This window comes from Lampris incognitus, chromosome 15 (genome assembly GCF_029633865.1).
Source record: "Lampris incognitus isolate fLamInc1 chromosome 15, fLamInc1.hap2, whole genome shotgun sequence".
Taxonomy (NCBI): Eukaryota; Metazoa; Chordata; class Actinopteri; order Lampriformes; family Lampridae; genus Lampris; species Lampris incognitus.
In genome coordinates this window covers 26,759,861-26,831,949 of record NC_079225.1, presented here as the reverse complement: position 1 = coordinate 26,831,949, position 72,089 = coordinate 26,759,861, and the positions used below count along the sequence as shown (strand labels likewise).

General features: G+C 44.0%; 1 protein-coding gene across 1 annotated transcript; it reads right to left on the bottom strand.

The window, feature by feature from the left end:
• Nucleotides 1-31,159: 31,159 nt before the first annotated feature.
• Nucleotides 31,160-49,906, bottom strand: LOC130125516 (triadin-like). The gene is made up of 6 exons (XM_056295100.1): nt 49,542-49,906; nt 42,150-42,347; nt 39,631-39,672; nt 33,835-33,882; nt 33,125-33,289; nt 31,160-31,381 (listed from the first exon to the last, which is right to left on the bottom strand). The coding sequence occupies exons 2-6, from the start codon at nt 42,337-42,339 to the stop codon at nt 31,359-31,361; spliced, it is 468 nt and encodes a 155-aa protein (XP_056151075.1). The 5' UTR covers nt 42,340-42,347; nt 49,542-49,906; the 3' UTR covers nt 31,160-31,358.
• Between the last annotated feature and the right edge of the window lie 22,183 nt (nt 49,907-72,089).

Sequence of the window (72,089 nt, the reverse complement as noted above, 5' to 3'; positions counted from 1 at the left end):
AACGCCATGCCATACCCAGTGGACAGCGCTTGATTGGAGCCAATTTCATCCTACAACAGGACAATGACCCTAAACACACCTCCAAATTGTGCAAGAACTATTTAGAGCAGAAGCAGGCAGCTGGTATTCTATCGGTAATGGAGTGGCCAGCGCAGTCACCAGATCTGAACCCCATTGAGCTGTTGTGGGAGCAGCTTGACCGTATGGTACGCAAGAAGTGCCCATCCAACCAATCCAACTTGTGGGAGCTGCTTCTGGAAGCGTGGGGTGCAATTTCTCCAGATTACCTCAACAAATTAACAGCTAGAATGCCAAAGGTCTGCAATGCTGTAATTGCTGCAAATGGAGGATTCTTTGACGAAAGCAAAGTTTGATGTAAAAAAAAATCTTATTTCAAATACAAATCATTATTTCTAACCTTGTCAATGTCTTGACTCTATTTTCTATTCATTTCACAACATATGGTGGTGAATAAGTGTGACTTTTCATGGAAAACACAAAATTGTTTGGGTGACCCCAAACTTTTGAACGGTAGTGTATATATAATGTAACGTGCATGGATAAGTAGACACGTTGGTCCTTGACTAACGGGTCGCACCCTTTAGTTGACTGGTTAACGTTGTCGCTTGCGGATCGGGAGACACGGGTTCGCGTCCCAGCTGTGGCGACGGTCTCCCGGACTGCCCCCCGAATTTGCTATAATATAAACGCGTCTTGTTGATGGTGTGATGCTATTGAAATTCAAATCAAACCAAATCAATCCATCCATTAGCTGAACCGCTTGTCCTGTTCTCAGGGTCGCGGTGATGCTGGAGCCTATTCCTGCGGTCATTGGGCGGCAGGCGGGGAGACACCATGGACAAGCCGCCAACCGGAGCCCCCCGGAGGAAACCCACGCAGAAACGGGGAGAACATGCAAACTCCACGCAGAGGACGACCCACCGAGGTTGGACTACCTGGGGCTGGAACCCAGGACCTTCTTGCTGTGAGGTGACCACGCTGACCACTGTGCTACCATGCCGCCAAAAATCAAATCAAATCGAATCGAATCAATTTTGTTTGTATAGCCAAATATCACAAATTACAAATATGCCTCAGTGGGCTTAACAGCAACACAATATCCTGTCCTTAGACCCTTTCATCGGATAAGGAGCAACTCCTTAAAAAAAAAATCCTTTAACAGGGAGAAAAAATAGGAAGAAACCCCAGGGAGAGCAACAGAGGAGGGATTTCTCTCCCAAGACAGACAAATTACATTAGTATGGGCATGGGATGAAGTTTTTCTGTGCCGTGTTTTATTTTGTGGTGCTGTGTAATATCAGGGACGCCCGCAGCATTTTTGTTTTTTTGTTTTGTTTTTTTTTTTGAAGGTGCACAGACATAAGATACGTTATGTTACATGGTCCACCGCAGATTTGCCCGTACAGAGTATTGGAGAACAGTTGCATTACATCAATTACAATTACATCATTACAATGCATCACAGCGTTGTAAGATGGCGACGGATGTACTCTTAGCCCCCCCCCCCTTCCCCGGGATTGTTCCCTTTTCACATGTAGATGGCCTCTTTGACTCCCCGTTCAGACAATGAAGACAGAATACTTCAACTGCTGTTGCAGAGTTCTGATGACGCCCAGTTTGTGTTCCAGAGGGTGGTGTGAGTTGAAAAGTAGATATTGGTCTGTGTGTGTAGGTTTCCTGTAAACCCCAATGTGGAGGCTCCTGTCTTCCCCAGTGTGGACGTCACCGTCCAAGAAGGGCAAACCGTTGTTCTTTACGTCTGCCCTTGTGAACTTAATGTTCTTGTCCACTGAGTTGATGTGTTTGGTAAACGCTTGCACCTCTTGTGTTTGGATTTTGACCCATGTGTCGTCCACATATCTGAACCAGTGGCTCGGGAGATACTGGTGAGCCCAATGCACAGCCATGTTTCTGTCTGTAAAACTGGCCCCTGAATTGGAAATATGTAGTGTTCAGGCAAAGGTCCAGTAGTTGGCAAATCTGGTCTGGGCTGAGGTTGGTCCCTATCGTGGAGGGTGTCGTCCCATAGCAAATGTTGCCTCACAGTTTCCAAATCCTCCATGGTTTGGATGCAGGTGAATAACGAGGTCACGTCGAAGGATGTCGTGGTTTTATTCGGTTCCAGTTTTACGCCTTGGACCTTGTTCACAAAGTCAATGGAGTTTTGGATATGGTGAGGTGTTTCGCCCACTAAAGGGGTCAAGATGTTGGCTATACGTTTGGCAATGTTGTACGTGACCGAGTTTATGCTGCTGACGATGGGCCTGAGGGGGGTTCCATCTTTATGGATCTTAGGGAGTCCATATATGCATGGAATGTTTTCTTGTGGGTAGAGACGGTGGCATTGTATCCGATCAATGGTTCCTCCTTTCTGTAGTTTCTCTAGGTACTCTATTATTCTCCTCTTGTAACTACTAATTGGATCGCGTCTCAGAGGTTCATAGGTGTTGGTGTCGCTGAGTAATGACGTGATCTTGGCGTGGTAGTCTGTTGTGTTGAGGATAACCGTGCATCTCCCCTTATCTGCTGGAAGGATAGTGATGTTTTCATCCATGCTCAGGGCTGTCACGGCTTTCCTTTCCTCCATGGTTAGGTTGGAAGGAGGGAGTTTTGCATTGGACAGAGCTGCTGATACCTTTAACCTAAGCTGTTCCGCCTCGGTTTCCGTTAGATTATTTTTCCTTATAGCTGATTCTGTGGATGTGATGAGGTCAACTATAGGTAGTTGTTTGGGTGTCATGGCAAAGTTCAGTCCTTTGGCTAAGACCTCCTTCTCTGATTGGGTAAGTACCTTGTCCGACAGATTCTTGATCCATCTGTTCTGCGTTCCGTTTTGTGTGGGATGTTCTGTCTTTTGTTTCCAGGTAAGTATATCTGTTTGGCTAGTGTTATTGGTTCGTCGCTGTAAGTTTTGAAACTTCCTTGTCTGCCTTTCTTTGGTTTTGTGGTGTTGAGATAGTTGGGCTTTCTTGGTGAAATCAGTGATCCTCTCCAAGACTGCACCAGGCAAGTGGGATGTTAGTTGCTGGAGTAGTTGGTCAGATTTCTCCTTCAGCCCTTCAATAGTGAAATGGACCTGTCTCATTCTTTCATTCAGGAGTTGATTCTGTGCCTTCTCTATGATTCTGTCTGCTCTATGTCCTTTCATTGTGGTACACAGGCGCAGGCTAGTGGGTATGAGCCTGTGGTGTCTGCATCTCAGATTGAATCGCAAGTGGTTTCTGTAGTCTGCAATCTTCCGAGCCATCCTTTCATATTCCCTCACCATTTTAAGGGTGTCAGACCCAAATTGTTCGGCAACATGTCTGTGAATGTTCTCATTCATCCAGGTCATGGTTATCCAAAGGAATCTAATCAAGTGCTACTGGACTTGGTATATATCCGTGAAGACGTTTCGCCTCTCATCCAAGAGGCTTCATCATTAAATCTATTTATTTTTTGCTCCTTCTGCTCCTTGCTCCGTCTCTATCCCTGGCATTTCTGAGCCACATTTTGATGGCAGCTGTGGCCCGGCTGCTTTTTGTCACAGCATCTGAAGAAAACAACAATTGAAATGTTAGTGCACAGTATGAGTTAGCCACAGGTGGAGCATTTAATCTAGCCTGGGATCAGAAGTTAAAATCAAGTTAGATGTTAGATTAAGAATGAATTAGATTCAGTTAGCTAGGCTAATCTGTCTAGAATAATCAGAAACAAAAATGATCACAAAATACTCTCATTTGGCCTTTACAATTAAATTCACTCAGGACTCAGGCGGGGCAAAATTCAAATTAAACCACCCAAATCCAACTTCTTGGAGTATTTAAAGTAAAGAGGATTGGCACCACCTCGTGACCAAGCCCAAACTGAACCAGGGCTATAGGCTATATTTACTTGTGTACTGCTAGAGTGATGGAGTGTGTCAAGTTTATTACTGCACACATGCACAACATGTCAGATGTATTGCAGACTATATGAGACTACAATAAGCTGTTGTGTGTGTATGTTTGCTAAATTTCTTATGGTTCAAAATTATCAAAATTGTAAAGTTATGAGTAATAGTTAATCTGTAATTAAGTTGGTTAAAAAGACAGCATGAGCTGCTCTATTGGAACATTTAAGGGACAAAAAATTAACAAAAAAACTAGTGTTCTTTCTCTTAACTATAATATGAAACAGCTGCGACAAACCAAAAAGTTGAGACGGTACTTCTCTTGTTGGATGGGCAGTTTTACTTAAGTATGGGATGGACCGGTTATACCTTGGACAACTTGTTTACATTTTACTGTCATTTTTGCAGAGGTCTGACTATATGCAGCATTGGGCATGGGCGGTAAATAAAAAGTTTGAGTACCGCTTACCTTAAAGCAGTTGTAATGTTAAAACGGTTTAACTGTACTGTCAACAGGGGGTTGACCTCAAAGGTCAAAACTGCTGTGGGCCCTGCATGGGCTAACCCACATAGGGCCCATGTGGGCTTACTGTGGGTAAGACCACAGTTGGGCTTGCCCACAGTAAGCCCACATAGGTGCCTCAAAGGGCAAAAATGCTGTGGGCCCCGCATGGGCTGACCCACAGGGGGCCCATGTGGGCTTACTGTGGGCAAGACCACAGTGGGTTGCCCACAGAAAACCCTCATAGGGGCCTCAAAGGGCAAAATTGCTGTGGGTACCGCATGGGCTGACCCACATGGGGCCCATATGGGCTTACTGTGGGCAAGAGCACAGTTGGGCTTGCCCACAGTAAGCCCACATAGGGGCCTCAAAGGGCAAAACTACTGTGGGCCCCGCATGGGCTAACCACATGGGGCCCATGTGGGATTAGTGCGGGTTTGCCCCTGCCCACATTGCCCCACAGTAAACCCACAGTGGGCCCGCACGGGCATGTTTGCTGGGAACCCCGGTCCCCAGTGGGCAACTGCATCGACACAAAGCCGATGCTTAGAGCGCTATACCACCGCGGACCCTATAGCAACTTTCTAAAACAATGTTACAAAGTGCTTCACAAAAAAAACAAAACAAACAAAAAACAAAAACAGATAAAACCAGACAAGGCAGGAATAAGAGTAAGATCAAATAAGAGTGAAAATAAAAACAGTAAAAATAAAAAGAAATATCAAACATTTGTAAAAGTTTTCATAAAAAAAGTTTTAAGATGAGATATAAAAGAAGATAGAGACTTAGTTCGTCTAGACGTCTACTAGACGTCCCCAGGACGTCATGGGAATGTTATTGTGGGACGTTATAACGTCCTCGTGACACAATAAAGGACCTTTAGTGGATGTGCTGGGGACGTTCTTTTGTTTGCTGGGTAAGCTTAAATGCTAAGCAATGGATCCACTTAACATGTTGCAAAATCAAAAGTTCCTTTGTTATGAACACCTTAGCTAAAGAGAGAAATTCATGTTAAAATTAAACTCATTTTGGTGTAAAATAGAGGTTATTACCATAATTACGGAACGCTAATGGATTTTAGCCATTGGCACATACATATACCATGGCATTGGTAACTTGTGTATGGTAGTTTTGTATGGAATTAGGACACCTAATGTCTGAATAGGCTATTCTAGTTTCAGTTGGGTACGTATATCAAATCTATGATTTACTATCTCCATATTCAAATGTGAGGCTGCACCCTAGATGACGACACTATTTGGTGCTCTATAGTGACCCTTGGCAAGATTTTCTGTTGTTCGGTGGCACAGTGTAGCTGAGATGGCTGCAGAAGAATCCTGTTGCTTTTTGCCAGAGCTGCTGCCGAGGTGACAAACAGAGCTGCTGGTTGCCAGAACCACTGCCGAGTTGACTGAGCGGAGCCGCCATGGTTTACCCTTTCCGGGTACTGACAGCTGGGTAGATTGTGCCTGGGGATTTTAATTCAGAGTTACCTTCTCCTAGCCTTTGCCTAAAGAGGCATCAACCTACAAGGCAGCAGGTGGATTAGAAATCAGAGTTCTCTTTTCCTATCCCAATGTGTTGGCTGGACTGGGTACCATGGGAAGTACCATACAGGCATGCAGGAGGATCAGATCTATCAGTAGGGATGTTGTCCTTGGCCAAAGGGCCCTTGCTGAGGTAAGGTGCTACCCCTCTAAAGCCTGCGGTTGCAGTTTAGCATCTTACCCAGGACAGTTGGGTAATGATCCCAATATTATACACCAACCATTTGAAAATGGTCCAGTATCATATAACACTGTGGTGATATTCACATCAATTCACATGAGACAGCATCAAACTAGCCACTGAGGATGAGTATGAAGCTGGAAATTGAATGTGTTATGATGAATGTTATCAGTGCATATACCCTGCAAGTTGGGTGTGAGATGGAAGAAAAAGAAGAATTCTGGAGTGAGTTGGATGAAGTGGTGGAGAGTGTACCCAAGGAGGAGAGAGTGGTGATTGGAGCGGACTTCAATGGGCATGTTGGTGAAGAGAACAGAGGTGATGAGGAGGTGATGGGCAGGTATGGTGCCAAGGAGAGGAATGGGGAGGGACAGATGGTGGTGGATTTTGCAAAAAGGATGGAATTGGCTGTGGTGAATGCATATTTCAAGAAGAGGGAGGAACACATGGTGATGTGTAAGAGTGGAGGGAAGTGCACACAGGTGGACTATATCTTATGCAGGAGGCGCAATCTGAAAGGGATTGGAGACTGCAAGGTGGTAATAGGGGAGACCATAGCTAGGTGGCATCGAATGGTGGTCTTAAGGATAACTTTGGAGATCAAAAAGAAGAAGAGACTGAAAGCAGAGCCAAGGATCAAATGGTGTAAGTTGAAGAAGGAAGACTGTTGTGTGGAGTTCAGGGAGGAGTTAAGACAAGCACTGGGTGGTAGTGAAGAGTTGCCGGATGGCTGGGCAATCACTGCAGAAATAGTGAGGGCGATAGCTAGGAAGGTACTTGGTGTGTCATCTGGACAACGGAAGGAAGACAAGGAGACTTGGTGGTAGAATGAACGAGTACAGGAAAGTATACAGAGGAAGAGGTTGAAAAAGAAGAAGTGGAATAGTCAGAGAGATGACGAGAGCAGACTGGAGTACAAGGGAAGCGGCGTAAAGCAAACAGAGAGGTGGCCAAGGTAAAAGAAAGGGCAAATGGCGAGTTGTATGAGAGGTTGGACGCTAAGGAAGGACAACAGGGCTTGTACAGGTTGGCTAGACAGAGGGACCGAGCTGGTAAGGATGTGCAGCAGGTTAGGGTGATGAAGGATAGAGACGGAAATGTGCTGACAAGCGAGGAGAGTGTGCTGAGAAGGTGGAAGGAGTACTTTGAGGGGCTGATGAATGAGGAAAACGAGAGAGAGAAGGTTGGATGATGTGGGGATCAGATAGTGCAGTGGATTAGCAAGGAGAAAGTGAGGGCAGCTATGAAGAGAATGAAGCATGGAAAGGCGGTTGGTCCAGATGACAAAGCTGTGGCGGCATGGAGGTGTTTAGGAGAGATGACAGTGGAGTTTTTAACTAGATTGTTTAACAAAATCTTGGAACGTGAGAGGATGCCTGTGTAACGCGGTAATTATTTTGGTTTCATAAAGTTTAATATTTTGGTACAGTGGTGCTATATTGAAATATGTTGAAATGTTCAATGTTATTTCAAATATGATTATATATGTTTTATTTTACTTACCTGTTGTACGTAAGGCCAATCAGGAGTAAGGGGGAAGGGTCACAGTGAAAGGAGGGGCAAGCGGTTGTGAAGAGGAAAGAAGAAGAATAGAGAAGGGGCGAGATGGTAGATTCAAGGCTTGTGAAGAGGAGCTAGTTGGAAAATGTAGCAAACTTCAGTCTTATGGTTTACAAATTTATTCCCACAATATTCGAAGGCATTAGCCATAAGTGTGATACTGGTGGATGTAAAGTGAACGTCGGTTAGATGTTACTGCGTCATTCTCCAGTTCACCGTGACTATCGTTAGCCAGCTAGCTAAGCTAGCTGATGTAGTAGCCTTGTTGGCTAGTTCAGTGAACATATGCAGATATTAAAAGAAGACTCGTACGGGACCAGACACACCAGATAGCGGGTTGAGCCACCAGAGTTTGCTCAAACTTCCTCTGGCCACGTAGGATTCTCACGTGGGAACAAATCACCAGAAGCAAGCCTTTTGTCTCGTTTTCACCCGCGCCTGGACCATTCGCGCGCACCGCCATTTCCTGTCATTGTAGGAACATTCCGGAACTGCCATTCTCCTGAACTGGGTGAGTACGTTTGTCCGTTTAGCTCGCAACAGTGAAGATAACATCGGTTGGGCACAGCGTTGCCAGGTCTTTGTGATAAAACCAGCCCAATGGGCAACCAAAACTAGCCCAATGGCAACTAAAACTAGCCAAAAAAACCCCAAAACACCCCAATACCAGAACTCTAAATACGGCCCTGCCAAACACTATACACTGCTTTTAAAGTCCAACAGCATTACTGCCAATGCCAATATATATTGCAAAGCTATAAATTAGTAGATAAAATCAAAAACGTACACACTATGCCCCCATGTCCAGCAAATACACATTTAAATACATCGGTATCTTGACTAGTTTTAGAGACTGTTTTGTATTGTCAGATATATTATCATAAATAACTGGAAATGTTAGGCCAATTCACTGATGCACAAACTAACTTGTTGCTGCTTTGTCTGTCGCTTGCTCTCTCTTCCTCTTTTTTTTTTGGATGAATTTCCTCCCTGCCTGGACAATATGAATATTTATTTCATATGCATTTATTTAATGCTATTATATTACCTTATTACAAGTGCTAGGCCTACACTTTGTCTTGTTAATACACTAGGATACATTTTAATCATACACTCACTGTACATGTGTACAGTCATATCATACATTACTACTATTTACACATGGAGACACCAATATCAATAAACGTTTTTGTTAACTTTTTATTATATTTGTATTTAATGTATCTATAGATTGCATTGAAACATAATTTCAGCTTACCAACTCATTGACTTGTAGTCGAGGTCGACTGTCTTCCAGTTGAATTTTCTTGAGAATAAAAATAAACAAAAAAAAAAATCATTGAAACAGAACTATTTATATTTTTCGCTGCCTTTTGTTTAGATACTTTGAGATCCCTCCCCCTCGTCGTCCTTGTCATACATGTCCATATTGAACAAGGTCAGCATCTCCCTGGTTGGTTGAAACTGGTGGCAGCAGATTCCATGCCTTTGCAAGAAGGCCCTAATTTGAAGGATGTTCTCCAGAAGGCTGTCTTTCATCCTATTGCATAGTTTGGTCTTGATCAAATTCATCTTGGAGAAGGTGTGTTCCACAGCTGCACTGCTGAAAGGCAAAGCCAGCAGTGAGAGGGCAAAAGATCTGAGTTCTGCAAAGACCTGGTCACCAGCAGCATCCCTATGGTTTTTCACTTCAATCCAGAACTGTTCGATTTTGCAGTCTTCTGTATTCTCCCACTGAAGCATGTCCAGCACTCTCCACTGTTGATTGATCTTGCCGAGGTCTCCGGTGTACAGTCGTAGAAATGACTGTGATGCTAGTTGTGGTTTTCTCTGACCACCATGGACGGACTCAAGGCCCCGAGAGACTGAAGTTGCTGCATGTTGAGAGGCAGTCGTTGTTTCATTTGCTTTGCAAATTCAAGCAGGTATTCTCTGCAGCGCTGTTTGATGCCCTCTGCTGCTGGTGTGGGAAGGTTTGTGTCCTCCAATTCCAGCTGGAACTGAATGCCATAATCAACTGCGGAGAGCGGCAGCTGGTTGGTTTCAGTGGCCCCGTCAAGCAACAGTTCTTCCCCTATATCCTTTAGGAGCTCCTGCCGCATGTCTGGTCTGATTACATGTTTAATGAGTGCAGATCATTTTGTCCTATGCAGTTTGATATCCTTCTGTGCAATTTCACTATCAAGCTCTCCCAAATGGTCCACGGTCAAAATGCTCGAATGGCAAGCAATGTGCGCTGCCATTTTTAGCTCAGCTACCTTGACTGACCGGTCAATTTTCACCACACGTATGCCACTGTCAAACAAACTACGCATCCAAGAGCTAGAGAATGGAGCAGCATTTCGAATGCGTTTCTCCATTTTGCTGTGGGTTTGGAGATCACCATGATGCGCTCGAATCTCGGTTCTGCAGTACTGACAGAAAGCTTTGGTTTCATCCCTGGCCACATGTTCTATCCAATCCTTCAGGCCTTTTTCACTTTCCCGCTCCTTATTATATCTCTTTCCATATTTTGCCCACTTACCGGGTATCATCTTTCTTCCCAGATTGATAGCTAGTAGCGTAGCCACTGTTAGTTCAACAAGTCACTGTTGGAGCGGGAGTCAGGCAGGATTGCAGGCTCACTCTGTGTGCCAACCAGTGAGGGGCGTGTCCCATGGCGATGTGTGTAAGTGCTGAACTGGAGTCAGTTTGGCTTGTTTCTCACTAATGGTTAAAATTAGGATTTGAGTACGATTGTATCAGTGCTATAGTTGTGTAAATTGCTGAATTTTAAATGTGTTTAAATTAAAATATAGCCTATTTTTAAATAATTTTATTTAAATATACAATTAATGTAATTTGCATGCAAAATCTCAACCCGCGGACAAAAAAACAACCCACGGCAACATCTTGAAAGTAGCCCAATTCCACGGGAAAACCGCGGACCTGGCAACACTGGTTGGACATGTGAAATCAGGCCTGTAATGAGGGTGGGTTTTTTAGGACCTCGTTTAGTTTGATAGATGCCTGCTTTAGGTTAGTTAATGTTTAATGTGTTTGATTTGGAAATTGAAAAAGGTACCTACTTTAATTTTGTATTTGAACTGTATTGAGCCTGATGTAGGGAAAGTGCACTAATTTATTTGGTTTTCTCTTTTTTTACATTAACTAAATATTTCGAGTTGCAACTTTGTCTTGTTTGATTATTCATCTAAAGGTTATTCATCCATCCATCCATTATCTGAACCGTTTATCCTGGTCTCAGGGTCGCGGGCATGCTGGAGCCTATCTCAGCAGGCATTTGGCGGCAGGCGGGGAGACACCCTGGACAGGCCGCCAGGTCATCACAGGGCTAAAGGTTATTCATTTCATGGGAATTGGTATAATTAGGGAACCCAAACTAAGATGAATGTAAATTGGCTTATAGTGAGAGAACCTAGGGCCCTGCCCTCTATAGTCACAGGATGAAAGGGAATGGAGAAGAAGCATACCGGTACCAATTTTCAAGAATAAGGGTGATGTGCAGAGCTGGAGTAACTATAGGGCCACAAAGTTGATTGGCCAAAGAATGAAGATATGGGAAAGCGTAGTGGAAACTAGGTTAAGAGGAAAAGTGATTTCATGCCACAAAGGAGAACGGGCAGATGAGAATGTTGATGGAGAAGTATAAAGAATGTCAGAAGGAGTTACATTGTGTCTTTGTGGATTTAGAGAATGCATATGACAGGATCCCGAGAGAGGGGGCGTGGTATTGTATAAGGAAGGTGGGAGTGGCAAAGAAGTATGTAAGAGTGGTGTTGCAGGATATGTACAAGGGCCGCGTGATGGTGGTGAGGTGTGTGGTAGGAATGATGGATGGGTTCAAGGTAGAGGTGGGATTATATCAGGGATTGGCTCTGAGCCCTTTCTTGTTTGCAGTGGTGACGAACAGGTTGACAGAAGAGATCAGACAGAAGTCTCCGTGGACTATGATGTTCGCAGATGACATTGTGATCTGTAGTGAGAGTAGGGAGCAGGTTGAGGAGAGCCTGGAGAGGTGGAGGTATGCACTGGAGAGAGGAGGAATGAAAGTCAGTTGGAGCAAGACGGAATAGAGTATATGTGTGAATGAGAGGGAGGACAGTGAAATGGTGAGGATGCGTAGAGGTGACAAAGGCGGATGAGTTTAAATACTTGGGGTCAACTGTTCAAAGCAATGGGGAGTGCAGAAGAGAGGTGAAGGAGAGAGTGCAGGCAGAGTGGAGTGGGTGGAGAAGAGTGTCAGGAGTTATATGCGACAGAAGGGTGCCAGCAAGCGTAAAGGGAAGGTTTACAAGATGATAGTGAGACCAGCTATGTTGTGTGGTTTAGAGATGGTGGCACTGATGGAAAGACAGGAGGCGGAGCTGGAAGCACTGAGGGCGGTCTGACAGGACACATAAGCAGGGTAGGCTAAGCTAACTGCTAGCCCATGCAGACCGGTAGTTCCGATAACAGCAAGGGTGGTTTGGCAGCAGCCTCACCTGGTGTTGACTGTGTTTTTTGTTGTTGTCGAGTGGAGTGTGGGGAGGTGTGTCGAGGGTGTCTGGCTGGGAGAGCTGGCGTTGGGTTAGCTGGGGGAGCCTGGTCTGCCGTATCCGGTGGGCCCAAGGACCACAGCCCTGCCTGGAGCTGCGCCTGAAGAGGAAGCACTGAGGGCGGTCTGACAGGATGCGGAAGTGGGGTAGGCTAAGCTAACTGCTAGCCCATGCAGACTTGCAGTTCTGACATTCATCCTGGCTGGCATTCGCTCTCTTGGACAGTGAATTTTTTTTTTAGATATTGGCTATATGTGTTTTGGTATTTATTTATTTATTTATTTTTATTTTCCCCCTTTTTCTCCCAATTGTACCTGGCCAATTCTCCCACTCTTTGGAGCCGTCCCGGTCGTCGCTCCACCCCTTCTGCTGATCCGGGGAGGGCTGCAGACTACCACATGTCTCCTCCGATATACGTGGAGTCGTCAGCCACTTCTTTTCATCCGCTTCCGGTGTGGGAAGATGGTAGCGCAAATTCACATTTGCAGCGGCCTCAACCACTACCATCCATTCAGTGTCTTTGTCCACATCTGCGTTTAAGTTTTGTCTTTGTTTGATGAATGGGAGAGCTGGTGCCAGATCAGCTTGAGAGCTTGGTCTGCAGCGTCCTGTGGGCCCAGGGACCATGGCCCTGCCTGGAGCTGCGACTGAGGAGGTAACACCGAGTGCAGTCTGACAGGACACGGAAGTGGGGCACGCTAAGCTAACTGCTAGCCCATGCAGACCAGCAGTTCTGATAACACAGAGGGTGGTCTGGCGGCGGCATGCATGCAGGAATTTACCTTAAACATCAGCAAAGTGCTGTGTATTTTGAAAGTGTTGCAAATTTTCAAAACATGTGTGCTATACATTCAAATTTCCTTTCAGGCTACTGGGTATGCAGGGTCTGTACTCTGAGTAAAGCTAGGAGTGCTGCTACGTAATATGTTGTTATCCTATTCTGTGCTGCTCCATGCTTTGCTGTTGTGCTTTTCTGTCCTGGTCTGAGATCTTCTCTGCTTTTCTGTGCTGCTCTATCTTAGCTCGGTGTGTTCTATGTAATCTTGTGCAGTGAGGTGATGCGCTGTGCTGCGTCATATCTGCTATGCTTAATGTACCTGTGGCGTAGTGGGGTGTGGACCAGCTGTCCTGAGTTAGTCCAGTTAACATAGGACAAATCAATTTCCTCCACACCCCAAACAAAGACCTACCATCTTGTTTTAGTCTATTACTGTTTTTATCCTGGTGTTTTTAAATTTGCTGTAATAAACAGGGGGTTGAGCCCTCAACTACCACTGGTGTCTGCGTCCCTGTGGACCCCAGTTGTGGTGCAGGCTTGCCACAGCACCACGCTGGTGTGTGTAATGTTGACCTTGAATCTGCTCAGTGTCGGCGTCCCCATAAGATGATAATCTTAACTTTCAAACATACACGCACACATTAACAGACGTAGACACACACACACATTCAATTACAGAGCCCTTGCACAACTGCAGTCTTATTGACCTTTGAAATGTCAAGACAAAGCAGCAATTTCTGAGGCACTTAGATCTAATTAGAGATTGCTGACAAATGGTAGATTAAGGCTCGTAAGATCACAAAACAGTAAAGCACAAAATAAAAAGAGCTTCTGGCAAAGGAACAAAAGATTCCTGCCAAATGTTTGTTTAACATTCATTTTTATTTGGAGCAGATATTCCACACACCAGCGCATACCAATGTTTCCCAAGAACCTGTTAAAGGAAGGCTTGGGATACAAATTAATTTCGTCGACAAATAACAAAAACAATACAGATTCTTAAAAGAATCAAATCACATATGCTCAAGGGGAGAGAAGTTTTGAAGCAATAAAAGTGAAATTTTGCTAAAATTTGAACCTTACTTCCACCTATTAGTTGTAGCGGCGGCACGTCCGTAATATACACAGTACTTGATAATCCAAAGGAGTTGAATCAAGTGCAACTGGACTTGGTATATATATATATATATATATATGGGATGATCCGCTGTGGCGACCCCTAACGGGAGCAGCCGAAAGTAGTAGTATATATATATATATATACACTACCGTTCAAAAGTTTGGGATCACATTGAAATGTCCATATTTTTGAAGGAAAAGCACTGTACTGTTCAATGAAGATAACTTTAAACTAGTCTTAACTTTAAAGAAATACACTCTATACATTGCTAATGTGGTAAATGACTATTCTAGCTGCAAATGTCTGGTTTTTGGTGCAATATCTACATAGGTGTATAGAGGCCCATTTCAAGCAACTATCACTCCAGTGTTCTAATGGTACAATGTGTTTGCTCATTGGCTCAGAAGGCTAATTGATGATTAGAAAACCCTTGTGCAATCATGTTCACACATCTGAAAACAGTTTAGCTCGTTACAGAAGCTACAAAACTGACCTTCCTTTGAGCAGATTGAGTTTCTGGAGCATCACATTTGTGGGGTCAATTAAACGCTCAAAATGGCCAGAAAAAGAGAACTTTCATCTGAAACTCGACAGTCTATTCTTGTTCTTAGAAATGAAGGCTATTCCATGCGAGAAATTGCTAAGAAATTGAAGATTTCCTACACCGGTGTGTACTACTCCCTTCAGAGGACAGCACAAACAGGCTCTAACCAGAGTAGAAAAAGAAGTGGGAGGCCGCGTTGCACAACTGAGCAAGAAGATAAGTACATTAGAGTCTCTAGTTTGAGAAACAGACACCTCACAGGTCCCCAACTGGCATCTTCATTAAATAGTACCCGCAAAACACCAGTGTCAACATCTACAGTGAAGAGGCGGCTGCGGGATTCTGGGCTTCAGGGCAGAGTGGCAAAGAAAAAGCCATATCTGAGACTGACCAATAAAAGAAAAAGATTAAGATGGGCAAAAGAACACAGACATTGGACAGAGGAAGACTGGAAAAAAGTGTTGTGGACGGATGAATCCAAGTTTGAGGTGTTTGGATCACAAAGAAGAACGTTTGTGAGACGCAGAACAAATGAAAAGATGCTGGAAGAATGCCTGACGCCATCTGTTAAGCATGGTGGAGGTAATGTGATGGTCTGGGGTTGCTTTGGTGCTGGTAAGGTGGGAGATTTGTACAGGGTAAAAGGGATTCTGAATAAGGAAGGCTATCACTCCATTTTGCAACGCCATGCCATACCCAGTGGACAGCGCTTGATTGGAGCCAATTTCATCCTACAACAGGACAATGACCCTAAACACACCTCCAAATTGTGCAAGAACTATTTAGAGCAGAAGCAGGCAGCTGGTATTCTATCGGTAATGGAGTGGCCAGCGCAGTCACCAGATCTGAACCCCATTGAGCTGTTGTGGGAGCAGCTTGACCGTATGGTACGCAAGAAGTGCCCATCCAACCAATCCAACTTGTGGGAGCTGCTTCTGGAAGCGTGGGGTGCAATTTCTCCAGATTACCTCAACAAATTAACAGCTAGAATGCCAAAGGTCTGCAATGCTGTAATTGCTGCAAATGGAGGATTCTTTGACGAAAGCAAAGTTTGATGTAAAAAAAATCTTATTTCAAATACAAATCATTATTTCTAACCTTGTCAATGTCTTGACTCTATTTTCTATTCATTTCACAACATATGGTGGTGAATAAGTGTGACTTTTCATGGAAAACACAAAATTGTTTGGGTGATCCCAAACTTTTGAGCGGTAGTGTATATATATATATATATATATATATATATATATATATATATATATATATATATATATATAGTACTTGCTAATATTGTTTACAGGCCTGTCCCAACATCCACACTTGATCCGCACATCAACGCTTGGACACTTGGCATCACAACGTCACCAACAAGCCACTTAGCTAAAGACCACTGCACAGTAGTCTTCACTTAAGAGTAGATGAAGGCCACATCAAGTATACTGTGCCTTGGCTTTTATTTTTATTTTTTTGGAATCCCCCCCCCCTTTTCTCCCCAATTGTATCTGGCCAATTACCCCACTCTCCGAGCCATCCTGGTCACTGCTCCACCCCCTCTGCCGATCCGGAGAGGGCTGCAGACTACCACATGCCTCCTCTGATACATGAGGAGTCGCCTGTAGGGATGCCCAGCCAAGCCGGATGTAACATGGGGATTTGAACCGGCGATCCCTGAGATGGTAGGCAATGGAATAGATCGCTATGTTACCCGGACGCCCCGTGCTTTGGTTTATTAGAGAAACAGGGCACATTTGCACACTAACACCAAGCACATGAACATGCACACCAAGTGCAAAAGTGTTTAAGTGCAGGTTGAGTTCAGATAATGAGACAGGCCTTGTATCCCAAAAGCCCACTAAAGCAAACTGGCTTCTCGCCATACACTGACATCAGTGGATGGTGAAAGATCTACAAGGCAGATTGGCTGAGATGTTAATTTTCTAAACTGTGCTGCTGAGAAACTCTCGTGCAGTGCACACTGGTAGATAGATGTAAGCAATGAAGAACGGCTCTCTTGGTGGGAGAAAGTCGATTTCGCCGACAAAATGAATTGGGCCAAAGCAGCTCCAGTTTTAAAGGACTAGGCAGACACAGCACCAGTACTTCATAGGTGTGTAGATAATTAGGCGGAATTTCCTTTTTCAGGAAAGAAATTTCAGCAGTAGGAAGGAGAGAGTCGGCTCCACGTTGAGGTTAAATCGAATCAAATCAAATCGAATCAAATCAAGTTTTATTGTTGGCCAAGAAAGCTGTCATGTAGAAGGAACTTGAGTTGCTGGGAAATGTTCTACATATCTAAAAGTATTTACATATTTGGGTGTATCGAGTTTGGCAAGAGAGTAAAATGGATATAGGAAATTATAGTAAATATCTTTTATAGTAACAAGGAGTGAAAAAGAGCAAAAACCGACAGTTTCACCCACAGAATATCTGGAGACAATGGGTCTGTACTATACAGCATCCAATCAGTGAGTATTGATCAGATAAGAACAGAAAAATCACAGCAAGAGATCATATCAACACCAAGATGTACAGTCTGGGAGCTTACTCAACAGTGCAGACAGACATATGTAGATAACAAAATAGAATTTCTAAAATATAAAAATAGAAATAAATTTAATAAGAAAAATGTATCCAAAAGAATAGAATACATCAAGATTTAGAAATAAGTATGCTATGCAAAACAGTGTGTGTGTGTGTGTTTATAAATATACTGTGTATTTTTTGTTATTTGGTAAGGGCTCTTGACAACAAAAGTCATAAGTAACAAGCAGTCGTCTCCTCTGGCTCCAACAACATGATTAAAGTTTGTCTTTTGAGACTTGTGTCCTTGTTATAATGTCTATAATGAACTCTAGATCCTTTTTATTTTGGAAGTGAGCTCCTTAGGACAAATCTTTGAGACAATAATGTGTGCTATTAAGGCTTCTGGTTAGCGTAGCGGTCTATTCCGTTTGCCTACCAACTGGGGAATGCCCGTTCGAATTCCCATATTACCTCCGGCTTGGTTGGGCGTCCCTACAGACACAATTGGCCGTGTCTGCGGATGGGAAGCCAGATGTGGGTGTGTCCTGGTTGCTGCTCTAGCACCTCCTCTGGTCAGTCAGGGCACCTGTTCAGGAGGGAGGGGGAACTGGGTGGGGAATAGCGTGATCCTCCCACGCGCTACGTCCCCCTGGCGAAACTCCTCACTGTCAGGTGAAAAGAAGAGGCTGGCGACTCCACATGTATCGGGGGGAAGCATGTGGTAGTCTGCAGCCCTCCCCGGATTGGCAGAGGGGCGTGGCGCAGAGATCGGGACGGCTCGGAAGAGTGGGGTAATTGGTCGGATACAATTGGGGAGAAAAAGAGGGGGGAAAAACAAAACAAAAACAGATAAATAAATAAGTAACGTGCACAATTGTAACCGTCAACAGGTCTGTCCATGGGTTCAGCATTTTTACCACATATGTGAAAAAATTAGTTTTGCACATTTTGCTGCATCTTATTTAAGATGAATCACTCAACCCACTGTAAAACAGCACAACAGGATAAGTGCTGGATATGTCTTGGTGCATACTCAATAATCCAGGTAAGGAAATCCCAGAGAGTTGAATCAGTTCATCTACAGCCTTGTATCCAGATGAGCCGATTCAACTTTCCGGGAGTGCTGGATGTCATTGACTTGTCAGTTGTGGTGTGAGGGGTTGAATGGAAGTTGGCACATCAAAGTTGGCGGAACACACGCATAGACTCTATCTAGTAAATGCAACACACACACACACACACACACACACACACACACACACACACACACACACACACACACACACACACACACACACACACACACACACATATTAAATCACAGAAAGTAACCCCCCCTCTCAAATTGGCAATCCATACCACATATTAAACTACATACAGCATGGTAGATGGCATCCCCGACAATTCCCAGCAGCTGCTGCTGTCTGATCTCAGCATGGGGGAGGGTTACAACCCTGACCTGGCAACCGCTAAGAAGTGGTTCAATTAGTGAAAAAGAAAGTCTTCCACTCCTTTTTACTTTTGTTACCGAGGCTCTTGGTGAAGTTTTCTTTAAGTGAACCTTTTCAAAGCTCTCTCCAAAAGAATGACCATTATTTTCATATCCTCATCACCATGATGTACACACCTGTTTGCTCCTGTTAAGTTGTGCTGCGGTGAGAGAAGGTCATTCTCGAAGTGCACCTATTTCCAGGTATTAAGACTGTGTGTACAATTGCCCTTTTTTTGTGGACTGCTTTGTATGAACAGTAGACTCAAAATTGTGAGCAATTGGGGAAAAAAAGAATCAGCTGTTTATTAACCCCTGAAACAACAGACCCCCTGAGACCCCCTTCCTTCTCAAATTTGGCAACTACACACACACCGGTCTAGTTTTTTTTCTTCTTGTCCCTCTTTTTCTCCCCAATCAAATTTTGGTCAATTACTTGATTCTTCCGAGCCATCCCGATCGCTGCTCCACCCGCTCTGCCGATCCGAGGAGGGCTGCAGACTACCACATGCCTCCGATACATGTGGAGTTGCCAGCCACTTCTTTTCAACTGACAGTGAGGAGTTTCACCAGGGGGACATAGCACGTGGGAGGATCACGCTGTACCCCCCAGTTTCCCCTCCCCACTGAACAGGCGCCCCGACTGACCAGAGGAGGTGCTAGTGCAGCAACCAGGACACATGTCCACATCCGGCTTCCCACCCGCAGCCACGGCCAATTGTGTCTGTACGGGTGCCTGACCAAGCCGAAGGTAACACAGGGATTTGAACTGGCGATCCCCATGTTGGTAAGCAGTGGAATACACCGCTACGCTACCAGTACGACAGCAGTCTAGTTTTAATTCAACAAATTTGTCTCACTTACTGGTCGACGTTCACCATAGACTTCTATAGATGTAAATGCAAGTCTCACGTTCTCAGAAGGCCTCCACCCCCCAGCACCAGACATGGCACACAAGTTTCCCCTGCACCTTTGGCTTACTGCGGTCATACTCATTCAGCAATCAAAACCACTGAAGTCCTTGCTGTGTTTTCTATCGTACATAGAAAATACGATATCAGAGATGAACAGGACACAAAAAGAGAGAAAGAGGAGGAGGAGGGCTGGAGAATATTGAGGGAGCGGGTGGAGAGGAACAAAGGGGAAGAGAGAGGAGGAGAGAAGGAAAAGTGTTGGATGATAGGAGCAGCGAGGTGCCAAATGAACAGAGACAGAGTGAAACATTAATGAAGAAGAAATGAATTATATATGTATCAGGCACAGACAGGCTTTTCCCTCGATTCTTTCCTCTTTCCTCTCAAGAAATCGGTGGCGAGCGAAGCTGAGGTGTAACATGAAGCTCTGGAAACACGTGACTGATCGTTCTCTGTTATAGTATATATATATATATATATATATATATATATATATATATATATATATATATATATATATACTATAACATTTTTTCCAGAAACCATCAATGGTGTTGAAAAAAGTACTCAATAAACGAGGAGTGGAAAAAAAAAATAAAACTTTGAAAGAAACGCTCAACGGTAGGGACAGTGCTCAACAATTAAGGTGCAAAATAATCTAGTGATTCAAGTAAATTCTTTATGAGACAGTACAAGCCTGTTTCATGCCATAAGCAATCAGATTTATATATATATAGTTATTATATGTACTATACATATTATATAAATGGTATATATACTATATATATTTCATATATACTATATTGTTTTTATCTACTACTATTACTACTACTACTTTCAGCTGCTCCCATTTGGGGTCACCACAGTGGATCATCTGTTTCCATCTCTTTCCTGTCCTCCGCATCTTCCTGTCACACCAGCCAGCTACATGTCCTCTCTCACAACATCCATAAAACTCCTATTAAGCTTTCCTTTTGCCCGGTAGCTCCATATTCAGCATCCTTTGCCCAATATACCTACCCCAGCATCTCTCCCCCACACATGTCCAAACATCTCAATCTCGCCTCTCTTGCTTTGTCTCCAAACCGTCCAACCTGAGCTGTCCCTCTAATATTCTCATTCCCAATCCTGTCCTTCTTCATCACTCCCAATGAAAATCTTAACTTCTTCAACTCTACCACCTCCAGCTCGACCTCCTGTCTTTTCGTCAGTGCCACTGTCTCCAAACCATATAACGTAGCTGGTCTCACTACCATTTTGCAAACCTTCCCTTTAACTCTTGCTGCTACCCTGCTGTTACAAATCACTGCTGACACTCTTCTCCACCCACGCCACCCTGCCTGCACTCTCTTCTACACCGCTCTTCTGCACTCCCCATTACTTTGAACAGTTGACCCCAAGTATTTAAACTCATCCACCTTCGTGACCTCTATCCACCTCCTTGCATCCTCACCATTGTGCTGTCCTCCCTCTCGTTCAGAGATGGACACAAATACACCAAAAACTATCTTGTTACAAATTACAAATGCTTGCTTATCAAATATATCAAAATACAAAATACTAGTATGAGAAAAAGTATTTGATTAAAGTATAAGTAATTTGAAAATACAAAAACACATTCTATACAGACTATCACATTTTTTACATTTAGTAGCCTCAGTATGGGTCTGATCTTAACACTACTACATTGAAAAGATGAGCTCTGCTAATTTCCCCACATCATAGATTTGAAGTGGCCAATCAGGATATCTTGGAAGTGGGAGGGTACAAATTCAGGGGTGCATGCAGGGTGGATTCTGTCAGTCAACGTGACCATTGACTTGACTGAGTGAACAGCCAATTGAAATGCAACTGGGGAAACTGAACAGTTAGGCCACAGTGATGCACTAGTTATTTCAGAAGACAATAAGACTGGGCTTTTAGCAGAAGCCTTTTTCAAGAGCGATAAAAATAAGTGCAGTGGAGTAAGTAAATTTCTGGGCTCTCCAACTTTACAAGCAACCAATTGAACGAGTGCAAAAGACACATAACAGTACCATTACAGCAGCCAGAGTACAAAATAGTAGAAGAGAAAAAGAAGCACCCCCCTCAATACCAACAACAACCTTAAAAATGAGTATACTCCTTTGTGTACCCCTAACACTGCAGTCCTTCCATTTCCATTTTAGTTGTTTTTCAGCACAACTAATTTCTCCATCAGTTCAGCTATTAATCTGGATATCTGTGAGGGTATCCATGCCTGCAGAGGAGAAGAGATGCTTAACTGGTGCCAGTGATAGCAAAGGGGTGTTGAATCTCACAAAGAGTAACTTGATCAGTGGATATGAATCCAGCGAGGAAAGGTCCTTCCTTGGGTCTTCTAGAAATGGAAGGGTCTCCAACTCTGCTTAGCTGTGGCTGGGCAACATCTCTCTGCCCATCTGATTCTCACTTCCTGTTATGGGGATTGGAAACAGTAGTGGCAAACCGGGAACAAGGTTGTTATGAATTTACATTGAATTCAAGGATTTTTTTAATACCACAGACGTATTCAAAAACATGACATGAAACTAGCTACTCATTTATTTTTTTCATTGATGAATATTAATTTTGATGATTAATTCATGAAATTGCAGTTTAACCTTAAGACACTGAAGTGAGAGTAGTTTACTTGTACCCTGGACAGAGAAGATGAATAAATCATCTTCATTCTCTTCAGCGGTGTTTGATGAGACAGTCTTATTTTCTGACACAAGGCCAAGCTCTTCAGCTGAGTGCAGAAACAGGTGATGTATCCTCTTCTTCTCTGCAGCTAGTTTGGGAGGCAACCACCTCATCTTGAAAAATGGGTGGGTTGCTGTAGCCAGGATGGCTTCATTGACTTCAGTCTTCAGCTGTAAGAAGCTGCTGAACCTTTTCTCAAAGCCAGCTATGGTGGCTTGCAAGATATATGAGCAGTACCACACTTTTAAAGCTTGCAGGTCATGTAGTTTTTCCTGAAAGCAAAGAAGGTAGGTATGCGCTCACCATAGTATAAGGTCTGACCTTGAAGGCAGTCAATTGCAGTGGTAATCAGCTTGAAGACTCTGTAGTATTCCTCAAAGAAATCAAGCTCTGCCTCTTTGAACGGTGGAAGTTACAAGGCAGGCATGATCTGAGGAAGCTTCTCCTGAATAAATAATAATAATACTAATAACAATAATAATAAACTTTATTTCTATCGCACCTTTCTAAACAATGTTACAAGGTGCCTTACACAACAGGATAAAATAATGCATATAGTCAAGATAAAACAACAATATACAATATGTCTGCTAGAAGCATTTCATAGGGCTGAACACTTTGCCATGGATTAATGATTCAGCCTGGAGAGAGTTGAATTGTCCTTAATTGCCCTTTTGGCATCAGTGGTTGAAACCAAACTCAGTGTGTGAGTGGAACACCTGATGTGAGGTGGTAGAATGATAGCACACGCTGACACTTCTTCTCCCTCTGGATCTATTATTACAAATGAAAGATCCTGTTCCTGCGCATCTGTCTCATCCTGTTCCTGTGAAATGACTGTAATATTGAACTCTCGAAATGCTTTTGAGAATTTTGATGCATTGTCAGTTACAGTAGCCACAGTAGTGTCAGTTGTGAGGCTATATTTTGAATGGATTTCCTCCAGTAGTTCTGTAGGTATGTGGACTGGGAAAATGTCTGCAAGCAAGAGCAGTCGATTCACATTCTAGTGTGTCTGTTTGTATCCAAAGTACAGTGACTCCCATATAACTTGTTTTTTTAGTTGACCAGATATCTGCAGTGGTTCAAACATGTTGTATGCACTTAAGTCTCTCCTTCAAATTTGATGTTTTATTATTAAAGTCTTCATCGATTCTTCTCCCAAGTGTCCTCCTGGATATAACTTAGCACCTTGGCAAAGTCCCTCTACCAAGTCTATAAATTCTTTATCCTCAACAGTGGCCAACAGGTACATGCCTTTAGTGACAAAGGATGTGATGAGAGAGTCAGTTTTATTTTGTGTCACTGGACCATTTTCAAAGAGAGTAGTTTGTTTGTATGAGGCCCCCTTTTTTTTTTGCTTTGCTTTTCCCATTGGTGAATTCCTTTTTGTGGTCTTAAATTCCTTTATTTTGTCAGAGGTTTAATGTCAATGCAAGAGAGTCACATATTATGACCTTTTTGTTAGTGCACAACTGACAGCCACTATCTTTTCGTTTGGGATCTGTTTCACTATTTGGAAGTATTTCCTATCCACCATTGCACATTTGAGCATTGGTGTGTGGCTTCTTATGCAGCTGGACAGATGATGGGCCTGGCCAGGCTCTGATGGTTCATTACCACTCATCCCCTGAGATGACTGACTTCTACCTAAAGAAAAATGTATAAATTGATTAGGCCTACCAGTTGCAACTTAAAACGAACAGCATTCAAAAACACTAACGACTCACATAATAGACACTAAAATGCTGTCATTTATATGTTACTTATGCATTATCCAGGAATGGAGTCAATTCACTTTGAATTGTATTAACTCACTTTAATCCATATTGTAAAGTTTTGTACAAAAAGTTGAACAACATTTAGCTTTGGAGTAAATATCACAATGAAAGATTTTTGATTGATGCATGACTTACTTTCTTAAAATCAATGATGAGTTTTTTTTTAAACCTGAGAATTAACCTGACCTTCCCCTGACATAGCAAACACTATAAAGATAACATTTTATAGTGTTAAAATATAAAATGTTATCTTTCTCCTCAAGAGGATTGTGCAAGCTATTATACTGAAAACTATTAAGAATGGCCACCTCCTCCTCACTGCTTATCACTGCCGGCTGTTTCCAGCTTCTGCCTTCGTGAGATTGATAACTACTGTTTATTCTCTTACTATCGCTTCTCTATATTCTGCCCTAACCTCTTCATTTGTCCTACTGATTTAGCTATTTTCTGTGCTTAGTTCACTTATTGCTGGATTCTCTAGTTTTCTTTCTCAAACTGCTCGTGTTTAGTAGGTAGCCTCTTGTTCCTAGTTTGTTACTAGCTTCGAGCTCTGCCTAGCTTAGCAATTAGCTCTATTGCATTTGCAGTCCAAGCAGCCGTGTTAAAACAATGGTGTGTGGTGACTGTTCCGCAGTTACAGATAGGTTGTCTCTATTAGAGAGATGTAACTGTGAGTTAGAGCAGCTTCTTTTGGCAAGGATTACATTGGAAGTGACAGGCACTCCAGATAGCCTTAGCCCCGGGCCTGACAGCAGATCTGCTATTTGTTTGCACTAGTTCAGCCTTGTCAGCAGATGTGGTGGAGTTTGTCTCAGTTTGCCGGTGTGGGAAGGCTCGCAAGAGCAAGCCACTGGTGGTGTGGCCTGGTCTGCAGTCACCTCTACTGACTGCAAACTGGTTTTTGCCCCTCACCAGTCCTGTTGGTAGTCCTACCGGCCAGTGTGCCTCTCCTGCTCCTGTCGACAGAGTAAAGCAATGCACACTAGTGATAGGAGACTCCATTACCATCAGATTAGGTTCACCAGCCTTGGTTTGCTGTTTACCCGAGGCCAGAGTCTCCGACATAGAGGACAATTTTAGGGTGCTGGCATCACGGAGGGAGAGTCAGGGAACCCAGGCACACAGCACCACTACTTTCAGCAACATTGTTATTCATGTCGGCACCAATAATGCTAGGATGAAGCAATCAGATCACAAAAGCCAGCCTAGTCAGGATGCTTGGGTTTGCCAGAAAGATATGTTGGCATCGATTAATTGTCTCTGGTCCCTTACCCATGCGGGGTAATGATGAGATGTACAGTAGGCTCACATCAATAAACTGCTGGTTGGCTCATTACTGTAATGAGCAGGGATTCGGCTTTCTTGATAACTGGCCTTCTTTCTGGGGCCGCCCTTACCTGCTGAAAGCAGACGGCATTCACCCTACTGGGGACGGCGCCGCTCTTTTGTCTAGCAATATAGATAGCTGTTTACATTTAGTTCGACACTTGGGACTTATCATTCAGCAGGTTGCAGGTGATTAGAGAGCCTGCTAGGTTTAAACCTATTGCAGATATGGAGTCAATGAAATTGTAATTGTAACTAGTTTAGTTAATGTGTTTAGTTAGGGAATTCTCATAGTATAGATTATCAGATTGACAGCTTGGTCTGTAATTTTGAGACTGTCTTCCTACCCTGTTGCATTGCTCCGAAGCTCTCCTCTCCAAAATGTGTAAATCACAATAATCTAATAACCATTCCTACCACTGTTGGTGGTGAAATGTGCAACAAAGTATCTAATAAACAACAGAATCAATATCTAATGTCATCAAAAGTGTGACCACATATCGCCCAAAGTGTTGGTCGTCAAATCTGTCAACTAATAATACAAGGTGTCTTAATTCCAATGAATATTTCACATATTGGTAGCTCTAAAGTTCTGGCTACTCCTGATCCATGGGAGCACAAACTAGGAGTCATCAGGACGCTGTACCACTGAGTTGACAACATCCCCAGTGACACAGCGGCTGCAGGAGGGGAGAAATCCCACATTAAACAGGCCCTGGTTTAAGTGTGGTTATCCTAACTGGGCGTTTGTCAAACTCAGGAAGACGCCCAAACAGTGCACCAGCCGACCAAAGAGAGGAGAAGGACAACAGCTGTCTTTAAGTGTAAACCAGTGGTGAGTCCATATGTGGCAGGAGTGTCAGAACAGTTGAGACGCGTATTTTCCAAACACCGTGTCTCAGTTGCTTTCAAACCCCACAACACGTTGTGCCAGAAGTTGACCCCCCCCCCCAAAAGGATCGGGTCCCCCGGCACAAACGGAGCAATATGGTGTACGCTGTTACGTGCCAGGAGGATTGTCGTAACTTGTACATTGGGGAAACCAACCAGATGCAAAGCAAGAGGATGGCACAACACAGAAGAGCTAACACGTCAGGCCAGGACTCTACAGGCCAGTGGCCACTCTTTCAAGGATGAGGATGTGCACATCCTTGATAGGGAGGAACGCTGGTTTGAACGGGGAGTCAAAGAGGCCATCTATGTGAAGAGGGAATGACCATCCTTTAATTAAGAGTACATCTGTCGGCATCTTACAATGCTGTGATTGCTGTGAGTTGAATTCAAATACTGGCGATGAAATAGACACCCAAGTGCCTTATTTGGCTACTATTTTGCCAGTATTGTGAAAAAATAAAAAATGACGCCTTTTCTTCTGCAATTAAAATTTTTATTTTCCAGTAAAACACACCTCATGACCACAGAAAGCAGAAAGTGCCCTTTTGCCCTCAGCGTACAGTTGTGATCTTCTGATGATTAAGTTGCTAGTTTGGATCCCCAGACCAGCTTGCAACAGGTTGACCAGTGAATTGACTCTTCCACGAGTGATGTATTTAGCCCCCTAGTGCTCCAGTCACGCAGCACAGAGGTCACTGATACAACACTGTGCAGCTCACATGTGCAAATATGATATTCTGCGATACTCTGCCAAAAATGTTATTTTGAATTGTCTAAATTGCATTAGAAGAGGAAATGCATGCGTTAAAAGAGAAATCATGGCCCATGAAAGATGGCGTCCATGGAGAAACAGAAAGATTGACTGTGGCGTCTGTCACCAAGACAGCGAAATGGAATAATTAATAACAATGTGTGTTTCTGTAAGTGAGAGACAGTGTGTCTCTGTTGTATTCAAAACACACACGTTTGCATACGTATATGTGCTTTCAAATAGCCCAAGGTGAAAGTGAGCGCCTATGCACTTACTTTGTGTTTTCCCACCCGAGCACATCTTCCTCCCAGCATTGTATTGTTCAGTGCTTGTTTTGTGTGTGTGTGTGTGTGTGTGTGTGTGTGTGTGTGTGTGTGTGTGTGTGTGTGTGTGTGTGTGTGTGTGTGTGTGTGTGTGTGTAGCCTGGGGGTTGAGGTTTCCAGGTTGTGTAAATAAATTAGAGCAACAAATTATGTATAAAAGCTTCTCCCTTGAGCCAAGTTTCATTATTCATGGCTTTCACTGCTAGGAATCTGGAGGCAGGTGTGTGTTTGTGTGTGTGTGTGTGTGTGTGTGCGCGTGTGTGTGTCTGTCTGTCTGTCTGTCTGTCTGTGTGTCTGTGTATGTGCACGCGCGGGTGCATATGTCTTATGTCCCTGTGTGTGCTTGTATGTGTGTGGGTACTAAATGGGGTGCATATGTGCACGAGACTCTTGACGCAGGTGTTTGTGTATCAGTTTGACGTTGCCACTCTGGCATTGTCAAAATGTGTGTGTGTTACAAAAAAAATCACCTATGCTAATCACGTCCCAGTATCTGTAATCAAGATTGCAATAACACTCAACAAACTGCTCGACGGCACAGGAATAAACACATTGATCGATAGATGCACTTTATTAATCCCCATGGGGAACTTCATCCTCTGCATTCAACCCATCACAGCACACATTGTAGCTAGGAGCAGGAGGCAGCCGCCATGCAGCGCCTGCGGACCAGGTCCAGTTCTTCTTTCCATTGCCTTGGTCAGGGGCAAGGACAGGAGTAACAACCCTAACATGCATGTCTTTTTGATGGTGGAAGGAAGCTGGCGCACCCGGAGGAAACCCACGCAGACACGGGGAGAGTGTGCAAACTCCACATAGAAAGGACCTGGGATGGCCTGGGGTTCGAACCCAAGACCTTCTTGCTGCGAGGCAACAGTGCTAACTGCTGGACCACCGTGCTGCCTGCACATTTGATGCTAAACTACAGTGTCATCCCCCCTATACGAGCAGTGATGGTTCTGGGTGCCCTCACATGCAAGGGGTAATGCAGACATTAAGACAAATTTCCTTTGTGTGAACAGACATTGGGGCAGAGAAGGCTTTACAGTGAGTAGAAAAGATTACGGTAAGTTTAAGAACCATCCATCTATTCTATTATCTAAGCCGCTTATCCTAATTAGGGTCACAGGATGCTGGAGTCTATCCCAGCAGTCATTGGACGGAAGGGGGGGAGACATCCTGGACAGGCCGCCAGTCCACGGCAGGGCAGACACACGCACACGCACACGCACACGCACACACACACACACACACACACACACACACACACACACACTTGCACTTGCTGGTTGTCCATCGTGCCCGATGATGACCATCTTCTTCTATTTGTGGGTTCTTTGAGGACTCAGATAGCAGAAGATACCTGCGCAGAGATGGTTTTTAAAGTGGCATGGGGGGTGCGCTTCTCCCAACGCCACATAACTTGATTGTAGAGGAGATGGTTGCGATGGCAAGGGGGATCCCTAGACGACCGGCACCTCCACACAACTGCAGGGGGCTGCCGGAAATCCAGTTTTTTGGAAACCGCCTCGAAGCGTGCCGCCACAGCTTGCTTTTCTGTTGGGGTAAGCTCCCTTAGCCTTATGTCTTCCAGACTCACCCACAAGGCAGCGGGGCAGTGGTTGATAGGTGCCAGGGTGTGTCCACCAGGGTGGGCCTGCACACCATATCTCTGGGGCCCACTGCTGCTCCGAGATCCCCTGCCAAGTTAGCCTGGGGCCGCAAGACCCCAGTTACCATGTGTGGCCACGGGGAGGCCTGGCAGGAGTCTTGGTGAAGGAGAGGCTATGTACTGGCAAGGGAAGGCTTACACGCTAGGATGCTTCCCTATTCGCCACAAAGGCTAGCCAGCGGCAGCAAGCTAAGGGCAGGAAGGACACAAGCGGGTTGGAAGAACACGTGCACCTTCCCTCCATCTACACACTGCTGCACTAGACGCATCACAACACTCTGTGTGTATGTACACACACACACACACACACACAAACACACACACACACACACACACACACACACACACACACACACACACACACACACACACACACACACACACACATTCACACCTAGGGACAATTTAGTATGGCCAGTTCACCTGACCTACATGTCTTTGGACTGTGGGAGGAAACCCTAGCACCCAGAGGAAACCCACGTAGACACGGACGGGGAGAACATGCAAGCTCCACACAGAGGACAACCTAGGACTACCCCCCTGGTTGGACAGCCTCGGGGTTCGAACCCAGGACCGTCTTGCTGTGATGCAACAGCGCTAACCACTGGGCCACCGTGCCGCCCTGGTTGCCCTAATTTTAAGAACCAGAACTTTCCCATTCCAAAGCAGCACTGATCCTGGGTATGATCTCTGTGGTTCAAATATTTGAATAACAGCTTACAAAAGTCTAAGGAACAAATCGGTCAGACTCATTTTTTATTGTTGATACATGCAGTAGTGCCAACAAAATACTATTACGACTACTGGAATTGCAACAATTACCACTACTATGTATAATCATCATTAAAACTGCAGAATATTAACATTATTCATATATTCATATGTTTAATTATAAAGAGCCCCCCCCAATAAAATAGAGTAGTTTCTCCAATACAAACACACAACTTTAATTGGTTCGCTTTGTAACTTTATTGAACATCTTTGAGCCTTCTGTTTATCTGGGACCTGTGGAATCTGTGCAGCTCCCAAACATGCCAATATCACAACTGATGCATATGTATGTGCTGTACATTTACATAAATGTAATGGGATTTTTTGATGTGTGATGATGTTGGCTTTTATTAATCAGAGAAATAACTTTTTCATGAACACCGTCATTGAAAGAATGAGATAAGGACGTATGTGCTAATTAGACACACTAAGCTGATTTTCAAAATACGCTTTGCTGTCTTGACTTAACTGGCAGATAAATTATGTTGGCTTTAATGAAATCCCACTTTCAATGTTATTTTCCATGTTTTAGGTTTCCTTTTTAAAACGTGTCATTCTTTCATGAAACACGCAAAATGTCTTGCAACAAGCTGAATCATCTGCCAGCACAGTGAAATACATTAATTGTTGAATATGTATGCGTAGTTTGTTTAATTAGAAGATAATGTACGTCACGTAGTAGCTTGTTATGCTTTCAAGTGTGAAGTCTATCTTGTCAGGTTGGCTGCCTCGTTGGAATTTTCATTAAAACGGGGTTAAGATCTGTTTGAGCTGCAATAAATTCACAATTTCATGACAGATTGATGATAATTCCATTACCCCGGAATAGTATTACCACAACCAAGCAATTCATAATGAAGTAAGAAAAAAAACTGTGATTTGTGTGTGTGTGTGTGTGTGTGTGTGTGTGTTCCCATATAAAAACAGACTATAGTTAAATCCATGGAGAGTAGGAAATTACAACTACACCTTCTGCAGAATTTGTATAGTAATACTACTGGAACATTTTCTATACTATAGAATCACTATAGTATTTGTTAAGTATCTGATACCCCGCGCGATTGATTCTCATTTTTCATGGTGTTACTGTAGTCCAGTTTTGCATGGGCTTGTCTGTGAGACAATTTTCAGTTCGCGCTGTGCTGTCTTGACTTATCTTACTCTATACTGTAGTGTGCTGTTTGTGAAAATGATCCAAATTCAAATGATGGAAATGGGCCGGTGTAAATGCAGGTTTGTTATGAACGCCCACATGCAGGTGCCTCTCCTTGGCACATGATGGAGTTCACAGTTGTACTGGACCACACGACCTCTATTGACACACAGGAAGACAGAGGAGATTGAGGACGCTTTCATGACCATTTTAATTTTTCATGGTCCAGTGAAAGATAGAATGGCAAATGGAAACAGTGCTGAGATATACATTCCCTTCCCTCCATCTTTCTCCCATGCTCCTCTTTCACAATCAAACGCCTTTCTCCTCATTTTTCTTCCGTTTCCCTCTCCTCCTCTCCTCTTCTTTCTTTTCCCCTCTTCTTTCTCCGATGCTTCAGAACTCCTCAGAGTGGAAGGCTGAAAGACAGCAGACTCATGTGTTTAGTGCAGATATGTCATTTAATTTGTCATCCCTTTGTTTTTTCTGTGTCACAGCTCCCATCCGTAGCCATTTTATGGCAGCCATATTCAGTCCATTCTATTATGTATTGGTAATGTGCAGTAGAGCAGAGTTATATGTTGCAAAAGCACTGCCTACTCACTTTGTTTGTTTTTAATGCATTTGCCTATTTTGCTAACAATATTTGACCATTCTAGACTTTCTTAGAATGGTCAATAGTCATTTATTACCTACTCTACTGTAAGTAAACACCCATTTTAAACCTGTCTACACCCACTCAGGTGAAGTGAGACAACTGCTGAGCACTGACTGGTGGATTGCTGAGTCAATCGTTATTTTGCAAATATATATAATAGCCAGCTGTCAATTGTGCAGACCAACATTGCATCATCAAGCGCCTAGGCCACGCCCCATTGTCGGGGAACGAATGCGCCTTTACGCAACGGGAGAAACAGGAAAATGCCGAAAAGCTGCTGTAATAGCGGCGTAGAAATGTTGCCTCCAACAAAATTTCAGCTTAGCCTAGATCAAACAGTTGGCTGTTAACAGGTGATTTACAGACAGTAGCCTAATGCTACCTGGTGACTCGATCAAATATTTGAAGATGTCTGGATAAGCAGTCCGGGCGCTGTGCCGGGTCATTGATCCACTTGGACGGCGGGAAGCTGAAGGGCTATGGTGGCTTCAGCTTCCCTCCGTCACTCAACCTACTGTAAACTAAGGTTGATCTTAATTCTACCTTAGAGAATTAAGATCAACCTTAATTCTTCAAGTTATCGTGATCGCTCAGGTTCAGGCAAGGGAGCAAAATCATTACTAGACATGTCTATTAAAAAAGGCTCGTTTAACACGAAATGGATGCTTACAAACTTATCCAAATTCTCAGCTAAACACACGTCAAATTGCATTGACATCTTTTGGATCTGAGGTTTTTTACCCGCCCCAAAAGGGGTTGTGGCCATGGCATTTTGTGACGTACCCTATGTACAATGAGTATTTGTTGTGATTTTAAAAAAGGATAATTGCAAAATTCATTTGAGTTTGACAAATATTTTTCCATATCATCATCACAATCATAATGACTGATAGTCACGACACAGTGAATGTCAATGGGTTTGCCATGGTATGAACAGTGTTAATTCACAAAGTCAGTTTTAGGATTAGAAGGATGAAGATTGTGGTTACCGCGGTAAAAAACAAAACAAAAACAAACCCTAATCCCTTTGATCCATCAACTTCGTTATGCTCATTGTCATCATCCTAATTGTCACTTCATCACTTGTCAACGTCAGATTTGAAGAGGATAATGGTTCTATATTTGAGAAATTTAATTTAACCTCCATAATGATCCTTATATCAAACTCGTAACACTTCATCAACAGGGCTAAGCACCTTCATCTTCATCATTACACTGTCAAGTCAGTTAAAATGAGTTCATGCTGACGTGAAGGTTGATTGTTTCCGCCGTCAGCATCCCCCACCAGCCTCATCCACACAGTGATTCTCACATCTTCACCGCACGTACATCTGTAGTTTAGGAGAACGCACGTCTCGTGTTACCTTTCGACACAATACACTGATGGACTCATAGCATGTCCTTTAAGGGTCTGATGAGAGACGGGGGTCTTTAGAAATCGTCCCTTTTCATTCCCCTCATTATAACTCTGTTAGTGAATTAGTGCGATGTGATGTTTTCTTACATGTGAGGTTTTCAGTTAGCTGGTGAATACCTTCCTCCTCCTCATCCTCAGGAGCGACCAGACTGACCGCAAATGTCCATAAGAGCTCCAACCAGTCCGTGGCCTCCTGAGCAGCGGCATCACCAGCGGCTCCGACCGGGCTGGATTTTACTGGACGAACTCCACCTGAGAAAATGACGGGTCAGGTTGGGGTAGAAGCAGAGACTAGGACAGGGAGATGGATTGCTATTATTGAGGCGCTGTTTTTTTCTGTCTCCAATCAGATATTTTGGTCATTTTCTTTCTCTTTTGTCATTCATGGGAAAAATTGTGTCCAAGTCATTTACAGTCTTTAATTTCTCAGTACAATGTAGTTTATTGTATCAGAGCTGAGCAGAATATGGTAGAAAGGTTTGAATAAAATAAATATGAATAGAATTGGATAGAATAAAAAAAAAAGTTGAATAGTTTGTAATGCAGCATTAATACTTATCAATTGCTTTGTTAAATCATGTACAAGCCCGAACAGTGTCTTCCTTCTCTCAGTAGGGAAGGCATGAGTCAAATTGAAAGCCATACTATTTATATTCTGGGATCTTGGCATGACTCATCCCAAGTTAAAATCCCTCTGTTGTTGAGAGGTTATTAGTATGGAATCAGAGAAGGCAAACCTATTTGTTCTTATTTAGTACCAGGGGACAAATGTGGTGTGACAGGAAGTCCGTGTTTACCTCTAGCCTTCAAAGCCTTTCTGGCAACCGCAGGAGGTGGGGCGAGGCCTGAGGGGACAGACGGGCATGTAAACATCACATTCGAAACATATTACAGTTACCACACAGGACACAGACTTAGAAAGTAGTACTAAGCAACAGATTTATACAGGCAGATGTATTAAGAGGAAAAAGGGGAACCAGAAGGTCAGAGGGTGATGCAGAGAAAAGAGGGTAAAAGAGGTGAGGACAATATGGACATTGACAAGTAGTTAATCCACGCCACCTTGACATTTTTCAATTCTGCACAGCAAGATGCATTCCTCACAATGTGGAGCCACTATGCATGACTATAGGCAGAGGTCAGAAAAATGATCAATACTCACACAACACACACTGTTCACACAGCACATATATTATTGGTAATGATCTATTCATGCAATAGGCATGCTAAGTGGAAAAGGATACAGCCATACACAGCCGGATATAGCTATATTACCTCGAATTTAGCCTTCAGTTGACATTTTGTGCTATAGTATGTGCTGTATAATGTTGCCATTGTTAGTGGGTTTTTTTTATAATCAGACACTTGAAATGCTGCAAGAGTCAACCACCAAACGAGCCTATCCTAAAAGAGATGACACGATATATTTGTTTATGCGTAGCTGTCTAAGAAAGGGCACATTTAAGTGACGTAAAAAAAAAAGTAATCCACTCAGAACACTAAGAGGGTGTTTTTTCAGTTGTTTGTAATTATTGCTGGAGGTATAAGCAGAGAAAAACGTAAGAGGCTGAAGACCAACAGAGTCATGGGGGTAATTAGTTATACCTTCCTGCTGCTTGATCTCGTCTATGCTATACGCAATGGTTTCTTTTAAAGTTTGTCAGTCCTCAAAATGATGCCTGTGTATCCTTGACCTCTATTGAGCCTTACGTTTTACTAAGGGGGAAAAAAACTGCTATCGCTGATTTATCATTTTCTCTCTGCAGGAACATTTTGAATTTGTATTTTCTCTGTCATTTATTCAGGCTGAATAGGCAGCGTGCTACCTAGTTTGACTCACCAGATGGGAACTGTTGGTATAAGCCTGCCCTTAGCCGACTGAGTCGGAATTCTCCTCCCCTTCCGCTATCTGCATGTCACCATTTTCAGAGTCACTAAATGAAACAACAACAACTTCCAAGCTAACAACTTACACGCTGAAGATGATACGTTCCCCCCGACACTATTTTGCAAGGGCACCAACCCTGCCCCAACCCTGTTCTGTCTTCATTGCCACCATCCTCCACCTAACGGGTCCCAATCTGCCTCAGGTAGTCAAAATCATGTCCAGAACTGATGGGAATCTTCTGAAGATTAACAGATTCACGGCTAAAAGTAAAACCACCACCACATCCATCGTTGAGCTGGAGTATGCCGATGACAACGCCTTAGTGTCCCTCGCAGAAGAGTGTAACTACAGAACATACTGGATGCCTTTGCAAAGGTGTATAAGCAGCTTGACCTGGCCATTAACTTAAAAAAGGACCCATATCCTCTACCAACCCCCACCCAACAGTAATATGTCTGCTCTGCTCCCATCCATCTCAGTAGACAACACCAGACTCAAAAATGTGGAACCGTTCCCATATCTTGGCAACCTTCTCTCCTCCAAAGCCAACATTGACATTGAAATATACCATCATCTCCGTTGTAACTTCTCAAGATTGAGAAAAAGGGCTTTTGAAAACTGCGACCTTCAGGCCAGAACAAAAATTCTGGTATACAAAGCAATAGTGCCGCCCACCCTACTGTATGGGTCAGAAACCTGGACCACATATAGCAGGCACCTGAAGGCACTTGAGGCATACCAATAGCGATGCCTCAGGAAGAGCCTTAAAATCAGCTGGGAGGATAAGTACACCAATTTCAGCATCCTCGTGGAGGCCAACATGCCCACAATAACTGCCACCATCGCACAACATCAGCTGAGATGGACTGTCCATATCCTGTGCATGTCTTACTCTCGCCTCCCGAAACAAGTCCTTTATTCTCAACTCGTTACAGGACGCCATGCCCCAGGAGGACAAACTAAGCAATATAAAGATAACATTAAGGCCCACGTCAAAAGGTTTGGCATTGAGCGTAACACCTGGGAACAAGCAGCAAAAAACAGTGAGGCCTGGAGACTGGCTGTCCATGAGGGTACTGGGTGCTACAACCATGACCTCCACTGTGCAGCTGAAAACAAGCACAGACTCAGAAAGGTGCAAGTTACCAGAAAGGCCCACATTGCGCCGAAATATGCAGCTGCAGGATCGGCCTCTATGCCAACCTGAAGACCTACGAGGACTGTCATGCTTACCTCGAGTGACCGCCGATGATGATGATGATTTATTTTGTTCACAAAAAATAGAAAGATTTTAAGTTCTGTCAAATTTCTGGTGACAACCAAATGAAAATAACATATATATATATATATATATATATATATATATATATATATATATATATATAGTGTAGCGTTTGCTATAGTAAACCAACAATCGGCCATCAATTAAGCACCGGGTAACATTTTGGATTTCGTAATGTCTTTTACGTTGCTGTCACAAAGATAGCAAAGGTTTTTTTGGGGTTTTTTTTGTAGGGTAGCAACACAATACGTAGCTCCATGTTTGATGAATTTGCACCAGGTGCGGCGAACAAGTTTTTGCTGCACTTAGCTTTTCCAGTTTTACTTGACTATAATCATATTTGTTCAACCATCAGAAACTTCAAACTCATCTTCCCAATGACAGACAAAATGCAGAGAGAAAACAAGGCTTCTTGGGAACTGATCTGAATGGCAATTAAACTGAAGTAATTAATCAGCAACTGCACAGATGTATGTTTGTCTAAGAATTACATTTGAAATATGTTGTCACACCTTGCACCTTGTGGTGACGGAGTGCTCAACATTTCTAAATTCAGTGTTTGGTTGTCTCTCTGGACGGCAATGAATTCATTTTCTTTTCTTTCCATTTTAATTGCACAGTTGGCTCTCCCAGGTGGAGAAGTGCACTTAAGAGCCTCTATCAGACTGGAAAGGGGGTTTTGTGATAAAATCTGAATGAACAACTGATTGCACTGACATTTATATGATTGGCACTTCAGACTGTGTCGCCAACTCCACAAATAGCACGGTAGCATTTGTCTCTCTCCCTTTCTCCATTGCTCTCTCTCTCTCTCTTCTTTCTTCAACTGATGTTAATCATTCATTCCATGATTCCTACCCCCCGGCTTCACCTTTTCCGCCCCTCTCTGTCTGTCCTTCATTCTTAGCTATTCATCCCATGCTTCTGCGCCACTCTCACTTCTCTCTGCCCTTTTCTCCTCCCTTTGTCTCTGTCACATTTTGGCTTTTTCATCGTTTGTCTCTTAATCGGTCTCTCATCTCTCCATCTATTTGTCTCTGTTCCTTTTGTTTAGTTTCGTTTGCACATCTAAATGACGAAACCTCCAAAGGGAGATGGGGAAAAATACAAATTGGTTCGCTGATATATGAACCGACTAAGGCAGCTTGAAAAGCATCTCATTGGAAAAGAAGACAAAAAAAATGATGTGAAGGTCTGAGCTGGATGACCTTAGTAACACCAAAAAAATCAGGAGTTGATAAGAATGCAAACTTTCTTTCTCTCTCCCCCCACTTTTTCTCCCTACCTGAATTTGGCTGGTCGCTGCTCCACCCCCTCTGCCGATCCGGGGAGGGCTGCAGACCACCACATGTCTCCTCAGAGACACATAGAGTCGCCAGCCACTTCTTTTCACTTGACAGTGAGGCATTTCGCCAGGGGGACGTAGCACGTGGGAAGATCACGCTATTCCCTCCAGTTCCCCCTCCCCCCCTGAACAGGTGGAGGCGCTAGTGCAGCGACCAGGACACATACCCACGTCCGGCTTCCTACTCACAGACACGGCCAATTGTGTCTGTAGGGACGCCCGACCAAGCCAGAGGTAACACGGGGATTTGAACGGCGATCCGTGTTACCTCTGTGTTACACCCCTGGTTCAGAAAGCAAACTGTTTAACTTTATTTCTGTCTTTCTTTGCCCACTGGAATTGGTGGTTTTGGAAAGGACATATCCCTCAATATCACATAATTCATGAACGTAATAGATAATTTATCATTCCATAGAGTCAATATAAGAATTGTTTTATGTCATTACTATGGTCTGTCCTATAGCCACAGACCAGAAAACTTGTTTAAATGATGTAAATGTTAACATCGACAATGGATGCTAGACTGGTTTTGCAGACACTTGACATGAGCTTTAATCTGTAGTCGTCTCATCAGTCTAAACCACAGAATGCAGTGCGTTCAGCCTGAAAACCCCAATAGTCGCTCTCATTTGTTTCCTATGAAACAACCTTACATTCAGCTGCACATCTTCATCACATCGTGAGCCTTTAGCTCAATACTCTCTGAATTGGAGAGAGAGTTGCTGGTCTTCCCAGACAATTATTTTCCCCGTCTCAAGCCTCAAAATAACACCAAGGATTTCTTTTCCAAATAAAGCACTCTTCTTTTTTCTATGTGTACACACAATAGAGAAGAGTGCAATCTCAACTTCTGTTATCAGCTCTCCTCTCTCTCTCTCTCTCTCTCTCTCTCTCTCTCTCTCTCTCTCTCTCTCTCTCTCTCTCTCTCTCTCTCTCTCTCTCTCGCTTTCTCCCTCTCTCTCTCTTTCTCTCTCTTTCGGATGATGAGGTGCCAAATACAGCTCTTGCTCTCAACAGTTCCTGTGATATTCATGTGATTTTTTTTGGGCACTTTTTAGTTTTGCTTTGTTTCTGTCATCCACCTCTGTCTCTCCTCAAGCCCCCAATTCCTCTTTTTTTCCCCCTTTGTTTTTACCTCCTCTCTCTTCATATTGCCTCTCTGTGTGTGGCTGTGTACTATCTCAGCCTCTCTGTGCATCTGTCTATCTCTCTCCACCTTTCGCGTGCACACACACACACACACACACACACACACACACACACACAACCGCCTTGATTTCTCTGGTCTTTCCACATCAGGGAGAATCCCGTTCCTCCTTCATTGTTCCAAAATGTCTCCTCGCTGTTTCTTTCATACATACTGGCCTTTATTGAAATGTCATGGTGGAAGCCATCTTGTGATTAAAAATGCACCGTAGCATTTTGTCATTCTCGCTGCTACATTTGCAAATAAGTCAACTTTTAGAGAACAGAAGATAACATTTTACAAATTTGCAGTAGGAGGGCTTCCTGCAGTGTTTGCCGAGCCCAGGGTTGTTCTTAGCTCTGGACTTGTTAGACCGGTGCAAATCCCCACCTCTTGTGTCTGCTCCGACCTGAAACTATGTACCTTGCTTTTTTTGTAGGCTTTGCATGATATGTCAGGCTGACTTGAAAATATTCCCGTCTTTGCTGTTAACCGTTTTTAAAATTGCATAAATTATAATCTTTATATAGCAGCATAATTAATGAGACATCTGTACCCCAGGAGTACCTTGATGACGCTGGCCTGTGCATATCTATCTCATGATAACTGGATATCATTAGAGCTATTAGAGTTGACTAGTATACATTTGGGGTCCAGTATTTGGTCATTTGGAGATCTGGTTTAGAGATTATGTAGCTGTTTGATTAATACAGAACCTCTTTCAGGATTGATGTTAGTACACAAGCTTGGGCCAGATCTGGACAAAAATAAAGGCGTTATCTATCTTTCTGTCTGCCAGTATCTGATTGTTTGTCAGTATTTTTCTCCAGATCTGGCAAAACGGCATCACATTAATGACTGTTAGTTATTTTTTTCCTTTATTTGCTTTTACCAGGATATAAACAAGCTGGGTCGTCACAGTATGAGGTGTACTCTTTGGATGGAATGGCATCGGCATGACAACAAGGTGATTGACAGCATGAGGGTGACGAGGAGGTGACAGGATAAGGGTGAAGGGAGGGGAGGGGGTAAGAAGAAGAAATAGATGGTGGGAGGATATGGGAGTGAGAGAAGGAGGAAAGAGTTAATGGTGACCATGGATGTGTGATGCTAGCCTATCCTGACTTATAGGATAGGCAGAGTAAATCGAGATGTGTGGTGGTATTGGTGATGGGAGCAGAAAGGAGTGGATATATCAAAATGCAGAACTGATAGAAAGGGCATTCAAAACAGCATAGGGTTGAATGGTCATTTAGCTGGTGCTGTTATAGTAATTTAGCTAGCAAGTATCTCACTGGTTAACTTTCTAGCTCCTAGGTTCATGATAATGGTACTTATTCATCTTTACCAACCTATCCCATATTTAATTTGCTCAATATAGTTTGCACCAATGCTTTAGTGCACTACATACATTTAGCAAGTGTTTGTGCTAAATGTGCATTGAGTTTACAGCTTATATGCTAAAACAATAAATAAATCTGTGATTCTCTTTAAGGGTAAATAAAGGTTTTATACAACCTGGGTCTTATTTCGGTGTTTTGTTTTGTTTTTTGTTTTTTTGTTTTTTTGCCATCTTACTTATTGGTTATGAGATTATTTTATTTGGTGGTTCCATAGTGGAGATTCTGGATACGAAACCACCATTGGACACAGCTTCACAGTGGTGTCCTATGGGGCAATTGAACACTTAGCCAAATCACGCTTTTGGATATGAAAACGAAAGTGCAATTTAAAAATTATTACCTGAAATGCCCGATATAATCCACAATGGTTTAACACGTTGCTGAGTTACTTCCTGGTCCATTTTTTTTAAGTTTCCTTTATTAATTCCCTTGGGGAAATTCAATTACTGCAAATTAACCTATCCTAGCTGTTATCTGTGTAGCTAGGAGCAGTGGGCTGCCGCCTTCATGCTGCGGCCGGGGACCAACTCCAGGTCTTTTCCCATTGCCTCAGTCAGAGGCACAGACAGGAGTATTAACCCTAACATGCATGTTTCTTTTGATGGTGGGGGAAACCGGAGCACCCGGAGAAAACCCACCGCAGACACGAGGAGACATGTAAACTCCACACAGAGGACGACCTGGGTTGAGCCCAAAGGTTGAACAACCCTGGGGTTTGAACCCAGGGCCTTCTTGTTGTGAGGCAACAGCGCTAACCACTGGGCCACCGTGCCACCAACTTGCAGGATGAGCAGCCTAGGTAGAAGTAACCATCAATTACCACCTGGCTAGCACATTTGAGATAATGGGAAACCATGCACATCTAAGGCAGTAGAGCTTTTTTGTCGTTATTGAAAGGTCAGGTTTAAGGCTAATGTTCAGTTGCCCCATAGCAAGCTGTTGTAAAGCCGAGTCCAAAATATCCATAATGAAGCAGCTGAGTAAAAGGACATAATAACTGATATGCACGATGGCAAAAATTAGGACAAACAAAACCCAGTTTGTTAAAAAAAAAACAAAAAAAACAGAATTTTCATTTATGATGAATTCTGCTGAATTTTAGATAATTCTGTCACAGAAATTAGCATTGGATTGATACCCGACACTTGAAATGGTTCATTTCTCCATGGCAAATGATTAATTTCTTTGAGGATTCCTGTTGTATCTGCCATAAATGTTTATATGTTCACAGCTATTGTAGATTGTCCAAACAGCAAACAGTGCTCATTTCTACAGCAATATTTATTGACTATCGATTATGTATCAAGGCAGTTCACCATGACACACCAGGAAATGCCCTTTCTATCTATCCTTATTTTATGGGATTTGATGTGAGTGTGAAGTGGAAATGAATAGGCTGTCATGTAACACAGTGTAAATGTACATGGCACCAATGTTACACTGGTACATCAACCTTTAACCGACGGACTAATATTAGATGCTCAATGAAATTGTGACTGCATGAGGATATGGTCTCCGCTCTTAAAAAGCTTGTGTCATTTTCAACACATGTGTGTGTCGACTTGGGGACAGAACACCTTGTTTTAACTCTTAACGCAGTGGGTTTCTGAGATTTGTCTACGGCACGAAATATTTTTGACAACATGTGCCGAAGTAAATGACAGCCACTGGAAAGTGGCTCAAGATGTGTACAGTATGCCCCCTGAGTTGGCACTGGGATGTGTTGGAAAAAAGGCCGCCTTTCTAAGAGCATGTCCACTTTTGAAGTCTGCTTCAAAAATGTCTGCCAAGGCACTGGAAAGCCTTCTGATGAAATATTAAACGTCTGGATGAAATGTGAGGTTTGAGATAACGTATGGCTTTAAGTGGTGTTTATAATGAATTATGGAGACTTGTAAACAAAGAATAGCCAGGATCAGTTAACAATGTTCTCAATCCCCCCCCCAAAAAAAAGCATAATGATAGAATAAAATGAGAATAACACCGACTGCGCTATTGAATTTATTACCTGCTAGAGTCTTGTAGTCAAGCAGATCGAAGAGAACAATGGCTACTCCTGACCAGGTAATGATCAGAGCCAGTACCAACAGCCAGGCCATAGGGGAACTAAAGGTCACTATGAAGTCATCCAATAGAGTCCTCTGATTGGGCCGTGGAGATGGAGGGCCTGCCTCTCGGCTGCTAGCCTGGCTGCTCATTGGTGGAGCTGTGTGGCGAAAGAGAGAGTGGTAGTGTGAAAAAGACAGCGATAGAAGAATGGAAAAGTGCAAAAAGAAACAGTCAGCGAGATAAGTGATGCTGATGAAGAGAGATAAGCTGGAAGAGTTAATTTGCAGGAGGAAGAAAGACTTTAGGCGACATCACTGGAGGCAAATCAATAATCATAGTAACCTTATTAACTCTCGAATAAAAATGAAACTGTGTTAGATTGCAGTGAAAAGAAATTTGCATTATTAGAAAGCCGCCCCTTCACGAAACGCCAAAAAGTTCTTCAGGATAGCAAGCTTAAATTAACCATGAATCTAACTTGAAGTCTCTTCGCTCTGGATGAGTGAATATAAAACTAAAATCAAGCTTGCTACACAGTTTTGGAAAGATGTACCAGATGATATGTAGTATTAAATTTGAATTAGGCGCTTCGTCTCCCCATCAATTTTTGGGGAGTATATGAATTATTATTTATATTTAGTTTAGACACATGTAGCCTCTGCTTTCTCCTAACATGCCATTGCTAAAATGGCTAAAAAAAATGATATATTTTTTTCATGTCTGTGACATTCTGTAGATATAGACATAGAAACTACGTATAGTGAAAGGTGTCAGTTATGTAATGTAATGTTGCTGGTATGATGGCAATATGAGTATCAACAGATAATTTTCACCATCTATTTTTGCTGAGAGCAGCACACCTCACGCAGAGAAAATAGGCTCAGCACTGAAACTCTGGATGGTGCACCACTGCAGCGCTGCTCACGTGGGCTGGGCGTCTGCTCTAACCTGCTAACATGGACACCCAGATGAAAAGCAAGAGGTTCTGCGGTGCACAAGTGCTGCTCAGGTAGGCGGGGTGGCCCGGGCTTAAGATAAGATAAGATGGGGCATCCAGGTGGCATGGCGGTCTATTCCATTGCCTACAAACACGAAAATTGCCGGATCGAAACCCTGTGTTACCTCCGGCTTAGTCGGTTATCCCCACAGACACAACTGGCCATGTCTTCAGGTGGGAAGCTGGATGTGGGTATGTGTCCTGGTCATTGCACTAGCACCTCCTCTGGTTGGTCGGGGTATCTGTTCAGGGGGGAAAGGGGAACTGGGGGGAATAGCATGATCCTGCCATGCACTACATCCCCCTGGTGAAACTCCTCACTGTCAGGTGAAAAGAAGCGGCTGGTGACTCCACATGTATCGGAGGAGGCATGTGGTAGTTTGCAGCCCTCCCCGCATCGGCAGAAGGGATGAAGCAGCAACCGAGACTTCTCGGAAGAGTCGGTAATTGGTTGATCCAAATGGGTTGAAAAAGGGGTGGAAAAAAAAAGATGTACTTTATTAATTGCTGTGGGGAAAATCATCTTCTGCATTTCACCCGTCCCAACACACACTGTAACTTGGAGCAATGGGAAGCCGCCATGCAGCACCCGGGGAACAACTCCAGTTCTTTCCATTGCCTTGGTCAGGGGCACAGACAGGAGTATTAACCCTAACATGCATGTCTTTTTGATGGTGGGAGGAAACCGGAGCACCCGGAGAAAACCCACGCAGACACGGGGAGAACATCCAAACTCCACAAAGAAAGGGCCTGGGGTTCGAACCCAAGACTTTCTTGCTGTGAGGCAACAGTGCTAACCACTGGGTCACCATGCTGCCCCACGTGCTGCCTTAGCGTGGCCTTGTAATCACAAGTACAGCATACCTGGGTTCACAGGTAGATTCCTACATTTGGATGAATGCTTTTAATAAACATCTAAAATTCACAAAAAAGGAAAAACAAATAAGAAAAGAATAAAATATCTCCCCGGGACAACGGTGGAAGCAGAGCTTACCGAGCTCTGTGGGTTTTACAGTTACTCAATCCAATTTGCCCAGAGGCCTTTGGCACCACATCTAAGTACAATACTCAGTGCTACATCCCACAATGCTGTTAGCATGTGTGGAGCGCAACACCGATGATTGCTTTCACACCATTACACCGTCAATTGATCACATTTAGCAGAGGCGATGGGTGAGTGGAAGGCGTCAACACATTCACTTCGGCATGCCAAGGAGCCCTCGTTATATTTTTTTTTGCATCGTAAATATACCCTGAAATGTCATTGGTGTATCATTTCTCGATTCAGTGTGGGCAACAAGTGTGACGAGGGGGTGTTCTGGGCTGCTGTTTATTCACGTGACTTGTTTGGTGTGTTGTTTTTTGTTTTGTTTTTTTGTTGATCTGATGAAGCGAGGAAGAGGAAAAAGGAGGCAGCAAGAGATGAGAGGAGTCGGGGTGAAGACAGGGGAGAGAGAAAAGAGGAGTTACAGAGGGATGTGAAAGAAGGAGGACTGAGAGAGAGTGAAAATATGGGACCAGAGGGATTTTAATATCGTCCCATTTTTTAGAAAAGGAAAGTGATAAATTGCCATGCTGAGACAAATTACTTCTGTAAATATCTAAAAGTTTTCTTCATCTTGATGCAATCCAACAAATTTATCATCTTTGTTACTTCCCGGTTGTGTGCCGTTATGTGATAATGTGTTTGTATTAGGGGGATAGTGTGCATTACCTGACATGCTGTGATGGATGATTGGAAATTATTTGTGTTATTTTCTGTTTTTCAGTCTTTCTCACACACACAGCCTCTATATGAAAATTGATAGTCACAGGGTGCTGGAGATTTGATTCAAAATAGGATTTGCTGATTTATATTGGATTTGCTGGATTTTCTTATGCATTGGTCCTTCTCAATCTGGTCCTTGCGAACCGCCGGTGCTGTTGGTTTTCTGCTAGGTAGTTAATAACAATAACCTGCACTGCCAGGTATTACAACCATCTAACCAGAGGAGTTTTTACATCTGGCACATCATCTAAATGTTATTAACTAGCTGACAGAGAACAATACCTGCAATACTGTGAGTCCCCAAGAACAGCACAGAGAGCCACTTATGTAAGACAATATATAGAGATAATTCTGTCTGTCTGTCTGTCTGTCTGTCTGTCCATCGATCCATGCATACATCCAGCCATCCGTCTATCTGTTCATTTGTCCATCCGTCCATCTGACCATCCATCCATACAGCTGTCCGTCTGTCCATCCAGCTGTCTGTCTGCCTATCTATCTATCTATCTATCTATCTATCTATCTATCTATCTATCTATCTATCTATCTATCTATCTATCTATCTATCTATCTATCTATCTATCTATCTATCTATCTATCTATCTATCTATCTATCTATCTATCTATCTATCTATCTATCTATCTATCTATCTATCTATCTATCTATCTATCTATCTATCTGTCTGTCTATCACAGAGGTTGTTGTGATGTTAATGTTTAAACGGGGGAGAATTGGTGTGTTTTGATTCTGCAGCAGATCTCTGACCTTTCTGTGCTGCATTCATTTAAACAGCAGCATCATCGATCGAGCAAACATAACTCTACTCTCAGCTGAGTGCGTGATTTAAGAGAGGTTACCATTGATTGGGCAGAGCTCTGACAACGCCCCGTTTGTGTGTCATCAAGAGTGGACCGTCAATGGGCATTTGTGTGTGTTTCTGTAAAATATCTGTAGCTGTGTGTGCAAGTCTACCTGTATTATTTATTTATTTATTTATCCATTTTGCACATGTGCTCGTGTGTGTTTTTAGACCGCAGATGATCAGAATTTGTGAATATGTGCGTGTTTGTTTGTGTGCAGATATGCATGTGTGTGTGTAATCACCATGGCTTGTGTGTGTGTGTGTGTGTGTGTGTGTGTGTGTGTGTGTGTGTGTGTGTGTGTGTGTGTGTGTGTGTATGTATGTTCACATGTATACCTGTGTGCATTTGTGCTGATGTTTGTGGGTTTTTGTGTCTGTATGTGTATGTGTAATTGTGTGTGTGTGTGTGTGTGTGCGCACGCACAAGCATGTGTGTGTATATGCGTGTGTGTGTGTGTGTGTGTGAGAAAGTTAGACATTGATCAGGTGGAGTCATGACAACAGACGATCAGGCCAACACATTGATCCACATCAGGTAAATTGGTCACGATGTAACAACGACTGAAGGTTAGAACCTCTTGTAAATGGCCTAGAGCGCCTTAATTGGGTACACACACATACAGGCTGCAACAACTGGAAAAAAACCCCAAAACAACAGGATGCACAGTCCATTTCAAGACTACCATTCAAGCCATGGAATGAGTTTTAGTGAGCCATATCTTGCCAATCCTGTCACAGTGTTAGTCACATCTACTATATCAATAGCATCGTTTGAGGAAACCATTGTTAAATCCCTTCTGTTCAGCATGGAGTTGTATTGGGGGTGCAAAATGACCCCGGTGAATGCATTTCCACGAATTGGTATTTTCAATTAGTGTGTGTGTGTGTGTGTGTGTGTGTGTGTGTGTGTGTGTGTGTGTGTGTGTGTGTGTGTGTGTGTGTGTGTGTGTGTGTGTGTGTGTGTGTGTGTGTGTGTGTGTGTGTGTGTCTCCTATACTGAAAAACAAATGGCCCGACCCACTTGCTGTCACCGGCCAGTAATGTGGTGGTTAATTTCTGAGAAATATGCCTCTGCTTTTACAGACATGAAGACACCGATGGCCACCAATGCTAATTTGGCTATACGAGAAGAAGGCAGAGTTTGAATGACGTGAATAAACAGTACTAATTGTTATTTGAGGGGGAAATAGAAGGGGACAATGATACTCTTGAGAAAATGAATTATTAAATGCATTAAATGCATCACGCCGACCCCCTTGTCCAAGAAGTGCACCAGCCTCCTGCCAAATAAGCTCTTTGGTAGATTGATAGCAGTCCCCCCCCCCCCCCGTGTGCCCCGGTATTCAGTCCTTTCACTATGGTGCATGCTAATGTATAAGCACAGGAGGATAAGGCATTTATTAGATCGTGCAAGCTAAGCATCACTCTCAAAAGCAGAGCAGCATACTAAAAGCTGACCACACAGAGGTGAAATTACCATGAATCCTCTTGCCAAACAATAATACATCGATCAAGAAACCTATTTGCTAAAAACTCAAATTTATGTTGTTCTAGATGTTGACCATACTTGTGCTCGGATCGAGTTAAGACTGGTTGCTGGCAGCTACACTCCCCCTTGATTTCAAGATATGGCCCAGGTGAAATAGCAGTTGTTAAGAGTTTAGAAAGTCAGTCGCCAAGAGCTGTTTATGACCTGTTTAATTTGAGCTCTCTCTGTGCGTGGCTGCTTTTGAGGGCTGTTAATAAACACTGATTTGAACGAAGTACACTCGAATATCTGGCCCTCACTGACGTGCCTGGTGCTGAACAAAGCAAATCTGCGCTAGGTGTGTTTTATCAGAACAAGGACAAAAAGCACATCGAATTTTTTTTAAGTATATATTGAGTTTGAGATTCTTTATTGATCCCCATGGGGAAATTATGCTCTGCGTTTAACCCATCCTGGCTGTGTCACTAGGAGCAGTGGGCAGCCGCCGTGCAGCGCCCGGGTACCAACTCCATTTCGTCTTGCCATTGCTTGGGTCAGGGGCACAGACAGGAGTACTAACCCTAACATGCGTGTCTTTTAGATGGTGGGAGGAAACCAGAGCACCCGGAGAAAACCCACCGCAGACACGGGGAGAACACGCACGACCCTGGGGTTCGAACCCAGGACCTTCTTGCTGTGAGGTGACAGCACTAACCACTGCGCCACCATGCCACCCAGGGTGAACGTGTTAGGTATCTAACATGTTAGGTTCACCCAATGCTACGGTTAGGCGAACATGCACACTGCACACGCTGCAACATAAAATGTGTCTGAATTCGCCACCCCTGCTGATGACCGGAGCAAGGGAGACGAGGTCTGGTTGGCACTGCTAGCCCACCTCAGCCAAAAACAGGCAGGTGTAAATGCAATCCAGTTTGCTTTAGAGAAGAATAGCGGGGGTATGAAATGTCACCAATGTTCCCACAAGTCAGACTGCAAAACCCCCTCCATCATCCTCAGTGAACAAGTCACAATCACAGCACGCATAACATTTACTAATGTGACTGCAGCAAGAAAAAAAATCATCTCATTTGCCTCCCACTAGAAGGTCACTGGAGATAGATCACCCCCCCCCCTCCACAGCAAGGGAGGAGAAGAGTATGTGCTGGCTGTACAATAACATCTCTCGTTGTGCTCCTACACTTGTCATGGTTGGTTTTTTTTTTTGACAATACACAGACGCGCCACTCCCCCACCTTGTTGCCTACTTTGCCTATTGTGTGGAAAAAATTAGGTACAACAATAACACCAACACAAAGCAAACAACAAGAGCATATTTGAATAGCTGGTATAAATGCAGGTTGGTAACTTGCACATGCTATTAAAATGTGCTGTATGTAATTACAGGTGTTTTCAATGTCTGCCTTCTGTCCAAAGTATCGTCAGAGCTTGTATTTCGGGGGCAATATTCAAAGCCCGTGAGTGGATGTGGCGATGGTATTTTCAGCAATAACAAACATAGCAGGTGAAGGGTCTCTAGCTGCGTGGTACTGTGCAGCCTGTGTTTGCTAGTCATTCGTTGCGGAGTGCATCAGCCTCCCCGACTCTTTTGTAGGAGGCAACAGAAATGGAAAAAGAAAAAAAAGAAAAAGAGGTCGTTTTGCCACCAGATTGTTTGCAGCAGCTGTGTGCGCTGCAGTGGAAATTCATTCACTATGGATGAGGAAAAGGTGGGCGCGTACCGAGATTTCTTTTGTGAAGTTGAGCGGAAGGCAAACTTCACTCTCAGTATACTTGATTTGCATTTGGCAGCGCCTGATGACGTCTCCCCTTCCCCGTTAGTGGGAGCACACTGTGAAGACGTATTTCACACCTGGCTGAACGTGGAGCTTTTCGAGACGAGTTCTGCAAATATAACCAAGGTTCCTCTGTGCAAATACAGTTTTAACCACATACTCAATACACATCTACAGCTATGACAGTACACGATAGTACAAGTCTAGCTAGGTTAGGTTAGTAGAGGTAAAAGTTAAGTAATTATATAGAAATGTCTCGTGACGTTGTTATCATGCTATTATTAGGAATTAAAAGTCAAGACATGCCAACATGCGTTCATGAAGCAATTGTATAAACACAGCATTCTCGAACAAGAGAGCTGAGAGCTATGTTACTGCCATGTAATGGATCAATGAAGTTTTGCTGGACTGAACCGGACTCTTATAGTACCTCGAACCTTGACTCCAGTGGAAACTCACTTTTAACCTTTTGTCCCTCAGGCGCTCCTGGATCACAAAGGTACCAGCATTTATATCCTTTGCCAAATCCCCGTTGTTCCTTGGCCAGATGTCGAGGAAAGACGTCGATACCAAGTGCCTGGATGCCGTAAACTCACAACGGTCAACCACTCCACATCTAAAGATCATTCAAAAATGTCAAGGTTAAACTGACTGAGAACAAATCAAATGAACAGTTCATTAGTTTCCAGATCCCCTTGATGCTGAGGTTCTTGTGAATCCCCCCCTAAAAAAATTCTAGGAAGAACATTTTCAGAGGCTTAGATCCCAAGAGGTTGAATGCCAGCGCGAGAGTGACAGATAGAGAAAGAGAGAGAGAGAGAGACCCTAATCCATTCAAAGAGTCACCCTGCCCCCCTCTCTCTCCGAGACCAAAATAGAGAGAAAGTGAGAGAGGGCAAGAGAGAGAAAGAGAGAGGTTGGGTGGGAATGAAGACGGAGCAGAGAGGGAGAAAGGAAGGTAAGGAAAAGAAAGACATGGGGCGTGAGAGAAAGACAGGGTGGAGAGAGACAACAGAGATGATCGGGAGAGAGAGCGCTAGCTAGCTAGCTAGAGAGAGAGATAAAGAGGTCTTCTGAGAACAACAGTTGTCATTGGCGGGGTAATGATGGAAATGGCAGGACTGTGTATCGACCAGTGATCCTACACACATCGACAACCGTTCCCCTTGGAGGCCTCTTTCTCTGACCCTTGCGTCTGTCATTACACCACTCTTAGGGCTTCTTTTTTTTTTTTTGCAAGATTCTTCATGTGTAGAAATTATGTTGGACTGTACAAAGACGGACTAGAGACAGTTCACTCTCCTCTTGTGATTCATACAATGTAGTCTGATAATACAAAGCCCTGCGCAGCTATAGTCAAGGTCAGCGCGAATTTTCCTTTTTACATTAAAAGCTCCATATTTCCGCTCTCCTGCTCGTCATGGCAGATCAGGCGACTCGCTGTGTTTCTGTAAAACTCAATAGCATGAATTAAGCTACCTTTAATTAAGGGCTGAAGTGCGAATTAAGACCCCCCCGCCCCCCATCACAGTGGTACTAGTATTAAGTTTCAGTAAGTCTTGGTTCCAGACTGAGAGACTACATTTATTCAGTTTGGGGTCACAGAAAAAAAAAAGTCGGAACCCATTTTTCTTTATCTTCTGGGCCGCTCATTCTGTTCTTGTACAAGCAGGTGTTCTCCCGTGTCTCCTACGACCCGGCTTGTCAAACAGGGGTCAAACAGAAGTGAATGAATATCCAGGTGAGACCTTCAGGAGTTTCAGGGGCCTGTCTGTGAAAACCTGGTTTTATAATCCCAGTTTAAATATGGCGCATATCTATGTGAGTAAGCAATGGGACAGTGTAACTTGACCCCCTGTCTTTCCCTGAGAGCCTTTGCGGTGGCAGTTATAATTAGAGACGGCAGCTGGCGTGAGCACTTGTCTGGAGTGAACTGCTCTGCATGTAGGCTGCACAGGGTAGGATAGGGGGAAAACACACACATTTAGGCATCGATGCACACAAGCTTGCACAGAAGCTTGTGCGCAACTCCGCAAACACACAAATATGCATAAACTATGCACACGGACAGTGCAACACTCACATGCACATACACATCCTGTGTGTTCACAGTCCATCAGCATACACACTACACTTAAATACGCACACTGTAATTATTTGCTGACTCCCTTGCGAGTCGCTTTGAATAACAGGTCTGCTAAAACGAGAAATTATAAATTTAAACACACACGTCACGCACACACGCACATGCACAAACACATGCGCACACACACAAAATGTCCTGCTACCTTTAGCCAGGCCAGGTGTTCGCTGGAGCTTCTTGCCCATCTGTCTTTTGAGGAGCTCAACAAATCGAAGTTTCAAGGTCACTGGAAGAGCCCCAGCCTCAGTTTGCTCTGAATTTACGCGTTATAAAATGTGTTTCCTTCTCAAAAACACTGTTTCCTCTCGACAGAGAGATTGTGAACCGGGAAAGGCTGCATGATTTGATTACTAATTTGCTGACCAGGTGCCACTGAGCCAAACACGCCAAATGACTAACACCAACTTCACCCTCCAACGAGCTAAGGCCGAGCGGTGTGACAGATATTCTGACGAAATAGGCTGCTTTTGTTTTTGCGGCAGTTTCTTGCGATGCACATTTTTATTTATTCATCCAGGTTTCATCTTTATGTTATAGACACACTGGTGAGACGTGAGACAGCCGGGGGGGGGGGGGGTCGACGGGGAAATAGAGATACAGCTCCCTCTAGATAGTAAGAAAGATAGCGAGAGGGGTTTATTACTTTATCTACCTGGAACAGATGTCACCAGATGTCTCCTGCTCCCTACCTCACACACACACACACACACACACACACACACACACACACACACACACACACACGCACACACGCACACACGCACTCCCACTGTGTGCTGGAGTGCGAGCGAGTTGTTCCCCTTGATTGCTGTTCATTTCATCAGAGCCTTCTCCTTGTGTATGTGTTTGCGTTTTTAGGAGAGAGCGAGAGAGAGAGCGAGGGAGAGAGAGTGAGAGAGCGAGGGAGAGAGAGTGAGAAAGCGAGAGAGAGGGAGGGAGAGAGAGCGAGGGAGAGAGGGAGAGAGGGAGAGAGGGAGAGAGCGAGAGCGAGGGAGAGAGCCTGAGAAAGCGAGAGAGAGTGAGGGAGAGAGAGTGAGGTAGAGAGTGAGAAAGCGAGAGAGTGAGAGAGTGGGGGAGAGAAAGAGGGAGAGAGTGCGGGAGAGAGTGAGAAAGCGAGAGAGAGTGAGAGAGTGAGGGTGAGAGCGAGAGAGTGAGGGGGAGAGAGTGAGGGTGAGAGAGCGAGTGAGAGAGTGAGGGTGAGAGCGAGAGAGTGAGGGGGAGAGAGTGAGGGTGAGAGAGCGAGAGAGTGAGGGGGAGAGAGAGTGAGGGTGAGAGAATGAGAGAGTGAGGGAGAGAGAGTGAAAGAGTGAGGGAGAGTGAGAGCGAGAGAGTGTTTCCTAGGTAGGCTCCTTATAGCAGGGTTGGACTTGTTACTTCCCCTGGTGAGAGTGAGGGTTTATGGGGTGTGAGGTGGGACTGCTGAGCGGTAGAACACACAGCGGAACCAGAACCTGCATGTTACTGGGTCGACGGGCCAGCTAGTGTTCTGCTGAACCCTCACACGGCTTATTATGGAGCTCACACTTTACAGATGATTATAGGGGAAAGGACAGACTCGCGGCTTTCGTTGCAACCGTGAACCCCCCGTCCCCCCCCCCCCCGTGCCCCTACTTATAGACCAACGTGGTTTCAGGCAGAACCTCTTTTTATTATGGAAATCTCACGCGGCCAGACAGCACTGCCTTGTTTAGAAACCCATTAAAGCTCAGCTGTGTTGGAGGCGGTATGGCGGGGCTGTGGCTACAGCAGCGGCTTGCTACTGTACATGAAAAGGCAATGGATTTGTTAATGAAGCATATCTGAGGTACACCGCCTCCCCTCCCCGCCCCCCCCCCCACCCCCCGTTCTGCCTCTTTGTCTCGCTTTCTTTCTTGCTCACGCGTCCACCTTTTCTGTTTCCCCCCCTCTCATTCTCTCTCTCTCTCTGTCTCTCTCCCGCTCTGACTCTCCCGCTCTCTCCCTCTGACTCTCCCTTTCTCTCTCCCACTCTCTCCCTCTCTCTCTCCTTCTCTCTCTCTCTCTCTCTCCTTATTTTATGCACGCTCTGAGCTGTCTTCCTCGCCTTGTTTTCTTGTTTTCTTGTTATCTTGTGTTCTTTTCTCTCGCTTCGTCAGCGGCGCCTCCTTCTCTCTCTTGCGTCTCCCTCTCTCTTCTCCCGCCTCATAGTCTGCGGACACCCCCCCCACCCCGTCTCCCTACCGCTCCTGTGTTCTTATCCTCTTCAATCTCTTCCAACACGCTTTTTCTTCTTCCTCCTCCTCCCTCCCACCTCTACCTCCTCTCTCTGCTCTTCCCTCTGCTTTCTCTCCCGTCCTCTCCCCTCGCCGTCGTTGTCTTTCCTCCATACCTCATCTCCTGTCTCCCTCTGGCTCTCAGTCCGCACCCCATCACACAGGCACGTGCACGCACGCACACACACACACACACACACACACACACACACACACACACACACACACACACACACACACACACACACACACACACACACAAAGTAATCCACCCACAGAACAGATGCATTGACAAAGAACCACACATATAAGCACAATTAGAGACACACACACATTTAGACACATGAATATACATAAAGACAGAGAGTCACAGACATACATTCACGCAGAGAAACACACACACACACGCAGATACATAGAGTAGACACACACATCCGCACACATCCTCTTATTGAATTAGTAATTAGGTTTCCATGTTCCCTCCCAGGCCAGTGTTATTGACTTCATTATGTAAATGTAAACCAGCCCAAAGCTATACAACTGATGGGATAATAGCCACACTCTCTGTCTTATGCACACACACACACACACACACACACACACACACACACACACACACACACACACACACACACACACACACACACACACACACAATATTCACGGGCCAAGTGTGCTGGCCAGGGAACATGACTTGCTGTTTTAGTTGATTATGTCAACCACTTCCAGCGGTGCTGATGTGTGCATGAGAGTGGATTTCACACAATCCAAGAGTCCTGCTGCTTACGACGTCTGTATCGAAGAGTCATAATTTGTCGGACGAGAAGAGAACCAAACAGTTAAAACAGCAGACAAATCCTATATTTGGCCATTCTCGCCACCATCTATCCCACTATACAGGTCATTTCAAATGACTGTTGCAGTATCTGTACTGTCGTGAATTCCCACACTGCTTCCGGTGTGGGAAGATGGCGGTGTGAATTCACGTTTTCAGCAGCCTCACCATTAACGATTATGCAGTCTTTGTCCACGTCTACATTTGTGTCTAAGTTTGTGTCATCGTGTGAAGTTTTTATTTTTATTTTGATCGTCGATTTCGCTTGGCTGGGAGAGCTGGCGTTGGATCGGCTGAGAGAGCTTTGTCTGCTGCGTCCTGTGGGCACAGGGACCACAGCCCTGCTCAGAGCTGTGCCCGAAGAGAAACACCGAGGACGGTCTGACAGGACGCAGACTTGGGATAGGCTAAGCTAACTGCTCTCCCACAGCCTTGCCCAAGAGGAAACACTGAGGTGGTCTGGCTGCGGCCTCGCCTAGTGTCAACTGTGCAGTGTTTATGTCTGCGTTTGTGTCATTGTGTGGAGTGTGGGGAGGTGTGTCGAAGGTGTCTGGCTGGGAGAGCTGGCACTGGATCAGCTGAGGGAGCCTGGTCTGCTGTGTCCAGTGGGCCCAGAGACCACGGCCCTGCCTGGAGCTGCACCCGAAGAGAATCACCGAGGGTGGCCCGACAGGACATGGAAGCAGGGCAGGCTAGGCTAACTGCTAGCTCATGCAGACCAGCAGTTCTGACAGTCATCCTGAATGGCGTTCGTTCTCCTGGACAGTGAACAATTTTTTTTTTGATATGTTGAATATGTGTTTTTGTAGTTTTTTTGGTAGTATGGATATATGTTTTCTTGTAGTTTGGATATGTGTTTTTGTCTTTGTGCTGTCCCTTGTCTCCGATTGTGTTTGTGATATTCATGGACAGGATCGCAAGGCGCAGCCATGGTGAGGAGTGTGCCCATTTTGGGAACCTCAGAATTGCATCTCTGCTCTTCACAGATGATGTGGTTTTGTTGGCTTCATCAGAACGCGACCTCCAGCGCGCACTGGGGCGGTTTGAAACTGAGTGTGAAATGGCTGGGATGAGAGTCAGCACCTCCAAGTCTGAGGCCATGGTTCTCTACCGGAAAATGGTGGATTGCTCCCTCCGGGTTGGGGATGAGTTGCTGCCCCAAGTGAAGGAGTTCAAGTATCTCGGGGTCTTGTTCACGAGTAAGGGTAGGATGGAGTGGGAGTTTGACAGGCAGATTGGTTCAGCATCAGCAGTAATGCTGACATTGTACCGGACCGTTGTGGTGAAGACGGAGCTGAGCCGGAAAGTGGTAAAGTGGTAAAGTGCTCAATTTACCAGTCAATTTTCGTTCCAGCCCTCACCTATGGTCATGAGGTTTGGGTAGTGACCGAAAGGGTGAGATCGCGGATACAAGTGGCTGAAATGAGTTTCCTCCGTAGGGTGTCTGGGCTCAGCCTTAGTGTGAGCCACTGCTCCTTCACGTCGAAAGGAGCCAGTTGAGGTGGTTCGGGCATCTGATTAGGATGCCTCCTGGGCGCCTTCCTTTGGAGGTTTACCAGGCACGGCCAACTGGGAGGAGACCCCGGGGTAGACCCAGAACTCGATGGAGGGACTACATGTCCAATCTGGCCTGGGAATGCCTTGGAATCCCCCAGGAGGAGCTGGAGGGCGTTGCTGGGGAGAGGGACGTCTGGAGTGCCCTACTTAGCTTGCTGCCACCGCGACCTGGCCCCAGAGAAGCGGCTGATGATGAGTGAATTAATGTTTTTAGAGGTTTTGGACATGGGTTTTTGTCTTTTTTGTTGCACTGCTGTGGGCTGGGGGAAATGGAATTTTGTTTCTTTTGTGTACGCAGTACATGAGATGAAATTACAAATAAATTGGTCTTGATTCCTGATTCCTGATAAGGATTTAGATCGATAGAGCCAAAATGAAATAGATCTGAAAAATATCATTTTTCTTTGACCATGCATTGATTTCCCATATGCAACTTATTTACAAAGATAGTTATTAAGATATTTTTGTTGTACTAGAAAGTACAGTGGACATGGATTGGAAGGACAGGGGATAGAGGAGGGATGCATGCAGTATGTGTTCATTTGGAAATACAAGGACACACTAGATTCCTAGAGTCCTGCAACAATACAGTATTGCATCTCTCTCATCTCACAGCAAAGAGTTGTTGCTAAAATTTAGAGCTTAGACAACATAGCCGCACCAGCACTGACCTCCGAGCCATGTATATTTAAGACCTTTGGTAAACCATATCTTAACATCTAATTTTTGCATTACTGTTTGGCTGATGAAACACTGGTTATGTCAGATTTGACATATTTGCTGTTTACAACTGTCAACACAGTACAATTACATAAATCTGCGACTTTGAAAAATCAAAGAGTGAATGATACAAATCCTAGCATGCAATCTGTATTCCTAAGCACATGGATGGAGTGGATTTTGACTTTATGGCTTGGCCAGAAAGTGAAAACCCGTCTGATTTTGATGCTAATCTACTGTGTGTGGTTTGCTCCATCATATTGGCAGTATACCACAGTAGCCAAACCACCCTGCATGTTGATACAAGCTCACAGACCTGGAAACCTAAAGGTAATTATACAGTATGCACAAACACATGCACACACACATGCACATACACGCAGTATTGGCAGAGGCATGGCAGACAGATGGAGAGGAGGCAGAGTGGAGAGAGGTGGTGAAAATTAAAGTCACACCGTCAGGAATAACAAATGGAGCTCGGGGAGTTCACACGTAGATTGGTACACTTAGACTGACAGACTGAATATTAACCAAAGGAAATCATTGCAACGCTGACTCAAAGCCAGTTGTTACCAGGTTGAGTTATCCCTGGAACAATAAGCTTGACATGTTCTGCTTAGCGCAATATTTTACTATGTTCTATTCTTTTCTGTTCTAGTATCATGTCTGGGAGATTGAAGCCAATTGGAAGCCAATAGATATTCATTATTTATTACAGCTAAAGGCAGTAACAAACTGGCCAACAGATGTAAAAAGTAGCACAGATCAAGGTAGCACAGATCTGGTGTGCAGTAGAACAAGTTAGACAAACTCGCTGACTGACTGACTGACTGACTAGCTGAAGACAGACAGACAGACTGAGACAGACTGACAGAGATACAGCCAGACTGACCACTGACTGACTGAGACAGACAGACAGAGATACAGACAGACTGACCACTGACTGAGACAGATTGACTGACTGACTGACTGACTGACTGACTGACTGACTGACTGACTGACTGACTGACTGAAACAGAGAAACATACAGACTGACTGACTGAGACAGACTGGCTGAGATTGACTGACCGACTGACACAGACAGACAGATACAGACAGACCGGCTGACTGACATTAAGACTAACTGACTGACAGAGTCACTGACTGAGACAGAATGACTGACAGACTGACAGACAAACTGACTGAGATAGACAGAGATACAAACAGACTGACTGACTGAGACGGACTGACTGACTTAAGACAGACAGACAGACTGACTGAGACAGACTAACTTAGACAGACTGATTGACTGATACAGACGGACAGACACACTGACTGAGAAAGAGACAGAGTGACAGACTGACTGACTGACTGATTGTTTGACTGAAACAGACGGAGATACAGACAAACTGACAGCAAGACAGACTGACTGACACAGACAGACAGACTGAGACAGACAGACAGATGGACTGACTGACTGACTGACTGAGCAAGACAGATTGACTGACTGAGACAGACTAACTTAGACAGACTGATTGGCTGATGCAGATGGACAGACACTGACTGAGAAAGACAGACAGAGTGACAGGCTGACTGACTGACTGACTGACTGACTGACTGACTGGCTGACTGAAACAGACGGAGATACAGACAGACTGACAGCAGGACAGTCTGACTGACTGAGATAGACAGACAGACAGACTGACTGAGAAAGACTGATTTAGACAGACTAACTGATTGAGAGACTGATTTAGACAGACTGACTGATTGACTGACGCAGACAGACAGACAGACAGATAGACAGACAGACAGACAAACTGACTGAGAAAGACAGACAGAGTAACAGACTGACTGACTGAGGCAGACATAGATACGTACAGACTGACTGACTGACTGACAGCAAGACAGTCTAACTGACTGAGACAGACTGCCTGACTGACTGACTGAGATAGACAAACAGACAGACTGATATAGACAGACTGACGTAGACAGATTGACTGACTGATTGACTGACATAGACAAACAGACAGACAGACAAACTGACTGAGAAAGACAGACTGAGTGACAGACTGACTGACTGACAGACTGACTGAGACATAGATACAGACAGACGAACTGACTGAGACAGACAGAGAAACTGACTGACTGAGACAGACTGACAGCAAGACAGACTGTGACTGAAACAGACTGAATTAGACAGACTGACTGGCTGGCTGACTGACTGACTGACTGACTGACTGACACAGACAGACAGACTGAGACAGACAAACAGATGGACTGACTGACTGACTGACTGACTGACAGAGCAAGACAGACTGACTGACTGAGACAGACTAACTTAGACAGACTGATTGGCTGATGCAGACGGACAGACACTGACTGAGAAAGACAGACAGAGTGACAGACTGTCTGACTGACTGACTGGCTGACTGAAACAGACGGAGATATGGACAGACTGATAGCAGGACAGTCTGACTGACTGAGACAGACTGACTGACTGAGATAGACAGACAGACAGACTGACTGAGAAAGACTGATTTAGACAGACTTGCTGATTGACTGACACAGACAGACAGACAGACAGACAGACAGACAGACAGACAGACAGACAGACTGACTGACTGACTGACTGAGGCAGACATAGATACGTACAGACTGACTGACTGACTGACTGACAGCAAGACAGTCTGACTGACTGAGACCGACTGCCTGACAGACTGACTGATATAGACAGACAGACAGACTGACTGAGACGGACTGACTGAGTGATTGACTGACATAGACAGACAGACAGACAAACTGACTGACTGAGGCAGACATAGATACGTACAGACTGACTGACTGACTGACTGACAGCAAGACAGTCTGACTGACTGAGACAGACTGACTGAGTGATTGACTGACATAGACAGACAGACAGACAAACTGACTGAGAAAGACAGACAGAGTGACAGACTGACTGACTGAGGCAGACATAGATACGTACAGACTGACTGACCGACTGACTGACTGACTGACAGACTGACTGACTGACTGACTGACAGCAAGACAGTCTAACTGACTGAGACAGACTGCCTGACTGACTGACTGAGATAGACAAACAGGCGGACTGATATAGACAGACTGACGTAGAAAGACTGACTGACTGATTGACTGACATAGACAAACAGACAGACAGACAAACTGACTGAGAAAGACAGACTGAGTGACAGACTGACTGACTGACAGACTGACTGAGACATAGATACAGACAGACGAACTGACTGAGACAGACAGAGAAACTGACTGACTGAGACAGACTGACAGCAAGACAGACTGTGACTGAAACAGACTGACTTAGACAGACTGACTGACACAGACAGACAGACAGACAGACAGACTGAGACAGACAAACAGATGGACTGACTAACTGACTGACTGACTGACTGAGCAAGACAGACTGACTGACTGAGACAGACTAATTTAGACAGACTGATTGGCTGATGCAGACGGACAGACACTGACTGAGAAAGACAGACAGAGTGACAGACTGACTGAAACAGACAGAGATATGGACAGACTGACAGCAGGACAGTCTGACTGACTGGGACAGACTGACTGACTGAGATAGACAGACAGACAGACTGACTGAGAAAGACTGATTTAGACAGACTGGCTGATTGACTGACACAGACAGACAGACAGACAGACTGACTGACTGACTGAGGCAGACATAGATACGTACAGACTGACTGACTGACTGACTGACAGCAAGACAGTCTGACTGACTGAGACCGACTGCCTGACAGACTGACTGATATAGACAGACAGACTGACTGAGACAGACTGACTGAGTGATTGACTGACATAGACAGACAGACAGACAAACTGACTGAGAAAGACAGACTGAGTGACAGACTGACTGACTGACAGACTGACTGAGACATAGATACAGACAGACAGACTGACTGAGACAGACTGTGACTGAAACAGACTGACTTAGACAGACTGACTGGCTGGCTGACTGACTGACTGACACAGACAGACAGATGGACTGACTGACTGACTGAGCAAGACAGACTGAATGACTGAGACAGACTGACTGACTGAGTCACTGACTGAGACAGACTGACTGACAGACACAGACAGACAGACTGAGACACAGACATACATACTTAGACAGACAGACTGACTGACTAACCGGATGGCTGAGACTGACTGACTGACTGACTGACTGACTGACTGACTGACTGACTGACAGACACAGACACAGACAGAGACAGAGACAGAGACAGACAGACTGACAGACTGACTGACTGACTAAGACAGACTGACAGATTCAGACAGACTGGCTGACTGAGACAGACAGACAGACTGACTGACAGAAAGTGTAGCTCTTCAGACTGGTCAAATTGGTTGTCTAGAAAATCAGACGGGCAGATTGACAGACATCATGTCAAACTGTCAAGAAAAAAATCCTGCGAGATGGTGTTTTTTGCTAGGATTGTCTCGTCAGTACACATTAAAAATGTGAAGCTGCACACCAGACAGTCATGAATTTTTAACCACTCGATATCCTTCTCTTCTCTCCTCCTCTGTCTCGTTCCCTGATGGTTACACTCTTGTTCAAAGCTATAGGGCGGGCAGTGCACTTGCCTCAACTACCTTTGGCTCATCTAGATTGTTGGGAAGCAGGCAGCGGGAGAGAAACACAGGAGAAATGTGTTAGGGTTTAATCTCGGCCAAGGGGTGAGGAAGGCTAAACAACCTGTCCCTTTTTTTTTTGGTCTTCCCTTGTCTCTTATATGTCTGCGGCTGTTCTTCATTCTTTCTGCCCCATCTCTACCCCCCCTCCAATTCTATTGCCCTGCTCCTGTCCTGCTGTTCTTCTGCCTCTGTCTCCCTCTACCTCTTTCTCTCCTTCTCTCACTATCCCTCCACGCCCAGCCCACCCACCCTCCCACACATTTCACTTAGTGAAGTCATTAAAGGCCGAGGCTGTGCATGTTCTGTCCCAGTTGACTCGGTTTGAAAATTCTCTGTCCCAGTTTATGTCGTCTTAATTAGAGTAAGCCCCGAGCCCGTCTGAGCCTCGCAGGCACTTTGCAGTGCAGACCAGTCTGGACGCATGCACACGGAGTAGCATACATGCACACTTGATAAAACAAAGACTGCCACTCCACTGACAACTGCTCACTTGTGGAAGATTTAAAGTGTTTCTCTGCCCTAGCAAAAATATTGATGACGAAAAATTCAGCCTGCTTGTGATGTTTTCAAAATGTCAGTGGGTAAATTCGCCCTTTGTTGACAAAATGACCGCATTTTGAAACATGGAGTAATAAACTTCAGCAAAAAGGCATTTGCCTGCATGTCTGTGAATGTTCTCATTCATCCAGGTCATGGTTCTCCAAAGGAGTTGAATCAAGTGCAACTGGACTTGGTATATATCCGTGAAGACGTTTCACCTCTCATCCAAGAGGCTTCCTCAGTTCGTGCCTTTCTGACTAGACCAAGCTAGTCTATCAATACCTCTGATAACGATGGGCATTGCTAAACATCAGAACACAAAAGTGCCATGGACATCTATAGCTCTGATAACGACTCCAAAGAGGATAAATATCTGAGTTTCATCACCAGCCAGTCAGTCTAGCTTTGTCTAGTCAGAAAGGCACGAACGCCTCTTGGATGAGAGGCGAAACGTCTTCACGGATATATACCAAGTCCAATTGCACTTGATTCAATTCCTTTGGACATTTGCCTGCAGTTGATAACGCAACTTCAACTGCACACATATACATGTTTACACACACATGCATGTGCCGACCATATGCAGGTCATGACTTGCATGACCATGACCACATGCGAAGTATGCCTGTACACATGAACTAGAAAAAATACAAAGTCTCTCTCTCTCTCTCTCTCTCTCTCTCTCTCTCTCTCTCTCTCTCTCTCTCTCTCTCTCTCTCTCTCTCTCTCTCTCTCTCTCTCTCTCTCTCTCTGTCTGTCTGTCTGTCTGTCTGTCTCTTTCACTCACTCACTCACACACACACACACACACACACACACACACACACACACACACACACACACACACACACACACACACACACACACACACACATAACAAACATTTAGTTGCCACTTCATCAGACGTCATACAGTGATGTCTAATAAACCAAACAAAAAAAAACACACAAAGGATGTGAATAATGTCTTTCAGGATATCTAAATGTTAATTTTTCTTCGGTTTCATGTTGGAGACAGAGTTGGGAGCGAGACTGAGAGAAGGTTTTCCTTTTCATCTCTTAAAAATAAAGTGAAATAAAGTGAACGGTCCGTCTTTAGAACATGAATTGTACATACGACTTAAATTTTTGGTGGTCTGAATTACCGAAGCCTGGCTTTAGTGATAAAACGGACAGCTTGTTGATGTGCTTTACATCTGGATTAGTTTGGGGGGAAAGCAAACGCATTATAAAAGACTGAATTGTACTGAGCCACAACCGTGAGCGCCTTGAGGATACAATATCCACTCTTAATAGCCATTAGAGGTCTCACACACATACACACACACACAGACACACACACACACACACATGCATGGGGCCTGTCTATTAAGTATAAAAAAAGCTTCTTCAGACAGGAAGCACAAATAAAGCCTGAATTAGAGGGTGATTCATGGTGGAAATTTCTATTTCTACGCAGTCGAAATGAAAGAAGAAAAAAAAAGCCTTTACTGCACTGTAAAGCGCTGGAGGCATTCTTTAGACCCGCATTTCGTCTAATACTGGCTTAATTTGGTTTGTGAGAAGATTAAAATGGGTCCCCAAAAGACGCCTCTCATTTTTTTTTTGGGACGCTGCAGGCCATGGTATGTTGCAACGGCGTTTTCCCGTCCCCACAATGTAAGGTAGTAGAGCGAATAAAATGCTCAAGGCTAGCGGATTAGCTTGACTACATTTGTTTAATCTGCAAAGTTTTTTTTTTGTTTTGTTTTTAGTTTGTTTTTTTTTTAATTACAGTTTGAGGAATTTTAGTGTTAACACGGATGGTAAGAAACACAGTGCATTAAGTAGCATCTCAGAAATCTGGCTGCAGTTGTTGCTACTGTATGGAAGAAAATGTCCCTGAGGGGGTAAAAAAAAATGATGAAAAAAAGCATCGCGGGGAAAAGTGAATTTGCGTGATTGGAAACACAGTCTCTCTACACACCCTGACATAATATCAAAGCATAGCTAAATATGAAACGGTATACAAGGCAAGCTTCCCACAGATTCAGGCAGGACGGTGTTCCAAAAGCAGCTGGTAAACACGTCGCACAGTACATACCACTGAAGTCCTTCACTGGCTTGTTTTCAATTACCGTTTCATCTTTTATGCAGGTATTTCATTGATGGGTTACATTTTAAAGCAACTTTTTCCGACACTGGGTAGTACGTCTACATATTCCCACGGGTAATATGTATACAAAGTGATCAGAAATTAAAGGGGATTATTGCTGTTCATACATTTTTCCATGTTACATAAAAGCATTATGGAATAGGGCATCCGGGTAGTGAAGCAGTCTATTCCGTTGCCTACCAACACGGGGGTTCAGATCTCAGTGTTACCTCCGGCTTGGTCGGGCGTCCCTACAGACACAATTGGCCGTGTCTGCGGGTGGGAAGATGGATGTGGGTATGTGTCCTGGTTTCTGCACTAGTGCCTTCTCTGGTCGGTCAGGGCGCCTGTTCAGGGGGGAGGGGGAACTGGGGGGAATAGCGTGATCCTCCCATGCGCTACGTCCCCCTGGCGAAACTCCTCACTGTCAGGTGATAAGAAGCGGCTGGTGACTCCACATGTATTGGAGGAGGCATTTGGTAGTCTGCAGCCCTCCCTGGATTGGCAGAGGGGGTGGAGCAGTGACCGGGAGAGCTCGGAAGAGTGGGGTAATTGGCCAGATACAACTGGGGAGAAAAAGGGGGAGGGGGGATTCAAAAAAAAAGAAGCATTATCGAGGTATCCTGTCATTGGCCTATCACTCAGATCGTATTTTCTATACAGATTCCTTGCTTCGTAAATCGCACAACTGTGGGATGATATTTGAATATTACATATGAGCAGACCGGACACCTGCCACCACAGGGCAAGAGAACAGTGCTGGGGAAATTGATAGCTCACATCTGTGGACTGTATTTTCTGCGCCGGACACAAAAAATAGTCGCTGTTGTGATCTGAATTCCATGTTTTCATGAATGGGGCAGACGTGAGTCCTTTTATTGTCACTTTCTCTGCTAGCACTGTTGATGTGTGAAAATTGCGCAACAAGTCATCGCTGCTGGCATATTTGTCCTTGACTAGAGGGATTATGTGCCACTTGGTAGGTATTTTTCCCACCTTGTGTCCTATAACACCGTATCAAATCCCCAATGCATAATTTCAAATGTGCATGGATGTCAAACTGAAATTTCTTTGCCGAGATGTTTACTTTCCGAAGACACGCTGGTTTCATCTGACCGTGACTCTGGAGAAGTGCGCGGAAGCAGGTATTGAAGGTCCTTGTGAACTTGCATTCTTGAGGAATTTTTTGCTTGGCAAGTTGAACAAACTCCCAACATAACAAACACTGAAGATGCTCAGTTTACAGGTTGAGATGACAGGGACTGGCTGGCTGGTATTGCACAACACCCTAAAACTGGTGGGGCCTCCTATAGCTCTGAAAATGTCAGAGCAAATTTCCATATTGCCATATTGCATCTCTCCAAAAAGGACAAATGTTTGAAAGCTACAGTTTTTTTGTTTGTTTTGTTTTGTTTTGGGGGTATTTTTGGCCACAAGTTTCCTCAACAATGAATTCAGTGACAAAATAATGGTTGTTGGGGCGTCCGGGTGGTGTGATGGTTTATTTCGTTGCTTACCAACATGGGGCTCGGTAGTTCGAATCCCCGTGTTACCACGGGCTTGGTCGGGCGTCCCTACAGACACAATTGACTGTATCTGCGGGTGGGAAGCTGGACATGAGTATGTGTCCTGGTCACTGCACTAGCGCCTCCTCTGGTCGGTCGGGAAACCTGGGAACTGGGGGGAATAGCGTGATCCTACGTCCCCCTGGTGAAACTCCTCACTGTCAGGTGAAAAGAAGCAAGTGACGACTCCACATATATCGGAGGAGGCATGTGGTAGTCTGCAGCCCTCCCCAGATCGGCGGACGGGGTGGAGCAGTGACTGGGATGGCTTGGAAGAATGGAGTAATTGGCCGGATACAATTGGGGAGAAAAGGGAGTCAGAATTCTATGATGCTGTTGTAGTATACTGTATAGCCTAGTGGAAAACTGTCAATATGAGAGTTAAGAAAAATATACATTATTGATTTAAATGAACAGCACCTAATGCAAAATATCAGATAGAAGCATATTATGCATAATCAGAAGCATATTCTGCATATGCGACTCGTGGCTGGGGGAGCCAGCGGGGGGGGACAGGGATAGTATCAGGGTGGCCGTGGCCACCCCTTGGGGGCGCCAATGCCTGCCAGAGGTATAACCTTGTTAAAAACAACACTCAACGATAGGAAAAGTGCTCAGCAAATAAGGAGCAAAATAATCCAGTGATTCAAGTAAATTCTAGTTGGACAGCTGGTGATTGCTTATGGCATGAAATAGGCTTGTACTGTCTCATAAAGAATTGACTTGAATCCCTGGAATATTTATTTATTTATTTGTCATATATGAAAATATTATAACAACATAAAGCCGCGGGTTTTGCTTTCCTCTGCTGTTGCTGTTTGTGTCAAAATAAATGCAGTGATCTTTGTTTTTCTCATTTCTCAGGTCTGTGAACAGACGCATCCTCGGTTTGGTGGGCACTTCGAGGGCACATTCGAGTTTATTTGAAGCATTCTTGTCTAAATGAGAACTCATTTTTGGGATGGTGCTCGGGCCGGTGTCAGATGATAATTCGAGGGTTTGTGAGGACAGACAAGTACACTTATCGAGAAACGCCCTGGATAAGCTGGAACTCTGCTCACAGGCTGGAATTCCATTTGTTACTTGGCAACGTGAGGCGTTTGGTAATTCCAACAGGAAGTGTACACCAGACCCATGGAGGTATGCTTTTTTTTTTCTTTTTTTTTTACTCTGGTTTGTCACTGGCGTATGGAGACTCCTTCCCTATGACAAGCTGACATCGTAAACCAACACATCTGCTCTTTTTGTGCTGTTGAATACATCTGGCTCTTCAGTGTGTTCTTAATTTTCATATGATCAGCTTCTGTGTGGACTTATCCCCCTCCTCCACGTGGAGCGTCCTTTCTTTTCTCTGTGTCTCTCATAGCTGAGGTCAAGTCTATTCAGATCACAATGCAGTCCCAGACGACTCTGCAACACATTACATTCTCAAACAGGTAAAAATAATAATAATAATGATAATAATAATAACAATAATAAATCAATCTTATATGTGCTTTTCTAGTACTCAAAGTCGCTTTACAATGAAAATACAATGAATGCAATGTACGACACCCCTTATCCTTACACCCTCTATTCCAACGAGGAAAAACCCCACAGAAAATACATAAATAAATAAAAGTCGTTATCCGGACAATAAAATGGGAAAAACTGCCGAAAGAGTATCACAGGAGGAACCCTCGTCCAGGGCGGATAGGCATGTAATCTGTATCGAATAGGCAGAGTAGATGAGCAGTATTTTACAATAAATACTAAACGAGGCATTACACAAATTACAGTGAAACAGCACAGAATGTGTAGGCATACTAGGCATCAAACATCAATCAATCAATCAAGTTGCATTTTATATAGCGCTTTTCTAGCTGCAACAGCCACTCAAAGCACTTTACATTTCTGGTCAAATCTGAATTTGACCATCTAAATTCTCTCCAGCTATTAGAGCAAGTTCCCCGGGTGTGCTTCAGAACAAATTTACTTCCAAGTCTCCACAGATTTCTTCCTGTATTTCTGCTCCCCACTTTCTTTTGATGTAAAATTAGTCATTTGATTCCATCAATTTGAGAGTATGATAATGATTGGAAATCACCTTCCCATCAATGTTATCAAGCTGGGTGCCAATAAAGTACTGTTGTATTGCTGATGGAGAGTTAATTTTATTAATTTCCTCATGTCTGTTAAGAAAATATCTAATTTGGAGATACCTGATAAAGTGTCTGGGAAGCCAAACTCATCTCTAACCTGGGCAACTGACTTACTGTTATTGGAGTCTATTAGGTGGTGTATATAGATAAGACCATATCTAGCACAATGTTTGAAGCCTGACTCTAGTTGTAGTGGTACAAAATTAGAAATGGATTTGATGGTTGGTAAGGTTGACGAGGATATGAGTAATACGTATGTTTTCTGTATTTCTCTCCAGATGTGTGCAGTGTTTTTTTGTCTATATCTTTTGCCTTGTATGATCCCAAGGGTATATTTGAGAATGGTACTTGTTCAGTTGCATGTTCACATTTTGATCTCTCAGTGTCCAACCATCTAGTTGTAATACCATTAGTAATCCAAGTTGCCACTGGCTTTAATTAAATACCCATTTTCAAATGATTGTTTGTGTTACCATGAGGGTTTTATTTTTTTGGGCACTCTTCAAAACATGGTTCGTTGAAAAACTCTGGCTGGAAATGTTCCCTAATTGGTTACTGTATGGCATCACTCTAAAGAAGTCTGTTCAGTTCCAGCTGGCACCTACAAGACAGTACATACTGCCTCTTCTATTTCACATTTGTATATAGATATACATAGTAGCATTCCATCAGTTTCAGGTCTTCGACTCTTGTCCATGAATGTCTTGTTCCAGTGGCCCGTATCTCATCAGGTTGCTTTGGTTCCCCAAAACCTGATGCGGACCTTGTTAACCCGGGTGACGTCTGAGCCAGTATGACTCTATTCATGTTACTCTTATCCGAGGTAGTTTGCTTGTATAACAATAGGTGTCTAAGCCACAGACTGTTACTGGAGACTTGTCCCAACTAAGGTTTGAACCCCAGATCTTCGGCATGAACGCCGGCATTCTTACCTACTGAGCGATCCAGCTACTACAAAGGCAAAACCAAGTGGCTGGCATAGTGTACAAGAATATCTGTACTGAATACAGACTGGAAATCCCCAAGTCCAAATGGGAGACACTGCCAAAGGTGGTTGAGAATGGCAGAATTAAGTTCTTGTGGGACTTCAAGTTCCAGACGGACAAACGGGCTGTCTAACCAACCAGACATTGTGGTGGTTGACAAAGAACAGAAGACGGCAGTAGTGATCAATGTAGCAATCCCAGGTGACGGCAACATCAGGAAGAAAGAGTATAAGAAGCTTGAGAAATATCAAGGGCTGAGAGAAGAACTAGATCAGATGTAGCAGGTGATATCCGCAGTGGTAATAGGAGCACTAGGGGCGGTGACTCCCCCCCCCCTCCCAAACTGGGAGAGTGGCTTCAGCACATTCCAGGAACAACATCTTGAGGTCTCTGTCCAGAAGCGTGCAGTCCTAGGAACAGCTAAGATACTGCGCAGAGCCCTCAAACTCCCAGGCCTCTGGTAGAGGACCCGAGCTTGAGGAAGACACACACCACCTGAAAAAGGGTGAGAGGGAGATATACATAATCCAGTGAGTCAAGTAAATTGTAAATTCTTTATAAGACAGTACAAGCCTATATATATATATATATATATATATATATATATATATATATTCTACCAGGCATCGGTGACAAGAGAAGACAACTGCAATGTGGACACTTACGTGGGATTAACAGAGGGCCCTTTTAAAATTCGGTTTAACGCCCATATGAATAGCTTCAGAAATGAACATGCAAAAAATGCAATGGCCTTAAGCCGCCACATTTGGTCATTGGTAGACAAGAATATCAGTTATTCTGTCTCATGGAAAATCCTTGCAAAGAGCAATGCATATTCAATTAGAGGTAAAAGATGTAACCTGTGCTTGGTAGAAAAATATTTTATTATTTGCAGACCTGATATGTCCACCTTGAATAATAGAAACGAATTGGTCACAAGTTGTAGACACCGAAAAAAATATCTCCTTTGTAACTATAAATAAAACGTCTTTATTACCCCCCCCCCCCCATTAGATGATATGTAAGTGACATTAGAGTTTTTTTTAAAAATATTTTAACTGCCTGTCCTTCCAACTGTACCCCAACACCACCCCACTATATAATTTACATGAATTATCTTGTTATATTTTAAATGTACGCCATTTCAACGGTGTCCTGGTCCCTAAATGCTTTTCAAACAAGCCCCAGTCCTTTACCCCATTGGGTGTAATGTTTTCTACCCCACCATTGGCTGCTGTGCATCATGAATACCTTCTCCATTGGTTGTTATAGTTTAAATTTTTCTTAATCTGATTGGTTGCTGTCCAACTGAAATTGGGGGCGTGATGCTGCTCAATGTAAACTGTATGTTTCTTTGTTTAACCACACTGGCAGCTGATGAGTGCGCGACGCACAACATAGGCCTGTACTGTGTAACGGGGGCAGTCCTATGCTGTTCTATGCTGGTCAGCCTGCTGCACGCCCGTCACTCTCATCATTAGCTCTGCGTTGTGTTCTATTTTGGGTGGGGTCCCAGGTGTTGTGGGGGGCTCTCAGTTTCTCATCATCATCATCATCATCATGATCAAGGAAGGAGGGGGGACACACAGGACTCTATTTGGCCCACCTTGCCATTTATTTTGGTTTCAAACCTTTCGACAAACGTCCAGTCCTCCAGCTGGAGCGGTGTTTCTTACAGAGTGGGGGTCGAAGCTCAACCACTGCCCGGACTTCACTCGTGTGCGTTAGAAGGAGAAACCGTCCACGGGACTCCGATGTAAGAAAGGATAAACAAGTATTTTATCCCACAGCTTGCAGTATCTTCTTACAGGGATACTCAAGGTTACGTTCTCCTCAACCAGCAGAACTGTGCTACGGTAAGAAACACGCGTCGCTCGGCTCGATCGCTGCTTGAGACTCCTCCCACAAAACAAAATGGCCTCTCCCGCGTTCCCACAAGACCTCTCTTAAAGCGACAGTACAAGTATATGACAGTCGTTATAAAACATACATAAAAGTAAATAATGACATAAAATAAAATGTAGTAAACACAAATAACAGCACACAGACAGGATTTGGTGATATTTCATACTCAAATAAAATAAAAACATTAATTTTAACCTGGTTACAACTGCAATGTATTAAAACTTTTTTTCCTGTATCTGTATTGATATATATATATATATATATATATAAACACACACACACACACACACACACACAACTGTGTTAAAAGAAACACTCAGTGGTAGGGAGAGTGCTCAACAAATAAGGAGCAAAATAAAGTGAGTCAAGTAAATTCTTTATGAGACAGTACAAGCCTGTTTCATGCCATAAGCAATGTCCACATTGAATAACAGGGATGAATTGGCCAGCAGTTGCAGACATAGATATAAGCACCTATTTTGTAATTATAAATAAATCACGCCAAGAGCCCAATACCCCCCCCCCGTGGACTGTTAGCGATCACGTGCTTCTGAATTTTGAAATGTCACACCTCTCTCTTCCCCATTGGACATTGTGCACGTGATGTGCATCATGAGGCAGTAAATGGTATGTTCTTTCCCAAGTAGCTTTATTGACAGCTGGTGATTGCTTATGGCATGAAACAGGCTTGTACTGTCTCATAAAGACTTTACTTGACTCACTGGATTATACACACACACACACACACATATATATATATAATGCCGTGATTCAAGTAATTCTTTGACAGTACAAGCCTGTTTCACTGGATTTCACTCACTGGATTATACATATATATATATAATCCCGTGATTCAAGTAATTCTTTAATTGACAGTACAAGCCTGCTTCATGCCATAAGCAATCATCAGCAGTAAATAGAGCTACACTTTATTTATACACAGCAATATGAAGTTTATTAATTCAAAATGTATTGATGCATGCTCAATAATCCAGACAAGGACATTCCAGAAAGTTGAATCAGTTCATCTGGACAAAACGTTTATTAGGAGAAACGTATCATCACTCATCTAAGTGACCTCTTCAGTCTAAACTGACAGCAGGTATCCCCACCCTTATAAACAGTTCAGGGTTGGTCGTTCACTCATTACATAGATGGATACCTGCAGTCACTTGAGACTGACAAAGTCACATGGATGAGTGATGAAACGTTTCTCCACCAAACATTGTGTCCAGATGAACTGCTTCAGCTTTCTGGGATTTATTCATTAAACAAGCCTATACCTACTAGGTCCTATCTAGGGCTTTAGGTTGTGGGCTAGCAGTGTAGGAATTATATTCCCTTCTCGAACAGCAAAGACCACAAAAACCGGATTATAAAACGAAGCTTCTTTATATGAAAATGGTTGCAGACATACATTCGACAAAGCTAATGGTAACGTTTTTCTTGCTATTATCTGAGCGCACTGCTCTCGCACGAGTCTCGACTGTCAACCGAATCAACTTCCTGTTTCCTTGTCGCTAAGCCTGCTGGGAGTTTGAGTTTTACGTTATGAAATACAGTAGGCTTTTCTAATATGAACTGTG

Bases quoted from the DNA above. Each gene is read 5' to 3' on its own strand.
- LOC130125516 (XM_056295100.1), bottom strand. From the start codon at position 42,339: ATGAGCAGCCAGGCTAGCAGCCGAGAGGCAGGCCCTCCATCTCCACGG. The intron at 33,883-39,630 runs GTAAAAGCAAAT...CTGTCCCCTCAG, and splicing joins CCCAGCTTGTTTATATCCTG to GCCTCGCCCCACCTCCTGCG. The intron at 33,290-33,834 runs GTAAACACGGAC...TCATTTTCTCAG, and splicing joins AAAGGCTTTGAAGGCTAGAG to GTGGAGTTCGTCCAGTAAAA.